Consider the following 69,497-nt stretch of genomic DNA (forward strand, 5'->3'; position numbering starts at 1 on the left):
GTGTCTGTCTTTGTTCCTTGGTGTCAGTGTGTGCCTGTGTTACTGGGTATCAGTGCATGTCTTTGTTACTGGGTGTCAGTGCATGTCTTTGTTACTTTGTGTAAGTCTGTGTCTGTGTTACTGGGTATCAGTGTCTGTCTTTGTTACTTGGTGTCCTTGTGTGTCTGCGTTACTGGGTGTCAGTGTATGTCTTTGTTACTGGGTGTCATTGTATGTCTTTGTTACTTGGTGTAAGTGTGTGTCTGTGTTACTGGGTGTCAGTGTATGTCTGTGTTACTTGGTGTAAGTGTGTGTCTGTTTTATTGGTTATCAGTGTATGCCTTTGTGACTTGGTGTCAGTGTGTGTCAAAATACTTGGTGTAAGTGTATGTCTTTGTTACTTGGTGTAATTGTCTGTCTTTGTTACTTGGTGTCAGTGTCTGTCTTTGTTCCTTGGTGTCAGTGTGTGCCTGTGTTACTGGGTATCAGTGCATGTCTTTGCGACTTGGTATCAGTGTATGTCTTTGTTACTTTGTATTAGTGTTTCTCTGTGTTACTGGGTGTCAGTGTGCGTTTGTTTGTGTTACTGGGTATCAGTGTATGTCTTTGTGACTTGGTGTCAGTGCATGTCTTTGTTACTGGGTGTCAGTGTGTCTCTGTGTTACTTGGTGTCAGTGTTTCAGTGTTTCTCTGTGTGACTGGGTGTCAGTGTGTGTTTGTTTGTGTTACTGGGTGTCAGTGACACTAGGTGTCAGTATTTAGTTTAGTTTAGAGATGCAGCACTTCAACAGGCCCTTCGGCCCACCGAGTCTGTGCCGACCATCAACCACCCATTTACACTAATCCTACACTAAACCCGTATTCCTATCACATCCCAACCTATCCCTATATATTTCACTACCACGTACCTATACTAGGGGCAATTTATGATTTCCAATTAACCTATCAACCTGCAAGTCTTTGGCATGTCGGAGGAAACCGGAGCACCCGGAGGAAACCCACGCAGACACAGGGAGTACTTACAAACTCCGCACAGGCAGTATCCAGAATCGAACCCGGGTCCCTGGAGCTGTGAGGCTGCGGTGCCAACCACTGCGCCAATGTGCCCCCTCCGCAGTGCGTGCCTTTGTTACTTGGTGTCAGTGTGTGTCTGTGTTACTGGGCATCAGTGTATGTCTTTGTGACTTGGTGTCAGTGGATGTCTGTGTTACTTGGTGTAAGTGTGTGTCTGTTTTACTGGGTGTCAGAGTGTTTCTGTGTTAATTGGTGTAAGTGTGTGTCTTTGTTACTTGGTGTCAGTGTATGTCTGTGTTACTTGGTGTCAGTGTGTTTGTTTGTGTTACTTGGTGTCAGTGTGTGTCTGTGTTACTTGGTGTAAGTGTGTGTCTTTGATACTGGGTGTCAGTGCATGTCTGTGTTCCTGGGTATCAGTGTATGTCTTTGTGACTTGGTGTCAGTGTATGTCTTTTTTACTGGGTGTAATTGTCTGTCTTTGTTACTTGCTGTCAGTGTATGTCTGTGTTAGTTGGTGTCAGTGTGTCTCTGTGTGACTGTGTGTCAGTGTGTGTCTTTTTGTGTTACTGGGTATCAGTGTATGTCTTTGTGACTTGGTATCAGTCTATGTCTTTGTTACTGGGTGTCAGTGTGTGTCTGTGCTACTTGGTGTAAGTGTGTGTCTTTGTTACTTGGTGTCCGTGTGTGTCTGTGTTACTGGGTGTCAGTGTATGTCTTTGTTACTTGGTGTCAGTGTATGTCTTTGTTACTTGGTGTAAGTGTGTGTCTGTGTTACTTGGTATCAGTGTATGTCTGTGTTACTTGGTGTAAGTGTGTGTCTGTGTTACTGGGTATCATGTATGTCTTTGTTACTTGGTGTCAGTGTATGTCAAAATACTTGGTGTAAGTGTGTGTCTTTGTTACTTGGTGTAATTGTCTGTCGTTGTTACTTGGTGCAGGTGTATGTCTTTGTTACTTGGTGTCAGTGTGTGTCTGTGTTCCTGGGTATCAGTGTATGTCTTTGTTACTTGGTGTCAGTGTATGCCAAATTACTTGGTGTATGTGTATGTCTTTGTTACTTGGTGTCAGTGTCTGTCTTTGTTACTTGGTGTCAGTGCATGTCTGTGTTACTTGGAGTCAGTGTGTGTCTGTGTTACTGGGTATCAGTGTACGTCTTTGTGACTTGGTATCAGTCTATGTCTTTGTTACTGGGTGTCAGTGTGTGTCTGTGTTACTGGGTATCAGTGTATGTCTTTGTGACTTGGTATCAGTGTATGTCTTTGTTACTGGGTATCAGTGAGTGTCTGTGTTACTGGGTATCAGTGTATGTCTTTGTGACTTGTTATCAGTGCATTTATTTGTTACTGGGTGTCAGTGTGTGTCTGTGTTCCTGGGTATCAGTGTATGTCTTTGTGACTTGGTGTCAGTGTATGTCTTTGTTACTGTGTGTCTGTGTGTGTCTTTGTTACTTGGTGTCAGTGTATATCTGTGTTACTTGGTGTAAGTGGTGTCTTTGTTACTTGGTGTAATTGTATGTCTTTGTTACTTGGTGTAAGTGTGTGCTGTGTTACTGGGGATCTGTGTATGTCTTTGTTACTTGGTGTCAGTGTATGTCTGTGTTACTTGGTGCAAGTGTGTGTCTGTGTTACTGGGTATCAGTGTATGTCTTTGTGACTTGGTGTCAGTGTATGTCTTTGTTACTTGGTGTCAGTGTATGTCAAATTACTTGTTGTAAGTGTTTGTCTTTGTTACTTGGTGTAATTGTCTGTCTTTGTTACTTGGTGTCAGTGTATTTCTTTGTTACTTGGTGTCAGTGTATGTCTTTGTTACTTGGTCTCAGTGTGTGTCTTTGTTACTTGGTGTCAGTGTGTGTCTGTGTTACTGGGTATCAGTGTACGTCTTTGTGACTTGGTATCAGTGTATTTCTTTGTTACTGGGTGTCAGTGTGTGTCTGTGTTGCTGGGTATCAGTGTCTGTCTTTGTGACTTGGTATCAGTGTATGTCTTTGTTACTTGGTGTCAGTGTATGTCTTTGTTACTTGGTCTCAGTGTGTGTCTTTGTTACTTGGTGTCAGTGTGTGTCTGTGTTACTGGGTATCAGTGTACGTCTTTGTGACTTGGTATCAGTGTATGTCTGTGTTGCTTGGTGTAAGTGTGTGTCTGTGTTACTGGGTGTAAGTGTGTGTCTGTGTTACTGGGTACCAGTGTCTGTCTTTGTTACTTGGTGTAAGTGTGTGCTGTGTTACTGGGTATCAGTGTACGTCTTTGTGACTTGGTATCAGTGTATTTCTTTGTTACTGGGTGTCAGTGTTTGTCTTTGTTACTTGGTGTAATTGTCTGTCTTTGTTACTTGGTGTCAGTGTATTTCTTTGTTACTTGGTGTCAGTGTATGTCTTTGTTACTTGGTCTCAGTGTGTGTCTTTGTTACTTGGTGTCAGTGTGTGTCTGTGTTACTGGGTATCAGTGTACGTCTTTGTGACTTGGTATCAGTGTATGTCTGTGTTGCTTGGTGTAAGTGTGTGTCTGTGTTACTGGGTGTAAGTGTGTGTCTGTGTTACTGGGTACCAGTGTCTGTCTTTGTTACTTGGTGTAAGTGTGTGCTGTGTTACTGGGTATCTGTGTATGTCTTTGTTACTTGGTGTCAGTGTATGTCTGTGTTACTTGGTGTAAGTGTGTGTCTGTGTTACTGGGTATCAGTGTATGTCTTTGTGACTTGGTGTCAGTGTATGTCTTTGTTACTTGGTGTCAGTGTATATCTGTGTTACTTGGTGTAAGTGGTGTCTTTGTTACTTGGTGTAATTGTATGTCTTTGTTACTTGGTGTCAGTGTTTGTCTGTGTTACTTGGTGTCAGTGTATGTCTTTGTTACTTGGTGTCAGTGTATGTCTGTGTTACTTGGTGTAAGTGTGTGTCTGTGTTACTGGGTATCAGTGCATGTCTTTGTTACTTGGTGTCAGTGTATGTCTGTGTTGCTTGGTGTAAGTGTGTGTCTGTGTTATTTGGTGTAATTGTCTGTCTGTGTTACTTGGTGTCAGTGTATTTCTTTGTTACTTGGTGTCAGTGTATGTCTTTGTTACTTGGTCTCAGTGTGTGTCTTTGTTACTTGGTGTCAGTGTGTGTCTGTGTTACTGGGTATCAGTGTACGTCTTTGTGACTTGGTATCAGTGTATTTCTTTGTTACTGGGTGTCAGTGTGTGTCTGTGTTGCTGGGTATCAGTGTCTGTCTTTGTGACTTGGTATCAGTGTATGTCTTTGTTACTGGGTATCAGTGAGTGTCTGTGTTACTGGGTATCAGTGTATGTCTTTGTGACTTGGTATCAGTGTATTTCTTTGTTACTGGGTGTCAGTGTACGTCTTTGTGACTTGGTATCAGTGTATGTCTTTGTGACGTGTGGTCAGTGTATGTCTTTGTTACTGTGTGTCAGTGTGTGTCTTTGTGACTTGATGTCAGTGTATGTCTGTGTTACTGTTTATTAGTGTTTCTCTGAGTTACTGGGTGTCAGTGTGTGTTTGTTTGTGTTACTGGGTGTCAGTGTATGTCTTTGTTACTTGGTGTAAGTGTGTGTCAGTGTTACTGGGTGTCAGTGTCTGTCTTTGTTACTTGGTGTCATTGTGTTTCTTTGTTACTTGGTGTAATTGTATGTCTGTGTTACTTGGTGTAAGTGTGTGTCTGTGTTCCTGGGTATCAGTGTATGTCTTTGTTACTTGGTGTCAGTGTATGACTGTGTTAGTTGGTGTAAGTGTGTTTCAGTGTTAATGGGTATCAGTGTATGTCTTTGTTACTTGGTGTCAGTGTATGTCTGTGTTACTTGGTGCAAGTGTGTGTCTGTGTTACTGGGTGCCACTGTGAGTCTGTGTTACTTGGTGTAAGTGTGTGTCCTTGTTACTTGGTGTCCGTGTGTGTCTGTGTTACTTGGTGTCAGTGCATGTCTTTGTTACTTGGTGTCAGTGTATATCTGTGTTACTTGGTGTAAGTGGTGTCTTTGTTACTTGGTGTCAGTGTGTGTCTGTGTTACTTGGTGTCAGTGTATGTCTTTGTTACTTGGTGTAAGTGTGTGTCTGTGTTACTTGCTGCAAGTGTGTGTCTGTGTTCCTGGGTATCAGTGTATGTCTTTGTTACTTGGTGTCAGTGTATGTCTGTGTTACTTGGTGTCAGTGTGTGTCTGTGTTACTGGGTATCAGTGCATGCCTTTGTTACTTGGTGTCAATGTCTGTCAAAATACTTGGTGTAAGTGTTTGTCTTTGTTACTTGGAGTAATTGTCTGTCTTTGTTACTTGGTGTCAGTGTATGTCTGTGTTACTTGGTGTAAGTGTGTGTCTGTTTTACTGGTTATCAGTGTATGCCTTTGTGACTTGGTGTCAGTGTATGTCTTTGTTACTGGGTGTCGGTGTGTGTCTTTGTGACTTGGTGTAATTGTCTGTCTTTGTTACTTGGTGTCAGTGTCTGTCTTTGTTCCTTGGTGTCAGTGTGTGCCTGTGTTACTGGGTATCAGTGCATGTCTTTGTTACTGGGTGTCAGTGCATGTCTTTGTTACTTTGTGTAAGTCTGTGTCTGTGTTACTGGGTATCAGTGTCTGTCTTTGTTACTTGGTGTCCTTGTGTGTCTGCGTTACTGGGTGTCAGTGTATGTCTTTGTTACTGGGTGTCATTGTATGTCTTTGTTACTTGGTGTAAGTGTGTGTCTGTGTTACTGGGTGTCAGTGTATGTCTGTGCTACTTGGTGTAAGTGTGTGTCTGTTTTATTGGTTATCAGTGTATGCCTTTGTGACTTGGTGTCAGTGTGTGTCAAAATACTTGGTGTAAGTGTATGTCTTTGTTACTTGGTGTAATTGTCTGTCTTTGTTACTTGGTGTCAGTGTCTGTCTTTGTTCCTTGGTGTCAGTGTGTGCCTGTGTTACTGGGTATCAGTGCATGTCTTTGCGACTTGGTATCAGTGTATGTCTTTGTTACTTTGTATTAGTGTTTCTCTGTGTTACTGGGTGTCAGTGTGCGTTTGTTTGTGTTACTGGGTATCAGTGTATGTCTTTGTGACTTGGTGTCAGTGCATGTCTTTGTTACTGGGTGTCAGTGTGTCTCTGTGTTACTTGGTGTCAGTGTTTCAGTGTTTCTCTGTGTGACTGGGTGTCAGTGTGTGTTTGTTTGTGTTACTGGGTGTCAGTGACACTAGGTGTCAGTATTTAGTTTAGTTTAGAGATGCAGCACTTCAACAGGCCCTTCGGCCCACCGAGTCTGTGCCGACCATCAACCACCCATTTACACTAATCCTACACTAAACCCGTATTCCTATCACATCCCAACCTATCCCTATATATTTCACTACCACGTACCTATACTAGGGGCAATTTATGATTTCCAATTAACCTATCAACCTGCAAGTCTTTGGCATGTCGGAGGAAACCGGAGCACCCGGAGGAAACCCACGCAGACACAGGGAGTACTTACAAACTCCGCACAGGCAGTATCCAGAATCGAACCCGGGTCCCTGGAGCTGTGAGGCTGAGGTGCCAACAACTGCGCCAATGTGCCCCCTCCGCAGTGTGTGCCTTTGTTACTTGGTGTCAGTGTGTGTCTGTGTTACTGGGCATCAGTGTATGTCTTTGTGACTTGGTGTCAGTGGATGTCTGTGTTACTTGGTGTAAGTGTGTGTCTGTTTTACTGGGTGTCAGAGTGTTTCTGTGTTAATTGGTGTAAGTGTGTGTCTTTGTTACTTGGTGTCAGTGTATGTCTGTGTTACTTGGTGTCAGTGTGTTTGTTTGTGTTACTTGGTGTCAGTGTGTGTCTGTGTTACTTGGTGTAAGTGTGTGTCTTTGATACTGGGTGTCAGTGCATGTCTGTGTTCCTGGGTATCAGTGTATGTCTTTGTGACTTGGTGTCAGTGTATGTCTTTTTAACTGGGTGTAATTGTCTGTCTTTGTTACTTGCTGTCAGTGTATGTCTGTGTTAGTTGGTGTCAGTGTGTCTCTGTGTGACTGTGTGACAGTGTGTGTCTTTTTGTGTTACTGGGTATCAGTGTATGTCTTTGTGACTTGGTATCAGTCTATGTCTTTGTTACTGGGTGTCAGTGTGTGTCTGTGCTACTTGGTGTAAGTGTGTGTCTTTGTTACTTGGTGTCCGTGTGTGTCTGTGTTACTGGGTGTCAGTGTATGTCTTTGTTACTTGGTGTCAGTGTATGTCTTTGTTACTTGGTGTAAGTGTGTGTCTGTGTTACTTGGTATCAGTGTATGTCTGTGTTACTTGGTGTAAGTGTGCGTCTGTGTTACTGGGTATCATGTATGTCTTTGTTACTTGGTGTCAGTGTATGTCAAAATACTTGGTGTAAGTGTGTGTCTTTGTTACTTGGTGTAATTGTCTGTCGTTGTTACTTGGTGCAGGTGTATGTCTTTGTTACTTGGTGTCAGTGTGTGTCTGTGTTCCTGGGTATCAGTGTATGTCTTTGTTACTTGGTGTCAGTGTATGCCAAATTACTTGGTGTATGTGTATGTCTTTGTTACTTGGTGTCAGTGTCTGTCTTTGTTACTTGGTGTCAGTGCATGTCTGTGTTACTTGGAGTCAGTGTGTGTCTGTGTTACTGGGTATCAGTGTACGTCTTTGTGACTTGGTATCAGTCTATGTCTTTGTTACTGGGTGTCAGTGTGTGTCTGTGTTACTGGGTATCAGTGTATGTCTTTGTGACTTGGTATCAGTGTATGTCTTTGTTACTGGGTATCAGTGAGTGTCTGTGTTACTGGGTATCAGTGTATGTCTTTGTGACTTGTTATCAGTGTATTTATTTGTTACTGGGTGTCAGTGTGTGTCTGTGTTCCTGGGTATCAGTGTATGTCTTTGTGACTTGGTGTCAGTGTATGTCTTTGTTACTGTGTGTCTGTGTGTGTCTTTGTGACTTGGTGTCAGTGTATGTCTGTGTTACTGTTTATTAGTGTTACTCTGCGTTACTTGGTGTCAGTGTGTGTTTGTTTGTGTTACTGGGTGTCAGTGTATGTCTTTGTAACTTGGTGTAAGTGTGTGTCAGTGTTACTGGGTGTCAGTGTCTGTCTTTGTTACTTGGTGTCATTGTGTGTCTTTGTTACTTGGTGTAATTGTATGTCTTTGTTACTTGCTGTCAGTGTATGTCTGTGTTAGTTGGTGTCAGTGTGTCTCTGTTACTGGGTGTCAGTGTGTGTCTTTTTGTGTTACTGGGTATCAGTGTATGTCTTTGTTACTTGGTGTCAGTGTATGACTGTGTTAGTTGGTGTATGTGTGTTTCAGTGTTAATGGGTATCAGTGTATGTCTTTGTTACTTGGTGTCAGTGTATGTCTGTGTTACTTGGTGCAAGTTTGTGTCTGTGTTCCTGGGTGCCACTGTGAGTCTGTGTTACTTGGTGTAAGTGTGTGTCTTTGTTAATTGGTGTCCGTGTGTGTCTGTGTTACTTGGTGTCAGTGCATGTCTTTGTTACTTGGTGTCAGTGTATATCTGTGTTACTTGGTGTAAGTGGTGTCTTTGTTACCTGGTGTAATTGTATGTCTTTGTTACTTGGTGTCAGTGTGTGTCTGTGTTACTTGGTGTCAGTGTATGTCTTTGTTACTTGGTGCAAGTGTGTGTCTGTGTTACTTGCTGTAAGTGTGTGTCTGTGTTCCTGGGTATCAGTGTATGTCTTTGTTACTTGGTGTCAGTGTATGTCTGTGTTACTTGGTGTCAGTGTGTGTCTGTGTTACTGGGATTCAGTGTATGTCTTTGTTACTTGGTGTCATTGTATGTCTGTGTTGCTTGGTGTAAGTGTGTGTCTGTGTTACTGGGTGTCAGTGTGTGTCTGTGTCACTTGGTGTAAGTGTGTGTCTTTGTTGCTTGGTGTCCGTGTGTCTGTGTTACTGGGTGTCAGTGCATGTCTTTGTTACTTGGTGTAAGTCTGTGTCTGTGTTACTGGGTATCAGTGTCTGTCTTTGTTACTTGGTGTCCTTGTGTGTCTGCGTTACTGGGTGTCAGTGTATGTCTTTGTTACTGGGTGTCATTGTATGTCTTTGTTACTTGGTGTAAGTGTGTGTCTGTGTTACTGGGTGTCAGTGTATGTCTGTGTTACTTGGTGTAAGTGTGTGTATGTTTTACTGGTTATCAGTGTATGCCTTTGTGACTTGGTGTCAGTGTATGTCTTTGTTACTGGGTGTCAGTGTGTGTCTTTGTGACTTTGTGTAATTGTCTGTTTTTGTTACTTGGTGTCAGTGTCTGTCTTTGTTCCTTGGTGTCAGTGTGTGCCTGTGTTACAGGGTATCAGTGCATGTCTTTGTTACTGGGTGTCAGTGCATGTCTTTGTTACTTTGTGTAAGTCTGTGTGTGTGTTACTGGGTATCAGTGTCTGTCTTTGTTACTTGGTGTCCTTGTGTGTCTGCGTTACTGGGTGTCAGTGTATGTCTTTGTTACTGGGTGTCATTGTATGTCTTTGTTACTTGGTGTAAGTGTGTGTCTGTGTTACTGGGTGTCAGTGTATGTCTGTGTTACTTGGTGTAAGTGTGTGTCTGTTTTATTGGTTATCAGTGTATGCCTTTGTGACTTGGTGTCAGTGTGTGTCAAAATACTTGGTGTAAGTGTATGTCTTTGTTACTTGGTGTAATTGTCTGTCTTTGTTACTTGGTGTCAGTGTCTGTCTTTGTTCCTTGGTGTCAGTGTCTGTCTTTGTTCCTTGGTGTCAGTGTGTGCCTGTGTTACTGGGTATCAGTGCATGTCTTTGCGACTTGGTCTCAGTGTATGTCTTTGTTACTTTGTATTAGTGTTTCTCTGTGTTACTGGGTGTCAGTGTGCGTTTGTTTGTGTTACTGGGTATCAGTGTATGTCTTTGTGACTTGGTGTCAGTGCATGTCTTTGTTACTGGTATCAGTGTATGTCTTTGTTACTTGGTGTAATTGTGTGTCTGTGTTACTTGGTGTAAGTGTGTGTCTGTGTTCCTGGTTATCAGTGTATGTCTTTGTTACTTGGTGTCAGTGTATGACTGTGTTACTTGGTGTAAGTGTGTGTCTGTGTTACTGGTTATCAGTGTATGTCTTTGTTACTTGGTGTCATTGTATGTCTGTGTTGCTTGGTGTAAGTGTGTGTCTGTGTTACACGGTATCAGTGTCTGTCTTTGTTACTTGGTGTCAGTGTATGATTTGTTACTTTTTGTAAGTGTGTGTCTGTGTTACTGGGTGTCAGTGTATGTCTTTGTTACTGGGTGTCCGTGTGTGTCTTTGTGACTCGGTGTCAGTGTATGTCTTTGTTACTTGTTGTAAGTGTGTGTCTGTGTTACTGGGTATCAGTGTATGTCTTTGTTACTTGGTGTCAGTGAGAGTCAAAATACTTGGTGTCATTGTATGTCTTTGTTACTTGGTGTAATTGTCTGTCTTTGTTACTTGGTGTAATTGTGTGTCTGTGTTACTGGGTGTCAGTGTGTGTCTGTGTTACTTGGTGTAACTCTGTGTCTTTGTTACTTGGTGACCGTGTGTGTCTGTGGTACTGGGTGTCAGTGTATGTCTTCGTTACTGGGTGTCAGTGTAAGTCTTTGTTACTTGGTGTAAGTGTGTCTCTGTGTTCCTGGGTATCAGTGTATGTCTGTGTTACTGGGTGTCAGTGTATGTCTGTTTTGCTTGGTGTAAGTGTGTGTCTCTGTTTATGGGTATCAGTGTATGTATTTGTGACTTGGTGTCAGTGTATGTCTGTGTTACTTGGTGTAAGTGTGTGGCTGTGTTCCTGGGTATCAGTGTATGTCTGTGTTACTGGGTGTCAGTGTATGTCTGTGTTACTTGGTGTAAGTGTGTGTCTGTGTTCCTGGGTATCAGTGTATGGCTTTGTGACGTGGTCTCAGTGTATGTCTTTGTTACTGGGTGTCAGTGTGTGTCTTTGTGACTTGGTGTCAGTGTATGTCTTTTTTACTGGGTGTCAGTGTGTCTCTGTGTCACTGGGTGTCAGTGTGTGTCTTTTTGTGTTACTGGGTATCAGTGTATGTCTTTGTGACTTGGTATCAGTCTATGTCTTTGTTACTGGGTGTCAGTGTGTGTCTGTGCTACTTGGTGTAAGTGTGTGTCTTTGTTACTTGGTGTCCGTGTGTGTCTGTGTTACTGGGTGTCAGTGTATGTCTTTGTTACTTGGTGTCAGTGTATGTCTTTGTTACTTGGTGTAAGTGTCTGTCTGTGTTACTTGGTATCAGTGTATGTCTGTGTTACTTGGTGTAAGTGTGTGTCTGTGTTACTGGGTATCATGTATGTCTTTGTTACTTGGTGTCAGTGTATGTCAAAATACTTGGTGTAAGTGTGTGTCTTTGTTACTTGGTGTAATTGTCTGTCGTTGTTACTTGGTGCAGGTGTATGTCTTTGTTACTTGGTGTCAGTGTTTTTCTGTGTTCCTGGGTATCAGTGTATGTCTTTGTGACTTGGTAGCAGTGTATGTCTTTGTGACTTGATGTCAGTGTATGTCTTTGTTACTTGGTGTAAGTGTGTGTCTGTGTTACTGGGTATCAGTGTATGTCTGTGTTACTTGGTGTAAGTGTGTGTCTGTGTTACTGGGTATCATGTATGTCTTTGTTACTTGGTGTCAGTGTATGTCAATATACTTGGTGTAAGTGTGTGTCTTTGTTACTTGGTGGAATTGTCTGTCGTTGTTACTTGGTGTAAGTGTATGTCTTTGTTACTTGGTGTCAGTGTGTGTCTGTGTTACTGGGTATCAGTGTATGTCTTTGTGACTTGGTATCAGTGTATGTCTTTGTGACTTGATGTCAGTGCATGTCTTTGTTACTGGGTGTCAGTGTGTGACAGTGTTACTTGGTGCCAGTGTCTGTCTTTGTTACTTGGTGTATGTGTGTGTCTTTGTTACTTGGTGTAATTGTATGTCTTTGTTACTTGGTGTCAGTGTATGTCTGTGTTACTTGGTGTAAGTGTGTGTCTGTGTTACTGGGTATCAGTGTATGTCTTTGTGACTTGGTATCAATGTATGTCTTTTTACTGGGTGTCAGTGTGTGTCTTTGTGACTAGGTGTCAGTGTATGTCTGTGTTACTTGGTGTAAGTGTGTTTCTGTGTTACTGGGTATCAGTGTCTGTCTTTGTTACTTGGTGTCAGTGTATGTCTGTGTTACTTGGTGTAAGTGTGTGTCTGTGTTACTTGGTGTAAGTGTGTGTCTGTGTTACTTGGTGTAAGTGTGTGTCTGTGTCACTTGGTGTAAGTGAGTGTCTTTGTTGCTTGGTGTCCGTGTGTCTGTGTTACTGGGTGTCAGTGCATGTCTTTGTTACTTAGTGTAAGTCTGTGTCTGTGTTACTGGGTATCAGTGTCTGTCTTTGTTACTTGGTGTCCTTGTGTGTCTGCGTTACTGGGTGTCAGTGTATGTCTTTGTTACTGGGTGTCATTGTATGTCTTTGTTACTTGGTGTAAGTGTGTGTCTGTGTTACTGGGTGTCAGTGTATGTCTGTGTTACTTGGTGTAAGTGTGTGTATGTTTTACTGGTTATCAGTGTATGCCTTTGTGACTTGGTGTCAGTGTATGTCTTTGTTACTGGGTGTCAGTGTGTGTCTTTGTGACTTTGTGTAATTGTCTGTCTTTGTTACTTGGTGTCAGTGTCTGTCTTTGTTCCTTGGTGTCAGTGTGTGCCTGTGTTACAGGGTATCAGTGCATGTCTTTGTTACTGGGTGTCAGTGCATGTCTTTGTTACTTTGTGTAAGTCTGTGTGTGTGTTACTGGGTATCAGTGTCTGTCTTTGTTACTTGGTGTCCTTGTGTGTCTGCGTTACTGGGTGTCAGTGTATGTCTTTGTTACTGGGTGTCATTGTATGTCTTTGTTACTTGGTGTAAGTGTGTGTCTGTGTTACTGGGTGTCAGTGTACGTCTGTGTTACTTGGTGTAAGTGTGTGTCTGTTTTATTGGTTATCAGTGTATGCCTTTGTGACTTGGTGTCAGTGTGTGTCAAAATACTTGGTGTAAGTGTATGTCTTTGTTACTTGGTGTAATTGTCTGTCTTTGTTACTTGGTGTCAGTGTCTGTCTTTGTTCCTTGGTGTCAGTGTCTGTCTTTGTTCCTTAGTGTCAGTGTGTGCCTGTGTTACTGGGTATCAGTGCATGTCTTTGCGACTTGGTATCAGTGTATGTCTTTGTTACTTTGTATTAGTGTTTCTCTGTGTTACTGGGTGTCAGTGTGCGTTTGTTTGTTTTACTGAGTATCAGTGTATGTCTTTGTGACTTGGTGTCAGTGCATGTCTTTGTTACTGGGTATCAGTGTATGTCTTTGTTACTTGGTGTAAGTGTGTGTCTGTGTTACTTGGTGTAAGTGTGTGTCTGTGTTCCTTGGTGTAAGTGTGTGTCTGTGTTACTGGTTATCAGTGTATGTCTTTGTTACTTGGTGTCATTGTATGTCTGTGTTGCTTGGTGTAAGTGTGTGTCTGTGTTACTTGGTGTAAGTGTGTGTCTGTGTTACTGGGTGTCAGTGTATGTCTTTGTTACTGGGTGTCCGTACGTGTCTTTGTGACTCGGTGTCAGTGTATGTCTTTGTTACTTGTTGTAAGTGTGTGTCTGTGTTACTGGGTATCAGTGTATGTCTTTGTTACTTGGTGTCAGTGAGAGTCAAAATACTTGGTGTCATTGTATGTCTTTGTTACTTGGTGTAATTGTCTGTCTTTGTTACTTGGTGTAATTGTGTGTCTGTGTTACTGGGTGTCAGTGTGTGTCTGTGTTACTTGGTGTAACTCTGTGTCTTTGTTACTTGGTGACCGTGTGTGTCTGTGTTACTGGGTGTCAGTGTATGTCTTCGTTACTGGGTGTCAGTGTAAGTCTTTGTTACTTGGTGTAAGTGTGTCTCTGTGTTCCTGGGTATCAGTGTATGTCTGTGTTACTGGGTGTCAGTGTATGTCTGTTTTGCTTGGTGTAAGTGTGTGTCTGTGTTCCTGGGTATCAGTGTATGTATTTGTGACTTGGTGTCAGTGTATGTCTGTGTTACTTGGTGTAAGTGTGTGTCTGTGTTCCTGGGTATCAGTGTATGTCTGTGTTACTGGGTGTCAGTGTATGTCTGCGTTACTTGGTGTAAGTGTGTGTCTGTGTTCCTGGGTATCAGTGTATGGCTTTGTGACGTGGTCTCAGTGTATGTCTTTGTTACTGGGTGTCAGTGTGTGTCTTTGTGACTTGGTGTCAGTGTATGTCTTTTTTACTGGGTATCAGTGTGTCTCTGTGTCACTGGGTGTCAGTGTGTGTCTTTTTGTGTTACTGGGTATCAGTGTATGTCTTTGTGACTTGGTATCAGTCTATGTCTTTGTTACTTGGTGTAAGTGTCTGTCTGTGTTACTTGGTATCAGTGTATGTCTTTGTTACTTGGTGTAAGTGTGTGTCTGTGTTACTGGGTATCAGTGTATGTCTGTGTTACTTGGTGTAAGTGTGTGTCTGTGTTACTGGGTATCATGTATGTCTTTGTTACTTGGTGTAAGTGTATGTCAATATACTTGGTGTAAGTGTGTGTCTTTGTTACTTGGTGGAATTGTCTGTCGTTGTTACTTGGTGTAAGTGTATGTCTTTGTTACTTGGTGTCAGTGTGTGTCTGTGTTACTGGGTATCAGTGTATGTCTTTGTGACTTGGTATCAGTGTATGTCTTTGTGACTTGATGTCAGTGCATGTCTTTGTTACTGGGTGTCAGTGTGTGACAGTGTTACTTGGTGCCAGTGTCTGTTTTTGTTACTTGGTGTATGTGTTTGTCTTTGTTACTTGGTGTAATTGTATGTCTTTGTTACTTGGTGTCAGTGTATGTCTGTGTTACTTGGTGTAAGTGTGTGTCTGTGTTACTGGGTATCAGTGTATGTCTTTGTGACTTGGTATCAATGTATGTCTTTTTACTGGGTGTCAGTGTGTGTCTTTGTGACTAGGTGTCAGTGTATGTCTGTGTTACTTGGTGTAAGTGTGTTTCTGTGTTACTGGGTATCAGTGTCTGTCTTTGTTACTTGGTGTCAGTGTATGTCTGTGTTACTTGGTGTAAGTGTGTGTCTGTGTTACTTGGTGTAAGTGTGTGTCTTTGTTACTTGGTGTCCGTGTGTGTCTGTGTTACTGGGTGTCAGTGCATGTCTTTTTTACTTGGTGTCAGTGTATATCTGTGTTACATGGTGTAAGTGTGTGTCTTTGTTACTTGGTGTAATTGTATGTCTTTGTTACTTGGTGTCAGTGTATGTCTGTGTTACTTGGTGTATGTGTATGTCTTTGTTACTTGGTGTAAGTGTGTGTCTGTGTTACTTGGTGTAAGTGTGTGTCTGTGTTCCTGGGTATCAGTGTATGTCTTTGTTACTTGGTGTCAGTGTATGTCTGTGTTGCTTGGTGTAAGTGAGTGTCTGTGTTACTGGGTGTCAGTGTGTGACTGTGTTACTTGGTGTAAATGTGTGTCTTTGTTACTTGGTGTCAGTGTATGTCAAATTACTTGGTGTCAGTGTATGTCTTTGTTACTTGGTGTCAGTGCATGTCTGTGTTACTTGGTGTCAGTGTGTGTCTGTGTTACTGGGTATCAGTGTACGTCTTTGTGACTTGGTATCAGTGTATGTCTTTGTTACTGGATGTCAGTGTGTGTCTGTGTTACTGGGTATCAGTGTATGTCTTTGTGACTTGGTATCAGTGTATGTCTTTGTTACTGGGTATCAGTGAGTGTCTGTGTTACTGGGTATCAGTGTATGTCTTTGTGACTTGGTATCAGTGTATTTATTTGTTACTGGGTGTCAGTGTGTGTCTGTGTTCCTGGGGATCAGTGTATGTCTTTGTGACTTGGTGTCAGTGTATGTCTTTGTTAATGTGTGTCTGTGTGTGTCTTTGTGACTTGGTGTCAGTGTATGTCTGTGTTACTGTTTATTAGTGTTGCTCTGTGTTACTTGGTGTCAGTGTGTGTTTGTTTGTGTTACTGGGTGTCAGTGTATGTCTTTGTTACTTGGTGTCAGTGTGTGTCTGTGTTACTTGGTGTCAGTGTATGTCTTTGTTACTTGGTGTAAGTGTGTGTCTGTGTTACTTGGTGTAAGTGTGTGTCTGTGTTCCTGGGTATCAGTGCAGGTCTTTGTTACTTGGTGTCAGTGTATGACTGTGTTACTTGGTGTAAGTGTGTGTCTGTGTTACACGGTATCAGTGTATGTCTTTGTTACTTGGTGTCAGTGTATGTCTTTGTTACTTGGTGTAAGTGTGTGTCTGTGTTACTGGGTGTCAGTGTATGTCTTTGTGACTTGGTGTCAGTGTATGTCTTTGTTACTGGGTGTCCGTGTGTGTCTTTGTGACTCGGTGTCAGTGTATGTCTTTGTTACTTGTTGTCAGTGTGTGTCTGTGTTACTGGGTATCAGTGTATGTCTTTGTTACTTGGTGTCAGTGAGAGTCAAAATACTTGGTGTCATTGTATGTCTTTGTTACTTGGTGTAATTGTCTGTCTTTGTTACTTGGTGTAAGTGTGTGTCTGTGTTACTGGGTGTCAGTGTGTGTCTGTGTTACTTGGTGTAACTCTGTGTCTTTGTTACTTGGTGACCGTGTGTGTCTGTGTTCCTGGGTATCAGTGTATGTCAGTGTTACTGGGTGTCAGTGTATGTCTGTTTTGCTTGGTGTAAGTGTGTGTCTGTGTTCCTGGGTATCAGTGTATGTCTTTGTGACTTGGTGTCAGTCTATGTCTTTGTTACTGGGTGTCAATGTGTGTCTTTATGACTTGGTGTCACTGTATGTCTTTGTTACTTGGTGTAAGTGTGTGTCTGTGTTACTGGGTATCAGTGTATGTCTTTGTTACTTGTTGTCAGTGTATGTCAAAATATTTGGTGCAAGTGGATGTCTTTGTTACTTGGTGTAATTGTCTGTCTTTTTTACTTGGTGTAAGTGTATGTCTTTGTTACTTGGTGTCAGTGTATGTCTTTGTTACTTGGTGTCAGTGTATGTCTTTGCTACTTGGTGTCAGTGTGTGTCTGTGTTACTGGGTATCAGTGTATGTCTTTGTGACTTGGTATCAGTGTATGGCTTTGTGACTTGGTGTCAGTGTATGTCTTTGTTACTGGGTGTCAGTGTGTGACTGTGTTACTTGGTGTCAGTGTATGTCTTTGTTACTGTTTATTAGTGTTTCTCTGTGTTACTGGGTGTCAGTGTGTGTTTGTTTGATTTACTGGGTGTCAGTATATGTCTTTGTCACTTGGTGTAAGTGTGTGTCTGTGTTACTGGGTGTCAGTGTCTGTCTTTGTTACTTGGTGTAATTGTGTGCCTTTGTTACTTGGTGTAACTGGATGTCTTTGTTACTTGGTGTCAGTGTATGTCTGTGTTACTTGGTGTTAGTGTATGTCTGTGTTACTTGGTGTAAGTGTGTGTCTGTGTTAATGGGTATCAGTGTACGACTTTGTTACTTAGTGTCAGTGTATGTCTGTGTTACTTGGTGTAAGTGTGTGTCTGTGTTACTGGGTATCAGTGTCTGGCTTTGTTACTTGGTGTAAGTGTGTGTCTGTGTTACACGGTATCAGTGCATGTCTTTATTACTTGGTGTCAGTGTATGTCTTTGTTCCTTGGTGTAAGTGTGTGTCTGTGTTACTGGGTGTCAGTGTATGTCTTTGTGACTTGGTGTCAGTGTATGTCTTTGTTACTGGGTGTCAGTGTGTGTCTTTGTGACTTGGTGTCTGTGTATGTCTTTGTTACTTGTTGTAAGTGTGTGTCTTTGTTACTTGGTGTCCGTGTGTGTCTGTGTTACTGGGTGTCAGTGTATGTCTTTGTTACTGGTTGTCAGTGTATGTCTGTGTTACTTGGTGTTAGTGTATGTCTTTGTTACTTGGTGTAAGTGTGTGTCTGTGTTCCTGGGTATCAGTGTATGTCTTTGTTACTTGGTGTCAGTGTATGTCTGTGTTACTTGGTGTAAGTGTGTGTCTGTGTTACTGGGTATCAGTGTATGACTTTGTTACTTAGTGTCAGTGTATGTCTGTGTTACTTGGTGTAAGTGTGTGTCTGTGTTCCTGGGTATCAGTGTATGGCTTTGTGACGTGGTGTCAGTGTATGTCTTTGTTACTGGGTGTCAGTGTGTGTCTTTGTGACTTGGTGTCAGTATATGTCTGTGTTAATGTTTATTAGTGTTTCTCTGTGTTACTGGGTGTCACTGTGTGCTTGTTTGTGTTACTGGGTGTCAGTGTATGTCTTTGTTACTTGGTGTAAGTGTGTGTCTGTTTTACTGGGTATAAATGTCTATCTTTGTTACTTAGTGTAAATGTGTGTCTTTGTTACTTGGTGTAATTGTATGTCTTTGTTCCTTGGTGTCAGTGTATGTCTGTGTTACGTGGTGTAAGTGTGTGTCTGTGTTCCTTGGTGTAAGTGTGTGTCTGTGTTCCTGGGTATCAGTGTATGTCTTTGTTACTTGGTGTCAGTGCATGTCTGTGTTGGTTGGTGTAAGTGTGTTTCAGTGTGACTGGGTATCAGTGTATGTCTTTGTTACTTGGTGTCTTTATATGTCTGTGTTACTTGGTGTAAGTGTGTGTCTGTGTTTCTGGGTGTCACTGTGTGTCTGTGTAACTTGTTGTAAGTGTGTGTCTTTGTTACTTGGTGTCCGTGTGTGTCTGTGTTACTGGGCGTCAGTGCATGTCTTTGATACTTGGTGTCAGTGTATATCTGTGTTACTTGGTGTAAGTGTGTGTCTTTGTTACTTGGTGTAATTGTATGTCTTTGTTACTTGGTGTCAGTGTGTATCTGTGTTACTTGGTGTCAGTGCATGTCTTTGTAACTTGGTGTCATTGTATGTCTGTTTTGCTTGGTGTAAGTGTGTGTCTGTGTTACTGGGTGTCCGTGTGTGTCTGTGTTGCTGGGTGTCAGTGTTTGTCTTTGTTACTGGGTGTCAGTGTATGTCTTTGTTACCTGGTGTAAGTGTGTGTCTGTGTTACTGGATATCAGTGTCTGTCTTTGTTACTTGGTGCAAGTGTGTGTCTGTGTTACACGGTATCAGTGCATGTCTTTGTTACTTGGTGTCAGTGTATGTATTTGTTACCTGGTGTAAGTGTGTGTCTGTGTTACTGGGTATCAGTGTCTGTCTTTGTTACTTGGTGCAAGTGTGTGTCTGTGTTACACGGTATCATTGCATGTCTTTGTTACTTGGTGTAAGTGTATGTCTTTGTTACTTGGTGTAAGTGTGTGTCTGTGTTACTGGGTGTCAGTGCATGTCTTTGTGACTTGGTGTCAGTGTATGTCTTTGTTACTGGGTGTCAGTGTGTGTCTTTGTGACTTGGTGTCTGTGTATGTCTTTGTTACTTGTTGTAAGTGTGTGTCTCTGTGACTTGGTGTAAGTGTGTGTCTGTGTTACTGGGTATCAGTGTCTGCCTTTGTTACTTGGTGTAAGTTTGTGTCTGTGTTACTGGGTATCAGTGAATGTCTTTGTTACTTAGTGTCAGTGTGTGTCTTTGTGGCTTGGTGTCAGTTTATTTCTTTGTTACTTGGTGTAAGTGTGTGTCTGTGTTACTGGGTATCAGTGTATGTCTTTGTTACTTGGTGTCAGTGTGTGTCAAAATACTTTGTGTAAGTGTATGTCTCTGTTACTTCGTGTAATTGTCTGTCTTTGTTACTTGGTGTCAGTGTATGTCTTTGTTACTGTGTATTAGTGTTTCTCTGTGTTACTGGGTGTCAGTGTATGTCTTTGCGACTTGGTATCAGTGTATGTCTTTGTTACTGTGTATTAGTGTTTCTCTGTGTTACTGGGTGTCAGTGTGCGTTTGTTTGTGTTACTGGGTATCAGTGTATGTCTTTGTGACTTGGTATCAGTGTATGTCTTTGTGACTGGGTGTCAGTATGTCTCTGTGTTACTTGGTGTCAGTGTTTCAGTGTTTCTCTGTGTGACTGGGTGTCAGTGTGTGTTTGTTTGTGTTACTGGGTGTCAGTGACACTCGGTGTCAGTATTTAGTTTAGTTTAGAGATGCAGCACTTCAACAGGCCCTTCGGCCCACCGAGGCAGAGCCGACCATCAACCACCCATTTATACTAATCCTACACTAATCCCGTATTCCTATCACATCCCCACCTATCCCTATATATTTCACTACCACGTACCTATACTAGGGGCAATTTATGATTTCCAATTAACCTATCAACCTGCAAGTCTTTGGCATGTAGGAGGAAACCGGAGCACCCGGAGGAAACCCACGCAGACACAGGGAGAACTGACAAACTCCGCACAGGCAGTACCCAGAATCGAACCCGGGTCCCTGGAGCTGTGAGTCTGCGGTGCCAACCACTGCGCCAATGTGCCCCCCCCCCCAGTTTGTGCCTGTGTTACTGGGTATCAGTGTATGACTTTGTTACTTGGTGTCAGTGGATGTCTGTGTTACTTGGTGTTCGTGTGTGTCTGTGTTACTGGGTGTCAGTGTGTGTCTGTGTTAATTGGTGTAAGTGTGTGTCTTTGTTACTTGGTGTCAGTGTATGTCTGTGTTACTTGGTGTCAGTGTATGTCTTTGATACTGGGTGTCAGTGTATGTCTGTGTTACTGGGTATCAGTGTATGTCTTTGTTACTTGGTGTAATTGTCTGTCTTTGTTACTTGGTGTCAGTGCATGTCTTTGTTACTTGGTGTCAGTGTATGTCTTTGTTACTTGGTGTCAGTGTGTGTCTTTGATACTGGGTGTCAGTGTATGTCTGTGTTACTGGGTATCAGTGTATGTCTTTGTTACTTGGTGTAATTGTCTGTCTTTGTTAGTTGGTGTCAGTGCATGTCTGTGTTACTTGGTATCAGTGTATGTCTTTGTGACTTGGTATCAGTGTATGTCTTTGTGACTTGGTGTTAGTGTATGTCTTTGTTACTGTGTATCAGTGTTTCTCTGTGTTTGTGGTTGTCAGTGTGTGTTTGTTTGTGTTACTGGGTGTCAGTGACTCTAGGTGTCAGTATTTAGTTTAGTTTCGAGATACAGCACTTAAACAGGCCCTTCGGCCCACCGTGTCTGTGCCGACCATCAACCACACATTTATACTCGTCCTACACTCATCCCGTATTCCTATCACTTCCGCACCTCTCCCGAGATATTTCCCTACCTCCTACCTATACTAGGGGCAATTTATGATGGCCAATTATCCTCTCAACCTTCAAGTCTTTGGCGTGTGGGAGGAAACCGGAGCACCCGGAGGAAACCCACGCAGACACAGAAAGAACTTGCAAACTCCGCACAGGCTGTACCCAGAATCGAACCCGGGTCCCTGGAGCTGTGAGGCTGCGGTGCTAACCAATGCGCCAATGTGCCCCCTCCGCAGTGTGTGCCTTTGTTACTTGGTGTCAGTGTGTGTCTGTGTTACTGGGCATCAGTGTATGTCTTTGTGAATTGGTGTCAGGGTATGTCTTTTTTACTGGGTGTCAGTGTGTCTCTGTGTTACTGGGTGTCAGTGTGTGTCTGTTTGTGTTACTGGGTATCAGTGTATGTCTTTGTGACTTGGTATCATTCTATGTCTTTGTTACTGGGTGTCAGTGTGTGTCTGTGCTACTTGGTGTAAGTGTGTGTCTTTGTTACTTGGTGTCCGTGTGTGTCTGTGTTACTGGGTGTCAGTGTATGTCTTTGTTACTTGGTGTAAGTGTGTGTCTGTGTTACTGGGTATCAGTGTATGTCTGTGTTACTTGGTGTAAGTGAGTGTCTTTGTTACTGGGTATCATGTATGTCTTTGTTACTTGGTGTCAGTGTATATCAAAATACTTGGTGTAAGTGTATGTCTTTGTTACTTGGTGTCAGTGTGTGTCTGTGTTACTGGGTATCAGTGTATGTCTTTGTGACTTGGTATCAGTGTATGTCTTTGTGACTTGATGTCAGTGTATGTCTTTGTTACTGGGTGTCAGTGTGTGACAGTGTTACTTGGTGCCAGTGTATGACTTTGTTACTGTTTATTAGTGTTTCTCTGTGTTACTGGGTGTCAGTGTGTGTTTGTTTGTGTTACTGGGTGTCAGTTTGTGTCTTTGTTACTTGGAGTAAGTGTGTGTCTGTGTTACTGGGTATCAGTGTCTGTCTTTGTTACTTGGTGTATGTGTGTGTCTTTGTTACTTGGTGTAATTGTATGTCTTTGTTACTTGGTGTCAGTGTATGTCTGTGTTACTTGGTGTAAGTGTGTGTCTGTGTTACTGGGTATCAGTGTATGTCTTTGTGACTTGGTATCAATGTATGTCTTTGTTCCTTGGTGTCAGTGTGTGTCTTTGTGACATGGTGTCATTGTATGTCTGTGTTACTTGGTGTAAGTGTGTTTCTGTGTTAATGGGTATCAGTGTCTGTCTTTGTTACTTGGTGTCAGTTTATGTCTGTGTTACTTGGTGGAAGTGTGTGTCTGTGTTACTGGCTGTCAGTGTGTGTCTGTGTTACTTGGTGTAAGTGTGTGTCTTTGTTACTTGGTGTCCGTATGTGTCTGTGTTCCTGGGTGTCAGTGTATGTCTTTGTTACTGGGTGTCAGTGTATGTCTTTGTTACTTGATGTAAGAGTGTGTCTGTGTTACTAGGTATCAGTGTATGTCTTTGTTACTTGGTGTCAGTGTATGTCTGTGTTACTTGGTGTTAGTGTGTGTCTGTGTTACTGGGTGTCAGTGTCTGTCTGTGTTACTTGGTGTAAGTGTGTGTCTTTGTTACTTGGTGTCCGTGTGTGTCTGTGTTACTGGCTGTCAGTGCATGTCTTTTTTACTTGGTGTCAGTGAATATCTGTGTTACATGGTGTAAGTGTGTGTCTTTGTTACTTGGTGTAATTGTATGTCTTTGTTACTTGGTGTCAGTGTATGTCTGTGTTACTTGGTGTAAGTGTATGTCTTTGTTACTTGGTGTAAGTGTGTGTCTGTGTTACTTGGTGTAAGTGTGTGTCTGTGTTCTGGGGTATCAGTGTATGTCTTTGTTAATTGGTGTCAGTGTATGTCTGTGTTGCATGGTGTCCGTGTGTGTCTGTGTTACTGGGTGTCAGTGTGTGTCTGTGTTACTTGGTGTAAGTGTGTTACTTTGTTACTTGGTGTCCGTGTGTGTCTGTGTTACTGGGTGTCAGTGTATGTCTTTGTTACTGGTTGCCAGTGTATGTCTTTGTTACTTGGTGTAAGTGTGTGTCTGTGTTACTGGGTATCAGTGTATGTCTGTGTTACTTGGTGTAAGTGTGTGTCTGTGTTACTGGGTATCAGTGTATGTCTTTGTTACTTGGTGTCAGTGTATGTCTTTGATACTTGGTGTCAGTGCATGTCTGTGTTACTTGGTGTAAGTGTGTGTCTTTGTTACTAGGTGTAAGTGTAAGTCTTTGTTACTTGGTGTCAGTGTGTGTCTTTGTTACTTGGTGTCAGTGTGTGTCTGTGTTACTGGGTATCAGTGTATGTCTTTGTGACTTGGTATCAGTGTCTGTCTTTGTTACTGGGTATCAGTGAGTGTCTGTGTTACTGGGTATCAGTGTATGTCTTTGTGACTTGGTATCAGTGTATGTCTTTGTTACTGTGTGTCAGTGTGTGTCTTTGTGACTTGGTGTCAGTGTATGTCTGTGTTACTGTTTATTAGTGTTTCTCTGTGTTACTGGGTATCAGTGTGTGTCTTTGTTACTTGGTGTCCGTGTGTGTCTGTGTTACTGGGTGTCAGTGTGTGTCTGTGTTACTTGGTGTAAGTGTGTGTCTTTGTTACTTTGTGTCCATGTGTGTCTGTGTCACTGGGTGTCAATGTATGTCTTTGTTACTTGGTGTCAGTGTATGTTTTTTTTAATTGGTGTAAGTGCATTTCTTTGTTACTTGGTGACAGTGTATGTCATTGTTACTTGGTGTAAGTGTGTGTCTGTGTTACTGGGCATCAGTGTATGTCTTTGTGACTTGGTGTCAGTGTATGTCTTTTTTACTGGGTGTCAGTGTGTCTCTGTGTTACTGGGTGTCAGTGTGTGTCTGTTTGTGTTACTGGGTATCAGTGTATGTCTTTGTGACTTGGTATCAGTCTATGTCTTTGTTACTGGGTGTCAGTGTGTGTCTGTGCTACTTGGTGTAAGTGTGTGTCTTTGTTACTTGGTGTCCGTGTGTGTCTGTGTTACTGGGTGTCAGTGTATGTCTTTGTTACTTGGTGTCAGTGTATGTCTTTGTTACTTGGTGTAAGTGTGTGTCTGTGTTACTGGGTATCAGTGTATGTCTGTGTTACTTGGTGTAAGTGAGTGTCTTTGTTACTGGGTATCATGTATGTCTTTGTTACTTGGTGTCAGTGTATATCAAAATACTTGGTGTAAGTGTATGTCTTTGTTACTTGGTGTCAGTGTGTGTCTGTGTTACTGGGTATCAGTGTATGTCTTTGTGACTTGGTATCAGTGTATGTCTTTGTGACTTGATGTCAGTGTATGTCTTTGTTACTGGGTGTCAGTGTGTGACAGTGTTACTTGGTGCCAGTGTATGACTTTGTTACTGTTTATTAGTGTTTCTCTGTGTTACTGGGTGTCAGTGTGTGTTTGTTTGTGTTACTGGGTGTCAGTTTGTGTCTTTGTTACTTGGAGTAAGTGTGTGTCTGTGTTACTGGGTATCAGTGTCTGTCTTTGTTACTTGGTGTATGTGTGTGTCTTTGTTACTTGGTGTAATTGTATGTCTTTGTTACTTGGTGTCAGTGTATGTCTGTGTTACTTGGTGTAAGTGTGTGTCTGTGTTACTGGGTATCAGTGTATGTCTTTGTGACTTGGTATCAATGTATGTCTTTGTTCCTTGGTGTCAGTGTGTGTCTTTGTGACATGGTGTCATTGTATGTCTGTGTTACTTGGTGTAAGTGTGTTTCTGTGTTAATGGGTATCAGTGTCTGTCTTTGTTACTTGGTGTCAGTTTATGTCTGTGTTACTTGGTGGAAGTGTGTGTCTGTGTTACTGGCTGTCAGTGTGTGTCTGTGTTACTTGGTGTAAGTGTGTGTCTTTGTTACTTGGTGTCCGTATGTGTCTGTGTTCCTGGGTGTCAGTGTATGTCTTTGTTACTGGGTGTCTGTGTATGTCTTTGTTACTTGATGTAAGAGTGTGTCTGTGTTACTAGGTATCAGTGTATGTCTTTGTTACTTGGTGTCAGTGTATGTCTGTGTTACTTGGTGTTAGTGTGTGTCTGTGTTACTGGGTGTCAGTGTCTGTCTGTGTTACTTGGTGTACGTGTGTGTCTTTGTTACTTGGTGTCCGTGTGTGTCTGTGTTACTGGCTGTCAGTGCATGTCTTTTTTATTTGGTGTCAGTGAATATCTGTGTTACATGGTGTAAGTGTGTGTCTTTGTTACTTGGTGTAATTGTATGTCTTTGTTACTTGGTGTCAGTGTATGTCTGTGTTACTTGGTGTAAGTGTATGTCTTTGTTACTTGGTGTAATTGTATGTGTGTGTTGCATGGTGTCCGTGTGTGTCTGTGTTACTGGGTGTCAGTGTGTGTCTGTGTTACTTGGTGTAAGTGTGTTACTTTGTTACTTGGTGTCCGTGTGTGTCTGTGTTACTGGGTGTCAGTGTATGTCTTTGTTACTGGTTGCCAGTGTATGTCTTTGTTACTTGGTGTAAGTGTGTGTCTGTGTTACTGGGTATCAGTGTATGTCTGTGTTACTTGGTGTAAGTGTGTGTCTGTGTTACTGGGTATCAGTGTATGTCTTTGTTACTTGGTGTCAGTGTATGTCTTTGATACTTGGTGTCAGTGCATGTCTGTGTTACTTGGTGTAAGTGTGTGTCTTTGTTACTAGGTGTAAGTGTAAGTCTTTGTTACTTGGTGTCAGTGTGTGTCTTTGTTACTTGGTGTCAGTGTGTGTCTTTGTTACTTGGTGTCAGTGTGTGTCTTTGTTACTGGGTATCAGTGTGTGTCTTTGTTACTTGGTGTCCGTGTGTGTCTGTGTTACTGGGTGTCAGTGTGTGTCTGTGTTACTTGGTGTAAGTGTGTGTCTTTGTTACTTTGTGTCCATGTGTGTCTGTGTCACTGGTTGCCAGTGTATGTCTTTGTTACTTGGTGTAAGTGTGTGTCTGTGTTACTGGGTATCAGTGTCTGTCTTTGTTACTTGGTGTAAGTGTGTGTCTGTGTTACTGGGTATCAGTGTATGTCTTTGTTTCTTGGTGTCAGTGTATGTCTGTGTTACTTGGTGTAAGTGTGTGTCTGTGTTACTGGGTGTCAGTGTGTGTCTGTGTTACTTGGTGTCAGTGTGTGTCTTTGTGACTTGGTGTCAGTGTATGTCTGTGTTACTGTTTATTAGTGTTTCTCTGTGTTACTGGGTATCAGTGTGTGTCTTTGTTACTTGGTGTCCGTGTGTGTCTGTGTTACTGGGTGTCAGTGTGTGTCTGTGTTACTTGGTGTAAGTGTGTGTCTTTGTTACTTTGTGTCCATGTGTGTCTGTGTCACTGGTTGCCAGTGTATGTCTTTGTTACTTGGTGTAAGTGTGTGTCTGTGTTACTGGGTATCAGTGTCTGTCTTTGTTACTTGGTGTAAGTGTGTGTCTGTGTTACTGGGTATCAGTGTATGTCTTTGTTTCTTGGTGTCAGTGTATGTCTGTGTTACTTGGTGTAAGTGTGTGTCTGTGTTACTGGGTATCAGTGTATGGCTTTGTGACTTGGTATCAATGTCTGTCTTTGTTACTGGGTGTCAGTGTGTGTCTTTGTGACTTGGTGTCAGTGTATGTCTTTGTTACTTGGTGTAAGTGTGTGTCTGTGTTACTGGGTATCAGTGTATGTCTTTGTTACTGGGTGTCAGTGTATGTCTTTGTTACTTGGTGTAAGTGTGTGTCTGTGTTCCTGGTTATCAGTGTCTGTCTTTGTTACTTGGTGTAAGTGTGTGTCTTTGTTACTTGGTGTAATTGTATGTCTTTGTTACTTGGTGTCAGTGTATGTCTGTGTTACGTGGTGTAAGTGTATGTCTGTGTTACGTGGTGTAAGTGTATGTCTTTGTTACTTGGTGTAAGTGTGTGTCTGTTTTACTTGGTGTCAGTGTGTTTTAGTGTTACTGGGTGTCTGTGTATGTCTTTGTTACTTGGTGTCAGTGCATGCCTGTGTTACTTCGTGTAAGTGTGTGTCTGTGTTACTGGATGCCACTGTGTGTCTGTGTTACTTGGTGTAAGTGTGTGTCTTTGTTACATGGTGTCCGTGTGTGTCTGTGTTACTTGGTGTCAGTGCATGTCTTTGTTACATGGTGTCAGTGTATGTCTGTGTTACTTGGTGTAAGTGGTGTCTTTGTTACTTGGTGTAATTGTATGTCTTTGTTACTTGGTGTCAGTGTGTATCTGTGTTACTTGGTGTCAGTGTATGTCTTTGTTACTTGGTGTAAGTGTGTGTCTGTGTTCCTGGGTATCAGTGTATGACTTTGTTACTTGGTGTCAGTGTATGACTGTGTTACTTGGTGTAAGTGTTTGTCTGTGTTACTGGTTATCACTGTATGTCTTTGTTACTTGGTGTCATTGTATGTCTGTGTTGCTTGGTGTAAGTGTGTGTCTTTGTTACTTGGTGTCCGTGTGTCTGTGTTACTGGGTGTCAGTGTATGTCTTTGTTACTGGGTGTCAGTGTATGTCTTTGTTACATGGTGTAAGTGTGTGTCTGTGTTACTGGGTATCAGTGTCTGTCTCTGTTACTTGGTGTAAGTGTGTGTCTGTGTTACACGGTATCAGTGTATGTCTTTGTTACTTGGTGTCAGTGTATGTCTTTGTTACTTGGTGTAAATGTGTGTCTGTGTTACTGGGTGTCAGTGTATGTCTTTGTGACTTGGTGTCAGTGTATGTCTTTGTTACTGGGTGTCCGTGTGTGTCTTTGTGACTTGGTGTAAGTGTAAGTCTGTGTTCCTTGGTGTAAGTGTGTATATTTGTTACTTGGTGTAAGTGTAAGTCTTTGTTACTTGGTGTCAGTGTTTGTCTGTGTTACTGGGTATCAGTGTATGTCTTTGTGACTTGGTATCAGTGTATGTCTTTGTTACTGGGTGTCCGTGTGTGTCTGTGTTACTGGGTATCAGTGTATGTCTTTGTGACTTGGTATCAGTGTATGTCTTTGTTACTGGGTTTCAGTGTGTGTCTGTGTTCCTGGGTATCAGTGTATGTCTTTGTGACTTGCTGTCAGTGTACGTCTTTGTTACTGGGTGTCAGTGTGTGTCTTTGTGACTTGGTGTCAGTGTATGCCTTTGTTACTTGGTGTAAGTGTGTGTCTGTGATACTGGGTATCAGTGTTTGTCTTTGTTACTTGGTGTCAGTGTCTGTCTGTGTTACTAGGTGTAAGTGTGTGTCTGTGTATCAGTGTATGTCTTTGTGACTTGGTGTCAGTGTATGTCTTTGTTACTGGGTGTCAGTGTGTGTCTGTGTTACTGGGGGTCAGTGTGTGTTTCTAACTGGGTGTCAGTGTGTGTCTGTGTTACTGGGTATCAGTGTATGTCTTTGTTACTTGGTGTCAGTGTGTGTCTGTGTTACTTGGTGTATGTGTGTGTCTGTGTTCCTGGGTATCATTGTATGGCTTAGTTACATGGTGTCAGTGTATGTCTGTGTTACTTGGTGTAAGTGTGTGTCTGTGTTACTGGGTATCAGTGCATGTCTTTGTTACTTTGTGTCAGTGTATGTCTGTGTTACTTGTTGTAAGTGTGTGTCTGTGTTACTTGGTGTAAGTGTGTGTCTTTGTTACTTGGTGTCCGTGTGTGTCTGTGTTGCTGGGTGTCAGTGCATGTCTTTGATACTTGGTGTCAGTGTGTGTCTGTGTTACTTGGTGTCAGTGTATGTCTTTGTTACTTGGTGCAAGTGTGTGTCTGTGTTACTTGGTGGAAGTGTGTGTCTGTGTTACTTGGGTATCAGTGTATGTCTTTGTTACTTGGTGTCATTGTACGTCTGTGTTGCTTGGTGTAAGTGTCTGTCTGTGCTACTGGGTGTCAGTGTGTGTCTGTGTTCTTGGGTATCAGCGTATGTCTTTGTTACTTGGTGTCAGTGTATGTCTTTGTTACCTGGTGTAAGTGTGTGTCAGTGTTACTGGGTATCAGTGTATGTCCTTGTTACTTGGTGTAAGTGTGTGTCTGTGTTGCACGGTATCAGTGTATGTCTTTGTTACTTGGTGTCACTGTATGTCTTTGTTACTTGGTGTAAGTGTGTGACTGTGTTACTGGATGTCAGTGTATGTCTTTGTGACTTGGTGTCAATGTATGTCTTTGTTACTGGGTGTCAGTGTATGTCTTTGTTACTTGTTGTAAGTGTGTGTCTGTGTTACTTGGTGTAAGTGTATGTCTTTGTTACTTGGTGTAAGTGTGTGACTGTGTTACTGGATGTCAGTGTATGTCTTTGTGACTTGGTGTCAATGTATGTCGTTGTTACTGGATGTCAGTGTTTATCTTTGTTACTTGGTGCAAGTGTGTGTCTGTGTTACTGGGTATCAGTGTCTGTCTTTGTTACTTGGTGTAAGTGTGTGTCTGTGTTACTGGGTATCAGTGAATGTCTTTGTTACTTGGTGTAAGTGTATGTCTGTGTTACTTGGTGTAAGTGTGTGTCTGTGTTACTGGGTATCAGTGAATGTCTTTGTTACTTGGTGTAAGTGTATGTCTGTGTTACTTGGTGTAAGTGTATGTCTTTGTTACTTGGTGTAATGTATGTCTTTGTTACTTGGTGTAAGTGTATGTCTTTGTTTTTTGGTGTCAGTGTATGTCTTTGTTACTTGGTGTCAGTGTATGTCTGTGTTCCTTGGTGTGAGTGTGTATATTTGTTACTTGGTGTAAGTGCAAGTCTTTGTTACTTGGTGTCAGTGCATGTCTTTGTTACTGGGTGTCAGTGTGTTTCTGTGTTACTGGGTATCAGTGTATGTCTTTGTGACTTGGTATCAGTGTATGTCTATGTTACTGGGTGTCAGTGTGTGTCTGTGTTCCTGGGTATCAGTATATGTCTTTGTGACTTGGTGTCAGTGTACGTCTTTTTTACTGGGTGTCAGTGTGTGTCTTTGTGACTTCGTGTCAGTGTATGTCTTTGTTACTTGGTGTAAGTGTGTGTCTGTGATACTGGGTATCAGTGTATGTCTTTGTTACTTGGTGTCAGTGTATGTCTGTGTTACTTGGTGTAAGTGTGTGTCTGTGTATCAGTGTATGTCTTTGTGAAATGGTGTCAGTGTGTGTTTCTAACTGGGTGTCAGTGTGTGTCTGTGTTACTGCGGGTCAGTGTATGTCTTTGTTACTTGGTGTCAGTGTGTGTCTGTGTTACTTGGTGTATGTGTGTGTCTGTGTTCCTGGGTATCATTGTATGGCTTAGTTACATGGTGTCAGTGTATGTCTGTGTTACTTGGTGTAAGTGTGTGTCTGTGTTACTGGGTATCAGTGCATGTCTTTGTAACTTTGTGTCAGTGTATGTCTGTGTTACTTGTTGTAAGTGTGTGTCTGTGTTACTTGGTGTAAGTGTGTGTCTGTGTTACTTGGTGTAAGTGTGTGTCTGTGTTACTTGGTGTCCGTGTGTGTCTATGTTGCTGGGTTTCAGTGCATGTCTTTGTTACTTGGTGCCTGTGTATATCTGTGTTACTTGGTGTAAGTGTGTGTCTTTGTTACTTGGTGTAATTGTATGTCTTTGTTACTTGTTGTCAGTGTGTGTCTGTGTTACTGGGTATCAGTGTCTGTCTTTGTTACTTGGTGTAAGTGTGTGTCTGTGTTACTGGGTATCAGTGAATGTCTTTGTTACTTGGTGTAAGTGTATGTCTGTGTTACTTGGTGTAAGTGTGTGTCTGTGTTACTGGGTATCAGTGTATGTCTTTGTGAGTTGGTGTCAATGTATGTCTTTGTTACTGGGTGTCAGTGTGTGTCTTTGTGACTTGTTGTCAGTGTATGTCTTTGTTACTTGGTGTCAGTGTATGTCAAAATACTTGGTGTAAGTGTATGTCTTTGTTACTTGGTGTAATGTATGTCTTTGTTACTTGGTGTAAGTGTATGTCTTTGTTTTTTGGTGTCAGTGTATGTCTTTGTTACTTGGTGTCAGTGTATGTCTGTGTTCCTTGGTGTGAGTGTGTATATTTGTTACTTGGTGTAAGTGCAAGTCTTTGTTACTTGGTGTCAGTGCATGTCTTTGTTACTGGGTGTCAGTGTGTTTCTGTGTTACTGGGTATCAGTGTATGTCTTTGTGACTTGGTATCAGTGTATGTCTATGTTACTGGGTGTCAGTGTGTGTCTGTGTTCCTGGGTATCAGTGTATGTCTTTGTGACTTCGTGTCAGTGTATGTCTTTGTTACTTGGTGTAAGTGTGTGTCTGTGATACTGGGTATCAGTGTATGTCTTTGTTACTTGGTGTCAGTGTATGTCTGTGTTACTTGGTGTAAGTGTGTGTCTGTGTATCAGTGTATGTCTTTGTGAAATGGTGTCAGTGTGTGTTTCTAACTGGGTGTAAGTGTGTGTCTGTGTTACTGGGTATCAGTGCATGTCTTTGTAACTTTGTGTCAGTGTATGTCTGTGTTACTTGTTGTAAGTGTGTGTCTGTGTTACTTGGTGTAAGTGTGTGTCTGTGTTACTTGGTGTCCGTGTGTGTCTATGTTGCTGGGTTTCAGTGCATGTCTTTGTTACTTGGTGCCTGTGTATATCTGTGTTACTTGGTGTAAGTGTGTGTCTTTGTTACTTGGTGTAATTGTATGTCTTTGTTACTTGTTGTCAGTGTGTGTCTGTGTTACTTGGTGTAAGTGTATGTCTTTGTTACTTGATGTAAGTGTGTGTCTGCGTTACTTGGTGTAAGCGTGTGTCTGTGTTCCTGGGTATCAGTGTATGTCTTTGTTACTTGGTGTCAGTGTATGTCTTTGTTACTTGGTGTAAGTGTTTGCCTGTGTTACTGGGTGTCTTTGTATGTCTTTGTTACTGGGTGTCAGTGTATGTCTTTGTTACTTGGTGTAAGTGTGTGTCTGTGTTACTGGGTATCAGTGTCTGTCTTTGTTACTTGGTGTAAGTGTGTGTCTGTGTTACTTGGTGAAAGTGTGTGTCTTTGTTACTTGGTGCCAGTGTCTTTCTGTGTTACTTGGTGTAAGAGTGTGTCTGTGTTACTGCGGGTCAGTGTGTGTCTGTGTTACTGGGGGTCAGTGTGTGTTTCTAACTGGGTGTCAGTGTGTGTCTGTGTTACTGGGTATCAGTGTATGTCTTTGTTACTTGGTGTCAGTGTGTGTCTGTGTTACTTGGTGTATGTGTGTGTCTGTGTTCCTGGGTATCATTGTATGGCTTAGTTACATGGTGTCAGTGTATGTCTGTGTTACTTGGTGTAAGTGTGTGTCTGTGTTACTGGGTATCAGTGCATGTCTTTGTAACTTTGTGTCAGTGTATGTCTGTTTTACTTGGTGTAAATGTGTGTCTGTGTTACTGGCTGTCAGTGTGTGTCTGTGTTACTTGTTGTAAGTGTGTGTCTGTGTTACTTTAGTAAGTGTGTGTCTGTGTTACTTGGTGTAAGTGTGTGTCTTTGTTATTTGTTGTCCGTGTGTGTCTATGTTGCTGGGTGTCAGTGCAGGTCTTTGTTACTTGGTGCCTGTCTATATCTGTGTTACTTGGTGTAAGTGTGTGTCTTTGTTACTTGGTGTAATTGTATGTCTTTGTTACTTGTTGTCAGTGTGTGTCTGTGTTACTTGGTGTAAGTGTATGTCTTTGTTACTTGATGTAAGTGTGTGTCTGCGTTACTTGGTGTAAGCGTGTGTCTGTGTTCCTGGGTATCAGTGTATGTCTTTGTTACTGGGTGTCAGTGTATGTCTTTGTTACTTGGTGTAAGTGTGTGTCTGTGTTACTGGGTATCAGTGTCTGTCTTTGTTACTTGGTGTAAGTGTGTGTCTGTGTTCCTTGGTGTAAGTGTATGTCTTTGTTACTTGGTGTAAGTGTATGTCTGTGTTACTTGGTGTAAGTGTGTGTCTGTGTTACTTGCTGTAAGTGTGTGTCTGTGTTCCTGGGTAACAGTGTATGTCTTTGTTACTTGGTGTCAGTGTATGTCTGTTTTACTTGGTGTAAATGTGTGTCTGTGTTACTGGGTGTCAGTGTGTGTCTGTGTTACTTGGGGTAAGTGTGTGTCTTTGTTACTTGGTGTCCGTGTGTGTCTGTGTTACTGGGTATCAGTGCATGTCTTTGTGACTTGGTGTCAGTGTATGTCTTTGTTACTGCGTGTCAGTGTGTGTCTTTGTGACTTGGTGTCAGTGTATGTCTTTGCTACTTGGTGTAAGTGTGTGTCTGTGTTCATGGGTATCAGTGTATGTCTTTGTTACTTGGTGTAATTGTCTGTCTTTGTTACTTGGTGGAAGTGTATGTCTTTGTGACTTGGTGTCAGTGTATGTCTTTGTTACTTGTTGTCAGTGTATGTCTGTGTTACTTGGTGTCAGTGTATGTCTGTGTTACTTGGTGTAAGTGTATGTCTGTGTTAATTGGTGTAAGTGTGTGTCTGTGTTACTGGGTATCAGTGTATGCCTTTGTTAATTGGTGTCAGTGTATGTCTGTGTTACTTGGTGAAAGTGTGTGTCTCTGTTACTGGGTGTCAGTGTGCGTCTGTGTTACTTGGTGTAAGTGTGTGTCTTTGTTACTTGGTGTCACTGTGTTTCTGTGTTACTGGGTGTCAGTGCATGTCTTTGTTACTGGATGTCAGTGTATGTCTTTGTTAGTTGGTGTAAGTGTGTGTCTGTGTTACTCGGTATCAGTGTCTGTCTTTGTTACTTGGAGTAAGTGTGTGCCTGTGTTACTGGGTATCAGTGTATGTCTTTGTTACTTGGTGTCAGTGTATGTCTGTGTTACTTGGTGTAAGTGTGTGTCTGTGTTACTGGGTATCAGTGTATGTCTTTGTTACTTGGTGTCAATGTATGTCAAAATACTTGGTGTAAGTGTATGTCTTTGTTACTTGGTGTAATAGTCTGTCTTTGTTACTTGGTGTAAGTGTATGTCTTTGTTACTTGGTGTAAGTGTGTGTCTTTGTTACTTGGTGTAAGTGTATGTCTTTGTTACTTGTTGTCAGTGCATGTCTTTGTTACTTGGTGTCAGTGTGTGTCTGTGTTACTGGGTATCTGTGTATGTCTTGGTGATTGGTATCAGTGTATGTCTTTGTCACTCGGTGTCAGTGTGTTTCTGTGTTACTGGGTATCAGTGTATGTCTGTGTTACTTGGTGTAATTGTATGTCTTTGTTACTTGGTGTCAGTGTATGTCTGTGTTACTTGGTGTAAGTGTATGTCTGTGTTACTTGGTGTAAGTGTGTGTCTGTGTTCCTGGGTATCATTGCATGTCTTTGTTACAAGGTGTCAGTGTATGTCTGTGTTACTTGGTGTAAGTGTGTGTCTGTGTTACTGGGTATCAGTGTATGTCTTTGTGAGTTGGTGTCAATGTATGTCTTTGTTACTGGGTGTCAGTGTGTGTCTTTGTGACTTGTTGTCAGTGTATGTCTTTGTTACTTGGTGTCAGTGTATGTCAAAATACTTGGTGTAAGTGTATGTCTTTGTTACTTGGTGTAATGTATGTCTTTGTTACTTGGTGTAAGTGTATGTCTTTGTTTTTTGGTGTCAGTGTATGTCTTTGTTACTTGGTGTCAGTGTATGTCTGTGTTCCTTGGTGTGAGTGTGTATATTTGTTACTTGGTGTAAGTGCAAGTCTTTGTTACTTGGTGTCAGTGCATGTCTTTGTTACTGGGTGTCAGTGTGTTTCTGTGTTACTGGGTATCAGTGTATGTCTTTGTGACTTGGTATCAGTGTATGTCTATGTTACTGGGTGTCAGTGTGTGTCTGTGTTCCTGGGTATCAGTGTATGTCTTTGTGACTTGGTGTCAGTGTACGTCTTTTTTACTGGGTGTCAGTGTGTGTCTTTGTGACTTCGTGTCAGTGTATGTCTTTGTTACTTGGTGTAAGTGTGTGTCTGTGATACTGGGTATCAGTGTATGTCTTTGTTACTTGGTGTCAGTGTATGTCTGTGTTACTTGGTGTAAGTGTGTGTCTGTGTATCAGTGTATGTCTTTGTGAAATGGTGTCAGTGTGTGTTTCTAACTGGGTGTAAGTGTGTGTCTGTGTTACTGGGTATCAGTGCATGTCTTTGTAACTTTGTGTCAGTGTATGTCTGTGTTACTTGTTGTAAGTGTGTGTCTGTGTTACTTGGTGTAAGTGTGTGTCTGTGTTACTTGGTGTCCGTGTGTGTCTATGTTGCTGGGTTTCAGTGCATGTCTTTGTTACTTGGTGCCTGTGTATATCTGTGTTACTTGGTGTAAGTGTGTGTCTTTGTTACTTGGTGTAATTGTATGTCTTTGTTACTTGTTGTCAGTGTGTGTCTGTGTTACTTGGTGTAAGTGTATGTCTTTGTTACTTGATGTAAGTGTGTGTCTGCGTTACTTGGTGTAAGCGTGTGTCTGTGTTCCTGGGTATCAGTGTATGTCTTTGTTACTTGGTGTCAGTGTATGTCTTTGTTACTTGGTGTAAGTGTTTGCCTGTGTTACTGGGTGTCTTTGTATGTCTTTGTTACTGGGTGTCAGTGTATGTCTTTGTTACTTGGTGTAAGTGTGTGTCTGTGTTACTGGGTATCAGTGTCTGTCTTTGTTACTTGGTGTAAGTGTGTGTCTGTGTTACTTGGTGAAAGTGTGTGTCTTTGTTACTTGGTGCCAGTGTCTTTCTGTGTTACTTGGTGTAAGAGTGTGTCTGTGTTACTGCGGGTCAGTGTGTGTCTGTGTTACTGGGGGTCAGTGTGTGTTTCTAACTGGGTGTCAGTGTGTGTCTGTGTTACTGGGTATCAGTGTATGTCTTTGTTACTTGGTGTCAGTGTGTGTCTGTGTTACTTGGTGTATGTGTGTGTCTGTGTTCCTGGGTATCATTGTATGGCTTAGTTACATGGTGTCAGTGTATGTCTGTGTTACTTGGTGTAAGTGTGTGTCTGTGTTACTGGGTATCAGTGCATGTCTTTGTAACTTTGTGTCAGTGTATGTCTGTTTTACTTGGTGTAAATGTGTGTCTGTGTTACTGGCTGTCAGTGTGTGTCTGTGTTACTTGTTGTAAGTGTGTGTCTGTGTTACTTTAGTAAGTGTGTGTCTGTGTTACTTGGTGTAAGTGTGTGTCTTTGTTATTTGTTGTCCGTGTGTGTCTATGTTGCTGGGTGTCAGTGCAGGTCTTTGTTACTTGGTGCCTGTCTATATCTGTGTTACTTGGTGTAAGTGTGTGTCTTTGTTACTTGGTGTAATTGTATGTCTTTGTTACTTGTTGTCAGTGTGTGTCTGTGTTACTTGGTGTAAGTGTATGTCTTTGTTACTTGATGTAAGTGTGTGTCTGCGTTACTTGGTGTAAGCGTGTGTCTGTGTTCCTGGGTATCAGTGTATGTCTTTGTTACTGGGTGTCAGTGTATGTCTTTGTTACTTGGTGTAAGTGTGTGTCTGTGTTACTGGGTATCAGTGTCTGTCTTTGTTACTTGGTGTAAGTGTGTGTCTGTGTTCCTTGGTGTAAGTGTATGTCTTTGTTACTTGGTGTAAGTGTATGTCTGTGTTACTTGGTGTAAGTGTGTGTCTGTGTTACTTGCTGTAAGTGTGTGTCTGTGTTCCTGGGTAACAGTGTATGTCTTTGTTACTTGGTGTCAGTGTATGTCTGTTTTACTTGGTGTAAATGTGTGTCTGTGTTACTGGGTGTCAGTGTGTGTCTGTGTTACTTGGGGTAAGTGTGTGTCTTTGTTACTTGGTGTCCGTGTGTGTCTGTGTTACTGGGTATCAGTGCATGTCTTTGTGACTTGGTGTCAGTGTATGTCTTTGTTACTGCGTGTCAGTGTGTGTCTTTGTGACTTGGTGTCAGTGTATGTCTTTGCTACTTGGTGTAAGTGTGTGTCTGTGTTCATGGGTATCAGTGTATGTCTTTGTTACTTGGTGTAATTGTCTGTCTTTGTTACTTGGTGGAAGTGTATGTCTTTGTGACTTGGTGTCAGTGTATGTCTTTGTTACTTGTTGTCAGTGTATGTCTGTGTTACTTGGTGTCAGTGTATGTCTGTGTTACTTGGTGTAAGTGTATGTCTGTGTTACTTGGTGTAAGTGTGTGTCTGTGTTACTGGGTATCAGTGTATGCCTTTGTTAATTGGTGTCAGTGTATGTCTGTGTTACTTGGTGAAAGTGTGTGTCTCTGTTACTGGGTGTCAGTGTGCGTCTGTGTTACTTGGTGTAAGTGTGTGTCTTTGTTACTTGGTGTCACTGTGTTTCTGTGTTACTGGGTGTCAGTGCATGTCTTTGTTACTGGATGTCAGTGTATGTCTTTGTTAGTTGGTGTAAGTGTGTGTCTGTGTTACTCGGTATCAGTGTCTGTCTTTGTTACTTGGAGTAAGTGTGTGCCTGTGTTACTGGGTATCAGTGTATGTCTTTGTTACTTGGTGTCAGTGTATGTCTGTGTTACTTGGTGTAAGTGTGTGTCTGTGTTACTGGGTATCAGTGTATGTCTTTGTTACTTGGTGTCAATGTATGTCAAAATACTTGGTGTAAGTGTATGTCTTTGTTACTTGGTGTAATAGTCTGTCTTTGTTACTTGGTGTAAGTGTATGTCTTTGTTACTTGGTGTAAGTGTGTGTCTTTGTTACTTGGTGTAAGTGTATGTCTTTGTTACTTGTTGTCAGTGCATGTCTTTGTTACTTGGTGTCAGTGTGTGTCTGTGTTACTGGGTATCTGTGTATGTCTTGGTGATTGGTATCAGTGTATGTCTTTGTCACTCGGTGTCAGTGTGTTTCTGTGTTACTGGGTATCAGTGTATGTCTGTGTTACTTGGTGTAATTGTATGTCTTTGTTACTTGGTGTCAGTGTATGTCTGTGTTACTTGGTGTAAGTGTATGTCTGTGTTACTTGGTGTAAGTGTGTGTCTGTGTTCCTGGGTATCATTGCATGTCTTTGTTACAAGGTGTCAGTGTATGTCTGTGTTACTTGGTGTAAGTGTGTGTCTGTATATCAGTGTATGTCTTTGTGACTTGGTGTCAGTGTATGTCTTTGTTACTGGGTGTCAGTGTGTGTCTTTGTGACTTGGTGTCTGTTTATGTCTGTGTTACTGGGGGTCATTGTGTGTCTGTGTTAATGGGGGTGAGCGTGTGTCTGTGTTACTGGGTATAAGTGTATGTCTTTGTTACTTGGTGTCAGTTTATGTCCGTGTTACTTGGTGTAAGTGTATGTCTGTGTTACTTGGTGTAAGTGTGTGTCTGTGTTCCTGGGAATCATTGTATGTCTTTGTTACAAGGTGTCAGTGTATGTCTGTGTTACTTGGTGTAAGTGTGTGTCTGTATATCAGTGTATGTCTTTGTGACTTGGTGTCAGTGTATGTCTTTGTTACTGGGTGTCAGTGTATGTCTTTGTGACTTGGTGTCTGGTTATGTCTGTGTTACTGGGGATCGTTGTGTGTCTGTGTTAATGGGGGTCAGTGTGTGTCTGTGTTTCTGGGTATCAGTGTATGTCTTTGTTACTTGGTGTCAGTGTATGTCTGTGTTACTTGGTGTAATTGTATGTCTTTGTTACTAGGTGTCAGTGTATGTCTGTGTTACTCGGTGTAAGTGTACGTCTGTGTTACTGGCTGTCAGTGTGTTTCTGTGTTCCTGGGTATCATTGTGTGTCTTTGTTACAAGGTGTCAGTGTATGTCTTTGTTACTTGGTGTCCGTGTGTGTCTGTGTTGCTGGGTGTCATTGCATGTCTTTGTTACTTGGTGCCAGTGTATATCTGTGTTACTTGGTGTAAGTGTGTGTCTTTGTTACGTGGTGTAATTGTATGTCTTTGTTACTTGATGTCAGTGTATGTCTGTGTTACTTGGTGTAAGTGTATGTCTTTGTTACTTGGTGTCAGTGTGTGTCTGTGTTACTTGGTGTAAGTGTGTGTCTTTGTTACTTGGTGTCCGTGTCTGTCTGTGTTCCTGGATGTCAGTGTATGTCTTTGTTACTGGGTGTCAGGGTATGTCTTTGTTACTTGGTGTAAGTGTGTGTCTGTTTTACTGTGTATCAGTGTCTGTCTTTGTTACTTGGTGCAAGTGTATATCTGTGTTACTTGGTGTAAGTGTGTGTCTTCGTTACTTGGTGTAATTGTATGTCTTTGTTATTTGGTGTCAGTGTATGTCTGTGTTACTTGGTGTAAGTGTATGTCTGTGTTACTTGGTGTAAGTGTGTGTCTGTGTTACTGGGTATCAGTGTATGCCTTTGTCAATTGGTGTCAGTGTATGTCTGTGTTACTTGGTGAAAGTGTGTGTGGTTCTGTTACTGGGTGTCAGTGTGCGTCTGTGTTACTTGGTGTAAGTGTGTGTCTTTGTTACTTGGTGTCACTGTGTTTCTGTGTTACTGGGTGTCAGTGCATGTCTTTGTTACTGGATGTCAGTGTATGTCTTCGTTAGTTGGTGTAAGTGTGTGTCTGTGTTACTCGGTATCAGTGTCTGTCTTTGTTACTTGGAGTAAGTGTGTGCCTGTGTTACTGGGTATCAGTGTATGTCTTTGTTACTTGGTGTCAGTGTATGTCTGTGTTACTTGGTGTAAGTGTGTGTCTGTGTTGCTGGGTATCAGTGTATGTCTTTGTTACTTGGTGTCAATGTATGTCAAAATACTTGGTGTAAGTGTATGTCTTTGTTACTTGGTGTAATAGTCTGTCTTTGTTACTTGGTGTAAGTGTATGTCTTTGTTACTTGGTGACAGTATATGTCTTTTTTACTTGGTGACAGTGTATGTCTTTGTTACTTGGTGTGAGTGCATGTCTGTGTTACTTGGTGTAAGTGTGTGTCTTTGTTACTTGGTGTAAATGTATGTCTTTGTTATTTGGTGTCAGTGCATGTCTTTGTTACTTGGTGTCAGTGCATGTCTGTGTTACTGGGTATCAGTGTATGTCTTTGTTACTGGGTGTCAGAGTGTGTGTCTTTGTTACTGGGTATCAGTGTACGTCTTTGTTACTTGGTGTCAGTGCATGTCTGTGTTACTTGGTGTAAGTGTGTGTCTGTGTTACTGGGTGTCAGTGTGTGTCTGCGTTACTTGGTGTAAGTGTGTGTCTGTTACTTGGTGTCCGTGTGTGTCTGTGTTCCTGGGTGTCAGTGCATGTCTTTGTTACTGGGTGTCAGTGTATGTCTTTGTTACTCGGTGTAAGTGTGTGTCTTTGTTACTGGGTATCAGTGTCTGTCTTTGTTACTTGGTGTAAGTGTGTGTCTGTGTTACTTGTTGTAAGTGTGTGTCTTTGTTACTTGGTGTCCGTGTGTGTCTGTGTTACTGGCTGTCAGTGCATTTCTTTGTTACTTGGTGCCAGTGTATATCTGTGTTACTTGGTGTAAGTGTGTGTCTTTTTTACTTGGTGTAAGTGTGTGTCTGTGTTTCTTGGTGCAAGTGTGTGTCTGTGTTCCTGGGTATCAGTCTATGTCTTTGTTACTTGATGTCAGTGTATGTCTGTGTTACATGGTGTAAGTGTGTGTCCTTGTTACTTCGTGTCCGTGTGTGTCTGTGTTACTGGGTGTCAGTGTATGTATTTGTTACAGGGTGTCAGTGTATGTCTTTGTTACTGGGTGTCAGTGTGTGTCTTTGTGAATTGGTGTCAGTGTATGTCTTTGTTACTTGGTGTAAGTGTGTGACTGTGTTCCTGGGTATCAGTGTATGTCTTTCTTACTTGGTGTCAGTGTATGTCTGTGTTACTTGGTGTAAAAGTGTGTCTGTGTTACTGGGTATCAGTGTATGTCTTTGTTACTTGGTGTCAGTGTATGTCTGTGTTACTTCGTGTAAGTGTGTGTCTGTGTTACTGGGTGTCAGTGTGTGTCTGTGTTACGTGGTGTAAGTGTGTGTCTTTGTTACTTGGTGTCCGTGTGTGTCTGTGTTACTGGGTGTCAGTGTATGTCTTTGTTACCTGGTGTCAGTGTATGTCAAAATACTTGGTGTAAGTGAATGTCTTTGTTACTTGGTGTAATTGTCTGTCTTTGTTACTTGGTGTAAGTGTATGTCTTTGTTTTTTGGTGTCAGTGTATGTCTTTGTTACTTGGTGTCAGTGTATGTCTGTGTTCCTTGGTGTAAGTGTATATCTTTGTTACTTGGTGTAAGTGTAAGTCTTTGTTACTTGGTGTCATTGCATGTCTTTGTTACTTGGTGTCAGTGTGTGTCTGTCTTACTGGGTATCAGTGTATGTCTTTGTGACTTGGTATCATTGTATGTCTTTGTTACTGGGTGTCAGTGTGTGTCTGTGTTACTGGGTATCAGTGTATGTCTTGGTGACTTGGAGTCAGTGTATGTCTTTGTTACTGGGTGTCAGTGTGTTTCTGTGTTACTGGGTATCAGTGTATGTCTTTGTGACTTGGTGTCAGTGTATGTCTTTGTTACTTGGTGTAAGTGTGTGTCTGTGTTACTGGGTATCAGTGCATGTCTTTGTGACTTGGTGTCAGTGTATGTCCTTGTTACTGGGTGTCAGTGTGTTTCTGTGTTACTGGGTATCAGTGTATGTCTTTGTTACTGGGTGTCAGTGTGTTTCTGTGTTACTTGGTGTCAGTGTATGTCTTTGTTGCTGGGTGTCAGTGTGTGTCTGTGTTACTGGGGGTCAGTGTGTGTCTGTGATACTGGGGGTCAGTGTGTGTTTCTAACTGGGTGTCAGTTTGTGTCTGTGTTACTGGGTATCAGTGTATGTCTTTGTTACTTGGTGTCAGTGTGTGTCTGTGATACTTGGTGTATGTGTGTGTCTGTGTTCCTGGGTATCATTGTATGGCTTAGTTACATGGTGTCAGTGTATGTCTGTGTTACTTGGTGTAAGTGTGTGTCTGTGTTACTTGGTGTAACTGTGTGTCTTTGTTAGTTGGTGTCCGTGTGTGTCTGTGTTGCTGGGTGACAGTGCATGTCTTTGTTACTTGGTGTAAGTGTGTGTCTGTGTTACTGGGTATCAGTGTATGTCTTTGTGACTTGGTGTCAGTGTATGTCTTTGTTACTGGGATCAGTGTGTGTCTTTGTGACTTGGTGTAAGTGTATGTCTTTGCTACTTGGTCTAAGTGTGTTTCTGTGTTACTGGGTATCAGAGTATGTCTTTGTTACTTGGTGTCAGTGTATGTCAAAATAATTGGTGTAAGTGTATATCTTTGTTACTTGGTGTAATTGTCTGTCTTTGTTACTTGGTGTAAGTGTGTGTCTGTTACTTGGTGTCCGTGTGTGTCTGTGTTCCTGGGTGTCAGTGCATGTCTTTGTTACTTGGTGTAAGTGTGTGTCTGTGTTACTTGGTGTAAGTGTGTGTCTTTGTTACTTGGTGTCCCTGTGTGTCTGTGTTACTGGCTGTCAGTGCATGTCTTTGTTACTTGCTGCCAGTGTATATCTGTGTTACTTGGTGTAAGTGTGTGTCTTTGTTACTTGGTGTAATTGTCTGTCTTTGTTACTTGATGTCAGTGTATGTCTGTGTTACTTGGAGTAAGTGCTTGTCTTTTTTACTGGGTGTAAGTGTTTGTCTGTGTTTCTTGGTGCAAGTGTGTGTCTGTGTTCCTGGGTATCAGTCTATGTCTTTGTTACTTGATGTCAGTGTATGTCTGTGTTACTTGGTGTAAGTGTGTGTCTGTGTTACTGGGTATCAGTGTATGTCTGTGTTACATGGTGTAAGTGTGTGTCCTTGTTACTTGGTGTCCGTGTGTGTCTGTGTTACTGGGTGTCAGTGTATGTCTTTGTTACTGGGTGTCAGTGTATGTCTTTGTTACTTGGTGTAAGTGTGTCTCTGTTACTGGGTATCAGTGTAAATCTTTGTGTCTTGGTGTCAGTAAATGTCTTTGTTGCTGGGTGTCAGTGTGTGTCTTTGTGACTTGGTGTCAGTGTATGTCTTTGTTACTGGGTGTCAGTGTATGTCTTTGTTACTTGGTGTAAGTGTGTGTCTGTGTTACTGGGTATCAGTGTATGTCTTTGTTACTTGGTGTAAGTGTGTGTCTTTGTTACTTGTTGTAAGTGTATGTCTTTGTTACTTGGTGTCAGTGCATGTCTTTGTTACTTGGTGTCACTGTGTGTCTGTGTTACTGGGTATCAGCGTATGTCTTTGTTACTGGGTGTCAGAGTGTGTGTCTGTGTTACTGGGTATCAGTGTATGTCTTTGTTACTTGGTGTCAGTGCATGTCTGTGTTACTTGGTGTAAGTGTGTGTCTGTGTTACTGGGTGTCAGTGTGTGTCTGTGTTACTTGGTGAAGTGTGTGTCTGTTACTTGGTGTCCGTGTGTGTCTGTGTTCCTGGGTGTCAGTGCATGTCTTTGTTACAGGGTGTCATTGTATGTCTTTGTTACTTGATGTAAGTGTGTGTCTTTGTTACTGGGTATCAGTGTCTGTCTTTGTTATTTGGTGTAAGTGTGTGTCTTTGTTACATGTTGTCCTTGTGTGTCTGTGTTACTGGCTGTCAGTGCATGTCTTTGTTACTTGGTGCCAGTGTATATCTGTGTTACTTGGTGTAAGTGTGTGTCTTTGTTACTTGGTGTAATTGTATGTCTTTGTTCCTTGATGTCAGTGTATGTCTGTGTTACTTGGTGTAAGTGCATGTCTTATTTACTTGCTGTAAGTGTGTGTCTGTGTTTCTTGGTGCAAATGTGTGTCTGTTTTCCTGGGTATCAGTCGATGTCTTTGTTACTTGATGTCAGAGTATGTCTGTGTTACTTGGTGTAAGTGTGTGTCTGTGTTACTGGGTATCAGTGTATGTCTGTGTTACATGGTGTAAGTGTGTGTCCTTGTTACTTGGTGTCCGTGTGTGTCTGTGTTACTGGGTGTCAGTGTATGTCTTTGTTACTGGGTGTCAGTGTATGTCTTGTTACTTGGTGTAAGTGTGTCTCCGTTACTGGGTATCAGTGTATGTCTTTGTTACTTGGTGTCAGTGTATGTCTGTGTTACTTGGTGTAAAAGTGTGTCTGTGTTACTGGGTATCAGTGTATGTCTTTGTTACTTGGTGCAAGTGTATGTCTGTGTTACTGGGTATCAGTGTATGTCTTTGTGACTTGGTGTCAGTGTCTGTCTTTGTTACTGGGTGTCAGTGTATGTCTGTGTTACTTGGTGAAAGTGTGTGTCTCTGTTACTGGGTGTCAGTGTGCGTCTGTGTTACTTGGTGTCAGTGTGTGCCTGTGTTACTGGGTATCAGTGTATGTCTTTGTTACTGGGTGTCAGAGTGTGTGTCTGTGTTACTGGGTATCAGTGTTTGTCTTTGTTACTTGGTGTCAGTGCATGTCTGTGTTACTTGGTGTAAGTGTGTGTCTGTGTTACTGGGTGTCAGTGTGTGTCTGTGTTACTTGGTGTAAGTGTGTGTCTGTGTTACTTGGTGTCCGTGTGTGTCTGTGTTCCTGGGTGTCAGTGTATGTCTTTGTTACTTGGTGTAAGTGTGTGTCTTTGTTACTGGGTATCAGTGTCTGTCTTTGTTACTTGGTGTAAGTGTGTGTCTGTGTTACCTGGTGTAAGTGCATGTCTTTGTTGCTTGGTGCCAGTGTATATCTGTGTTACTTGGTGTAAGTGTGTCTCTGTTACTGGGTATCAGTGTATGTCTTTGTGTCTTGGTGTCAGTAAATGTCTTTGTTACTGGGTGTCAGTGTGTGTCTTTGTGACTTGGTGTCAGTGTATGTCTTTGTTACTTGGTGTAAGTGTGTGACTGTGTTCCTGGGTATCAGTGTATGACTTTCTTACTTGGTGTCAGTGTATGTCTGTGTTACCTGGTGTAAAAGTGTGTCTGTGTTACTGGGTATCAGTATATGTCTTTGTTACTTGGTGTCAGTGTGTGTCTGTGTTACTGGGTGTAAGTGTGTGTCTTTGTGACTTGGTGTAAGTGTGTGTCTTTGTTACTTGGTGTCCGTGTGTGTCTGTGTTACTGGGATCAGTGTGTGTCTTTGTGACTTGGTGTCAGTGTATGTCTTTGCTACTTGGTCTAAGTGTGTTTCTGTGTTACTGGGTATCAGAGTATGTCTTTGTTACTTGGTGTCAGTGTATGTCAAAATAATTGGTGTAAGTGTATATCTTTGTTACTTGGTGTAATTGTCTGTCTTTGTTACTTGGTGTAAGTGTGTGTCTGTTAATTGGTGTCCGTGTGTGTCTGTGTTCCTGGGTGTCAGTGCATGTCTTTGTTACTGGGTGTCAGTGTATGTCTTTGTTACTGGGTATCAGTGTCTGTCTTTGTTACTTGGTGTAAGTGTGTGTCTGTGTTACTTGGTGTAAGTGTGTGTCTTTGTTACTTGGTGTCCGTGTGTGTCTGTGTTACTGGCTGTCAGTGCATGTCTTTGTTACTTGGTGCCAGTGTAAATCTGTGTTACTTGGTGTAAGTGTGTGTCTTTGTTACTTGGTGTAATTGTATGTCTTTGTTACTTGATGTCAGTGTATGTCTGTGTTACATGGAGTAAGTGCATGTCTTTTTTACTGGGTGTAAGTGTTTGTCTGTGTTTCTTGGTGCAAGTGTGTGTCTGTGTTCCTGGGTATCAGTCTATGTCTTTGTTACTTGATGTCAGTGTATGTCTGTGTTACTTGGTGTAAGTCTGTGTCTGTGTTACTGGGTATCAGTGTATGTCTGTGTTACATGGTGTAAGTGTGTGTCCTTGTTACTTGGTGTCCGTGTGTGTCTGTGTTACTGGGTGTCAGTGTATGTCTTGTTACTTGGTGTAAGTGTGTCTCTGTAACTGGGTATCAGTGTATGTCTTTGTGTCTTGCTGTCAGTCAATGTCTTTGTTACTGGGTGTCAGTGTGTGTCTTTGTGACTTGGTGTCAGTGTATGTCTGTGTTACTTGGTGTAAGTGTGTGAATGTGTTCCTGGGTATCAATGTATGTCTTTCTTACTTGGTGTCAGTGTATGTCTGTGTTACTTTGTGTAAAAGTGTGTCTGTGTTACTGGGTGTCAGTGTATGCCTTTGTTACTTGGTGTAAGTGTGTGTCTGTGTTACTGGGTGTCAGTTTATGTCTGTGTTACTTGGTGTAAGTGTATGTCTTTGTTACTTGGTGTCCGTGTGTGTCTTTGTTACTTGGTGTCCGTGTGTGTCTGTGTTACTGGGTGTCAGTGTATGTCTTTGTTACTGGGTGTCAGTGTATATCTTTGTTACTTGGTGTAAGTGTGGGTCTGTGTTACTGGGTATCAGTGTATGTCTTTGTGACTTGGTGTCAGTGTATGTCTTTGTTACTGGTTGTCAGTGTGTGTCTTTGTGACTTGGTGTCAGTGTATGTCTTTGCTACTTGGTTTAAGTGTGTTTCTGTGTTACTGGGTATCAGTGTCTGTCTTTGTTACTTATTGTCAGTGTATGTCAAAATAATTGGTGTAAGTGTCTGTCTTTGTTACTTGGTGTAATTGTCTGTCTGTGTTACTTGGTGTAAGTGTATGTCTTTGTTACTTGGTGTCAGTGTATGTCTTTGTTAATTGGTGTCAGTGTGTCTCTGTGTTACTGGGTATCAGTGTATGTCTTTGTTACTGGGTGTCAGAGTGTGTGTCTGTGTTACTGGGTATCAGTGTATGTCTTTGTTACTTGGTGTCAGTGCATGTCTGTGTTACTTGGTGTAAGTGTGTGTCTGTGTTACTGGGTGTCAGTGTGTGTCTGTGTTACTTGGTGTAAGTGTGTGTCTGTGTTACTTGGTGTCCGTGTGTGTCTGTGTTCCTGGCTGTCAGTGTATGTCTTTGTTACTTGGTGTAAGTGTGTGTCTTTGTTACTGGGTATCAGTGTCTGTCTTTGTTACTTGGTGTAAGTGTGTGTCTGTGTTACCTGGTGTAAGTGCATGTCTTTGTTGCTTGGTGCCAGTGTATATCTGTGTTACTTGGTGTAAGTGTGTCTCTGTTACTGGGTATCAGTGTATGTCTTTGTGTCTTGGTGTCAGTAAATGTCTGTGTTACTGGGTATCAGAGTATGTCTTTGTTACTTGGTGTCAGTGTATGTCAAAATAATTGGTGTAAGTGTATATCTTTGTTACTTGGTGTAATTGTCTGTCTTTGTTACTTGGTGGAAGTGTGTCTCTGTTACTGGGTATCAGTGTATGTCTTTGTGTCTTGGTGTCAGTAAATGTCTTTGTTACTGGGTGTCAGTGTGTGTCTTTGTGACTTGGTGTCAGTGTATGTCTTTGTTACTTGGTGTAAGTGTGTCACTGTGTTCCTGGGTATCAGTGTATGACTTTCTTACTTGGTGTCAGTGTATGTCTGTGTGACTTGGTGTAAAAGTGTGTCTGTGTTACTGGGTATCAGTATATGTCTTTGTTACTTGGTGTCAGTGTGTGTCTGTGTTACTGGGTGTAAGTGTGTGTCTTTGTGACTTGGTGTTAGTGTGTGTCTTTGTTACTTGGTGTCCGTGTGTGTCTGTGTTACTGGGATCAGTGTGTGTCTTTGTGACTTGGTGTCATTGTATGTCTTTGCTACTTGGTCTAAGTGTGTTTCTGCGTTACTGGGTATCAAAGTATGGCTTTGTTACTTGGTGTCAGTGTATGTCAAAATAATTGGTGTAAGTGTATATCTTTGTTACTTGGTGTAATTGTCTGTCTTTGTTACTTGGTGGAAGTGTGTGTCTGTTAATTGGTGTCCGTGTGTGTCTGTGTTCCTGGGTGTCAGTGCATGTCTTTGTTACTGGGTGTCAGTGCATGTCTTTGTTACTGGGTGTCAGTGTATGTCTTTGTTACTGGGATCAGTGTGTGTCTTTGTGACTTGGTGTCATTGTATGTCTTTGCTACTTGGTCTAAGTGTGTTTCTGTGTTACTGGGTATCAAAGTATGGCTTTGTTACTTGGTGTCAGTGTATGTCAAAATAATTGGTGTAAGTGTATATCTTTGTTACTTGGTGTAATTGTCTGTCTTTGTTACTTGGTGGAAGTGTGTGTCTGTTAATTGGTGTCCGTGTGTGTCTGTGTTCCTGGGTGTCAGTGCATGTCTTTGTTACTGGGTGTCAGTGCATGTCTTTGTTACTTGGTGCCAGTGTATATCTGTGTTACTTGGTGTAAGTGTGTGTCTTTGTTACTTGGTGTAATTGTATGTCTTTGTTACTTGATGTCAGTGTATGTCTGTGTTACTTGGAGTAAGTGCATGTCTTTTTTACTGGGTGTAAGTGTTTGTCTGTGTTTCTTGGTGCAAGTGTGTGTCTGTGTTCCTGGGTATCAGTCTATGTCTTTGTTACTTGATGTCAGTGTATGTCTGTGTTACTTGGTGTAAGTGTGTGTCTGTGTTACTGGGTATCAGTGTATGTCTGTGTTACATGGTGTAAGTGTGTGTCCTTGTTACTTGGTGTCCGTGTGTGTCTGTGTTACTGGGTGGCAGTGTATGTCTTGTTACTTGGTGTAAGTGTGTCTCTGTAACTGGGTATCAGTGTATGTCTTTGTGTCTTGCTGTCAGTAAATGTCTTTGTTACTGGGTGTCAGTGTGTGTCTTTGTGACTTGGTGTCAGTGTATGTCTTTGTTACTTGGTGTAAGTGTGTGACTGTGTTCCTGGGTATCAGTGTATGACTTTCTTACTTGGTGTCAGTGTATGTCTGTGTTACCTGGTGTAAAAGTGTGTCTGTGTTACTGGGTATCAGTATATGTCTTTGTTACTTGGTGTCAGTGTGTGTCTGTGTTACTGGGTGTAAGTGTGTGTCTTTGTGACTTGGTGTAAGTGTGTGTCTTTGTTACTTGGTGTCCGTGTGTGTCTGTGTTACTGGGATCAGTGTGTGTCTTTGTGACTTGGTGTCAGTGTATGTCTTTGCTACTTGGTCTAAGTGTGTTTCTGTGTTACTGGGTATCAGAGTATGTCTTTGTTACTTGGTGTCAGTGTATGTCAAAATAATTGGTGTAAGTGTATATCTTTGTTACTTGGTGTAATTGTCTGTCTTTGTTACTTGGTGTAAGTGTGTGTCTGTTAATTGGTGTCCGTGTGTGTCTGTGTTCCTGGGTGTCAGTGCATGTCTTTGTTACTGGGTGTCAGTGCATGTCTTTGTTACTGGGTGTCAGTGTATGTCTTTGTTACTGGGTATCAGTGTCTGTCTTTGTTACTTGGTGTAAGTGTGTGTCTGTGTTACTTGGTGTAAGTGTGTGTCTTTGTTACTTGGTGTCCGTGTGTGTCTGTGTTACTGGCTGTCAGTGCATGTCTTTGTTACTTGGTGCCAGTGTAAATCTGTGTTACTTGGTGTAAGTGTGTGTCTTTGTTACTTGGTGTAATTGTATGTCTTTGTTACTTGATGTCAGTGTATGTCTGTGTTACATGGAGTAAGTGCATGTCTTTTTTACTGGGTGTAAGTGTTTGTCTGTGTTTCTTGGTGCAAGTGTGTGTCTGTGTTCCTGGGTATCAGTCTATGTCTTTGTTACTTGATGTCAGTGTATGTCTGTGTTACTTGGTGTAAGTCTGTGTCTGTGTTACTGGGTATCAGTGTATGTCTGTGTTACATGGTGTAAGTGTGTGTCCTTGTTACTTGGTGTCCGTGTGTGTCTGTGTTACTGGGTGTCAGTGTATGTCTTGTTACTTGGTGTAAGTGTGTCTCTGTAACTGGGTATCAGTGTATGTCTTTGTGTCTTGCTGTCAGTCAATGTCTTTGTTACTGGGTGTCAGTGTGTGTCTTTGTGACTTGGTGTCAGTGTATGTCTGTGTTACTTGGTGTAAGTGTGTGAATGTGTTCCTGGGTATCAATGTATGTCTTTCTTACTTGGTGTCAGTGTATGTCTGTGTTACTTTGTGTAAAAGTGTGTCTGTGTTACTGGGTGTCAGTGTATGCCTTTGTTACTTGGTGTAAGTGTGTGTCTGTGTTACTGGGTGTCAGTTTATGTCTGTGTTACTTGGTGTAAGTGTATGTCTTTGTTACTTGGTGTCCGTGTGTGTCTTTGTTACTTGGTGTCCGTGTGTGTCTGTGTTACTGGGTGTCAGTGTATGTCTTTGTTACTGGGTGTCAGTGTATATCTTTGTTACTTGGTGTAAGTGTGGGTCTGTGTTACTGGGTATCAGTGTATGTCTTTGTGACTTGGTGTCAGTGTATGTCTTTGTTACTGGTTGTCAGTGTGTGTCTTTGTGACTTGGTGTCAGTGTATGTCTTTGCTACTTGGTTTAAGTGTGTTTCTGTGTTACTGGGTATCAGTGTCTGTCTTTGTTACTTATTGTCAGTGTATGTCAAAATAATTGGTGTAAGTGTCTGTCTTTGTTACTTGGTGTAATTGTCTGTCTGTGTTACTTGGTGTAAGTGTATGTCTTTGTTACTTGGTGTCAGTGTATGTCTTTGTTAATTGGTGTCAGTGTGTCTCTGTGTTACTGGGTATCAGTGTATGTCTTTGTTACTGGGTGTCAGAGTGTGTGTCTGTGTTACTGGGTATCAGTGTATGTCTTTGTTACTTGGTGTCAGTGCATGTCTGTGTTACTTGGTGTAAGTGTGTGTCTGTGTTACTGGGTGTCAGTGTGTGTCTGTGTTACTTGGTGTAAGTGTGTGTCTGTGTTACTTGGTGTCCGTGTGTGTCTGTGTTCCTGGCTGTCAGTGTATGTCTTTGTTACTTGGTGTAAGTGTGTGTCTTTGTTACTGGGTATCAGTGTCTGTCTTTGTTACTTGGTGTAAGTGTGTGTCTGTGTTACCTGGTGTAAGTGCATGTCTTTGTTGCTTGGTGCCAGTGTATATCTGTGTTACTTGGTGTAAGTGTGTCTGTGTTACTGGGTATCAGAGTATGTCTTTGTTACTTGGTGTCAGTGTATGTCAAAATAATTGGTGTAAGTGTATATCTTTGTTACTTGGTGTAATTGTCTGTCTTTGTTACTTGGTGGAAGTGTGTCTCTGTTACTGGGTATCAGTGTATGTCTTTGTGTCTTGGTGTCAGTAAATGTCTTTGTTACTGGGTGTCAGTGTGTGTCTTTGTGACTTGGTGTCAGTGTATGTCTTTGTTACTTGGTGTAAGTGTGTCACTGTGTTCCTGGGTATCAGTGTATGACTTTCTTACTTGGTGTCAGTGTATGTCTGTGTGACTTGGTGTAAAAGTGTGTCTGTGTTACTGGGTATCAGTATATGTCTTTGTTACTTGGTGTCAGTGTGTGTCTGTGTTACTGGGTGTAAGTGTGTGTCTTTGTGACTTGGTGTTAGTGTGTGTCTTTGTTACTTGGTGTCCGTGTGTGTCTGTGTTACTGGGATCAGTGTGTGTCTTTGTGACTTGGTGTCATTGTATGTCTTTGCTACTTGGTCTAAGTGTGTTTCTGCGTTACTGGGTATCAAAGTATGGCTTTGTTACTTGGTGTCAGTGTATGTCAAAATAATTGGTGTAAGTGTATATCTTTGTTACTTGGTGTAATTGTCTGTCTTTGTTACTTGGTGGAAGTGTGTGTCTGTTAATTGGTGTCCGTGTGTGTCTGTGTTCCTGGGTGTCAGTGCATGTCTTTGTTACTGGGTGTCAGTGCATGTCTTTGTTACTGGGTGTCAGTGTATGTCTTTGTTACTGGGATCAGTGTGTGTCTTTGTGACTTGGTGTCATTGTATGTCTTTGCTACTTGGTCTAAGTGTGTTTCTGTGTTACTGGGTATCAAAGTATGGCTTTGTTACTTGGTGTCAGTGTATGTCAAAATAATTGGTGTAAGTGTATATCTTTGTTACTTGGTGTAATTGTCTGTCTTTGTTACTTGGTGGAAGTGTGTGTCTGTTAATTGGTGTCCGTGTGTGTCTGTGTTCCTGGGTGTCAGTGCATGTCTTTGTTACTGGGTGTCAGTGCATGTCTTTGTTACTTGGTGCCAGTGTATATCTGTGTTACTTGGTGTAAGTGTGTGTCTTTGTTACTTGGTGTAATTGTATGTCTTTGTTACTTGATGTCAGTGTATGTCTGTGTTACTTGGAGTAAGTGCATGTCTTTTTTACTGGGTGTAAGTGTTTGTCTGTGTTTCTTGGTGCAAGTGTGTGTCTGTGTTCCTGGGTATCAGTCTATGTCTTTGTTACTTGATGTCAGTGTATGTCTGTGTTACTTGGTGTAAGTGTGTGTCTGTGTTACTGGGTATCAGTGTATGTCTGTGTTACATGGTGTAAGTGTGTGTCCTTGTTACTTGGTGTCCGTGTGTGTCTGTGTTACTGGGTGGCAGTGTATGTCTTGTTACTTGGTGTAAGTGTGTCTCTGTAACTGGGTATCAGTGTATGTCTTTGTGTCTTGCTGTCAGTAAATGTCTTTGTTACTGGGTGTCAGTGTGTGTCTTTGTGACTTGGTGTCAGTGTATGTCTGTGTTACTTGGTGTAAGTGTGTGAATGTGTTCCTGGGTTTCAATGTATGTCTTTCTTACTTGGTGTCAGTGTATGTCTGTGTTACTTTGTGTAAAAGTGTGTCTGTGTTACTGGGTGTCAGTGTATGCCTTTGTTACTTGGTGTAAGTGTGTGTCTGTGTTACTGGGTGTCAGTTTATGTCTGTGTTACTTGGTGTAAGTGTATGTCTTTGTTACTTGGTGTCCGTGTGTGTCTTTGTTACTTGGTGTCCGTGTGTGTCTGTGTTACTGGGTGTCAGTGTATGTCTTTGTTACTGGGTGTCAGTGTATATCTTTGTAACTTGGTGTAAGTGTGGGTCTGTGTTACTGGGTATCAGTGTATGTCTTTGTGACTTGGTGTCAGTGTATGTCTTTGTTACTGGTTGTCAGTGTGTGTCTTTGTGACTTGGTGTCAGTGTATGTCTTTGCTACTTGGTTTAAGTGTGTTTCTGTGTTACTGGGTATCAGTGTCTGTCTTTGTTACTTGGTGTCAGTGTATGTCAAAATACTTGGTGTAAGTGTATGTCTTTGTTACTTGGTGTAATTGTCTGTCTGTGTTACTTGGTGTAAGTGTATGTCTTTGTTACTTGGTGTCAGTGTATGTCTTTGTTAATTGGTGTCAGTGTGTCTCTGTGTTACTGGGAATCAGTGTATATCTTTGTGACTTGGTATCAGTGTATTTCTTTGTTACTGCGTGTCAGTGTGTGTCTTTGTGACTTGGTGTCACTGTATGTCTTAGTTACTTGGTGTACGTGTGTGTCAGTGATACTGGGTATCAGTGTATGTCTTTGATACTTGGTGTCAGTGTATGTCTGTGTTACTTGGTGTAAGTGTGTGTCTGTGTATCAGTGTATGTCTTTGTGACTTGGTGTCAGTGTATGTCTTTGTTACTGGATGTCAGTGTGTGTCTTTGTGACTTGGTGTCAGTGTATGTCTGTGTTACTGGGGGTCAGTGTGTGTCTGTGTTAATGGGTGTCAGTGTATGTCTTTGTTACTTGGTGTCCGTGTGTGTCTGTGTTACTGGGTGTCAGTGTATGTCTTTGTTACATGGTGTCAGTGTATGTCTGTTTTACTTGGTGTAAGTGTGTGTCTGTGTTACTGGGTATCAGTGTATGTCTTTGTTACTTTGTGTCAGTGTATGTCTGTGTTACTTGTTGTAAGTGTGTGTCTGTGTTACTGGGTGTCAGTGTGTGTCTTTGTTACTTGGTGTCAGTGTATGTCTGTGTTACTTGGTGTAAGAGTATGTCTTTGTTACTTGGTGTCAGTGTGTGTCTCTGTTACTGGGTGTCAGAGTGTCTTTGTTACTGGGTGTCAGTGTATGTCTTTGTTACTTGGTGTCCGTGTGTGTCTGTGTTACTGGGTGTCAGTGTATGTCTTTGTTACATGGTGTCAGTGTATGTCTGTTTTACTTGGTGTAAGTGTGTGTCTGTGTTACTGGGTATCAGTGTATGTCTTTGTTACTTTGTGTCAGTGTATGTCTGTGTTACTTGTTGTAAGTGTGTGTCTGTGTTACTGGGTGTCAGTGTGTGTCTTTGTTACTGGGTGTCAGTGTATGTCTGTGTTACTTGGTGTAAGAGTATGTCTTTGTTACTTGGTGTCAGTGTGTGTCTCTGTTACTGGGTGTCAGAGTGTCTTTGTTACTGGGTGTCAGTGTATGTCTTTGTTACTTGGTGTAAGTGTGTGTCTGTGTTATAGGGTATCAGTGACTGTCTTTGTTACTTGGTGTAAGTGTGTGCCTGTGTTACTTGGTGCAAGTGTGTGTCTTTCTTACGTGGTGTCCGTGTGTGTCTGTGTTACTGGCTGTCAGTGCATGTCTTTGTAAATTGGTGCCAGTGTATATCTGTGTTACTTGGTGTCAGTGTATGTCTTTGTTACTTGGTGTAAGTGTGTGACTGTGTTCCTGGGTATCAGTGTATGTCTGTGTTACTGGGTGTCAGTGTGTTTCTGTGTTACTTGGTGTAAGTGTGTGTCTTTGTTACTTGGTGTCCGTGTGTGTCTGTGTTACTGGGTGTCACTGTATGTCTTTGTTACTGGGTGTCAGTGTATGTCTTTGTTACTTGGTGTAAGTGTGTGTCTTTGTTACTGGGCATCAGTGTATGTCTTTGTGACTTGGTGTCAGTGTATGTCTTTGTTACTGGGTGTCAGTGTGTGTCTTTGTGACTTGGTGTCAGTGTATGTCTTTGCTACTTGTTGTAAGTGTGTGTCTGTGTTACTGGGTATCAGTGTATGTCTTTGTTACTTGGTGTCAGTGCATGTCAAAATACTTGGTGTAAGTGTATGTCTTTGTTACTTCGTGTAATTGTCTGTCCTTGTTACTTGGTGTAAGTGTATGTCTTTGTTACGTAGTGTCAGTGTATGTCTTTGTTCCTGGGTGTCAGTGTGTGTGTTTGTCACTTGGTGTCTGTGTATGTCTTTGTTACTTGGTGTAAGTGTGTGTCTGTGATACTGGGTATCAGTGGATGTCTTTGTTACTTGGTGTCAGTGTATGTCTGTGTTACTTGGTGTAAGTGTATGTCTGTGTTACTTGGTGTAAGTGTGTGTCTGTGTTCCTGGGTATCATTGTATGTCTTTGTTACATGGTGTCAGTATATGTCTGTTTTACTTGGTGTAAGTGTGTGTCTGTGTTACTGCGTATCAGTGTATGTCTTTGTTACTTGGTGTCAGTGTATGTCTGTGTTACTTGGTGTCAGTGTGTGTCTGTGTTACTGGGTGTCAGTGTGTGTCTGTGTTACTTGGTGTAAGTGTGTGTCTTTGTTACTTGGTGTCCGTGTGTGTCTGTGTTGCTGGGTGTCAGTGCATGTCTTTGTTACTTGGTGCCAGTGTATATCTGTGTTACTTGGTGTAAGTGTGTGTCTTTGTTACTTGGTGTAATTGTATGTCTTTGTTACTTGGTGTCAGTGTATGTCTGTGTTACTTGCTGCAAGTGTATGTCTTTGTTACTTGGTGTCAGTGTATGTCTGTGTTACTTGGTGTAAGTGTATGCCTTTGTTACTTGGTGTCCGTGTGTGTCTGTGTTCCTGGGTGTCGGTGTATGTCTTTTTTACTGGGTGTCATTGTATGTCTTTGTTACTTGGTGTAAGTGTGTGTCTGTGTTATTGGGTATCAGTGTCTGTCTTTGTTACTTGGTGTAAGTGTGTGTCTGTGTTACCTGGTGTAAGTGTGTGTCTTTCTTACTTGGTGTCCGTGTGTGTCTGTGTTACTGGCTGTCAGTGCATGTCTTTCTTACTTGGTGTCAGTGTATGTCTGTGTTACTTGCTGCAAGTGTATGTCTTTGTTACTTGGTGTCAGTGTATGTCTGTGTTACTTGGTGTAAGTGTATGCCTTTGTTACTTGATGTCCGTGTGTGTCTGTGTTCCTGGGTGTCGGTGTATGTCTTTTTTACTGGGTGTCATTGTATGTCTTTGTTATTTGGTGTAAGTGTGTGTCTGTGTTATTGGGTATCAGTGTCTGTCTTTGTTACTTGGTGTAAGTGTGTGTCTGTGTTACCTGGTGTAAGTGTGTGTCTTTCTTACTTGGTGTCCGTGTGTGTCTGTGTTACTGGCTGTCAGTGCATGTCTTTGTAACTTGGTGTCAGTGTATGTCTGTGTAACTTGCTGTAAGTGTATGCCTTTGTTACTGGGTGTCAGTGTGTGTCTTTGTGACTTGGTGTCAGTGTATGTCTTTGTTACTTGGTGCAAGTGTGTGACTGTGTTCCTGGGTATCAGTGTATGTCTTTGTTACTTGGTGTCAGTGTATGTATGTGTTACTTGGTGTAAGTGTGTGTCTGTGTTACTGTGTATCAGTGTATGTCTTTGTTACTTGGTGTCAGTGTATGTCTGTGTTACTTGGTGTAAGTGTGTGTCTGTGTTGCTGGGTGTCAGTGTGTTTCTGTGTTACTGGGTTTCAGTGTATGTCTGTGTTACTTGGTGTAAGTGTGTGTCTGTGTTACTGGGTGTCAGTGTATGTCTTTGTGTCTTGGTGTCAGTAAATGTCTTTGTTACTGGGTGTCAGTGTGTGTCTTTGTCACTTGGTGTCAGTGTATGTTTTTGTTACTTGGTGTAAGTGTGTGACTGTGTTCCTGGGTATCAGTGTATGTCTTTCTTACTTGGTGTCAGTGTATGTCTGTGTTACTTGGTGTAAAAGTGTGTCTGTGTTACTGGGTATCAGTGTATGTCTTTGTTACTTGGTGCAAGTGTATGTCTGTGTTACTGGGTATCAGTGTATGTCTTTGTTACTGGGTGTCAGAGTGTGTGTCTGTGTTACTGGGTATCAGTGTATGTCTTTGTTACTTGGTGTCAGTGTATGTCTTTGTTACTGGGTGTCAGTGTGTGTCTTTGTGACTTGGTGTCAGTGTATGTCTTTGCTACTTGGTGTAAGTGTGTGTCTGTGTTACTGGGTATCAGTGTATGTCTTTGTTACTTGGTGTCAGTGCATGTCAAAATACTTGGTGTAAGTGTATGTCTTTGTTACTTCGTGTAATTGTCTGTCCTTGTTACTTGGTGTAAGTGTATGTCTTTGTTACGTGGTGTCAGTGTATGTCTTTGATACTTGGTGTAAGTGTGTGACTGTGTTCCTGGGTATCAGTGTATGACTTTCTTACTTGGTGTCAGTGTATGTCTGTGTTACTTGGTGTAAAAGTGTGTCTGTGTTACTGGGTATCAGTATATGTCTTTGTTACTTGGTGTCAGTGTGTGTCTGTGTTACGTGGTGTAAGTGTGTGTCTTTGTTACTTGGTGTCCGTGTGTGTCTGTGTTACTGGGTGTAAGTGTGTGTCTGTGTTACTGGGATCAGTGTGTGTCTTTGTGACTTGGTGTCAGTGTATGTCTTTGCTACTTGGTCTAAGTGTGTTTCTGTGTTACTGGGTATCAGAGTATGTCTTTGTTACTTGGTGTCAGTGTATGTCAAAATAATTGGTGTAAGTGTATATCTTTGTTACTTGGTGTAATTGTCTGTCTTTGTTACTTGGTGTAAGTGTGTGTCTGTTACTGGTGTCCGTGTGTGTCTGTGTTCCTGGGTGTCAGTGCATGTCTTTGTTACTGGGTGTCAGTTTATGTCTTTGTTACTGGGTATCAGTGTCTGTCTTTGTTACTTGGTGTAAGTGTGTGTCTGTGTTCCTTGGTGTAAGTGTGTGTCTTTGTTACTTGGTGTCCGTGTGTGTCTGTGTTACTGGCTGTCAGTGCATGTCTTTGTTACTTGGTGCCAGTGTATATCTGTGTTACTTGGTGTAAGTGTGTGTCTTTGTTACTTGGTGTAATTGTATGTCTTTGTTACTTGATGTCAGTGTATGTCTGTGTTACTTGGTGTAAGTGTGTGTCTGTGTTACTGGGTATCAGTGTATGTCTGTGTTACATGGTGTAAGTGTGTGTCCTTGTTACTTGGTGTCCGTGTGTGTCTGTGTTACTGGGTGTCAGTGTATGTCTTTGTTACTGGGTGTCAGTGTATGTCTTGTTACTTGGTGTAAGTGTGTCTCTGTAACTGGGTATCAGTGTATGTCTTTGTGGCTTGCTGTCAGTAAATGTCTTTGTTACTGGGTGTCAGTGTGTGTCTTTGTGACTTGGTGTCAGTGTATGTCTTTGTTACTTGGTGTAAGTGTGTGAATTTGTTCCTGGGTATCAGTGTATGTCTTTCTTACTTGGTGTCAGTGTATGTCTGTGTTACTTTGTGTAAAAGTGTGTCTGTGTTACTGGGTGTCAGTGTATGCCTTTGTTACTTGGTGTAAGTGTGTGTCTGTGTTACTGGGTGTCAGTGTATGTCTGTGTTACTTGGTGTAAGTGTGTGTCTTTGTTACTTGGTGTCCGTGTGTGTCTTTGTTACTTGGTGTCCGTGTGTGTCTGTGTTACTGGGTGTCAGTGTATGTCTTTGTGACTTGGTGTCAGTGTATGTCTTTGTTACTGGTTGTCAGTGTGTGTCTTTGTGACTTGGTGTCAGTGCATGTCTGTGTTACTTGGTGTAAGCGTGTGTCTTTGCTACTTGGTTTAAGTGTGTTTCTGTGTTACTGGGTATCAGTGTCTGTCTTTGTTACTTGGTGTCAGTGTATGTCAAAATAATTGGTGTAAGTGTATGTCTTTGTTACTTGGTGTAATTGTCTGTCTGTGTCACTTGGTGTAAGTGTATGTCTTTGTTACTTGGTGTCAGTGTATGTCTTTGTTAATTGGTGTCAGTGCATGTCTGTGTTACTTGGTGTAAGCGTGTGTCTTTGTTACTTGGTGTAAGTGTATGTCTTTGTTACTTGGTGTCAGTGCATGACTTTGTTACTTGGTGTCAGTGTGTCTCTGTGTTACTGGGAATCAGTGCATGTCTTTGCGACTTGGTATCAGTGTATGTCTTTGTTACTGGGTGATAGTGTGTGTCTGTGTTACTGGGTATCAGTGTATGTCTTTGTGACATGGTATCAGTGTATGTCTTTGTTACTGGGTGTCAGTGTGTTTCTGTGTTACTGGGTATCAGTGTATGTCTTTGTGACTTGGTATCAGTGTATTTCTTTGTTACTGCGTGTCAGTGTGTGTCTGTGTTCCTGGGGATCAGTGTATGTCTTTGTGACTTGGTGTCAGTGTATGTCTTTGTTACTGGTTGTCAGTGTGTGTCTTTGTGACTTGGTGTCACTGTGTGTCTTAGTTACTTGGTGTACGTGTGTGTCAGTGATACTGGGTATCAGTGTATGTCTTTGATACTTGGTGTCAGTGTATGTCTGTGTTACTTGGTGCAAGTGTGTGTCTGTGTATCAGTGTATGTCTTTGTGACTTGGTGTCAGTGTATGTCTTTGTTACTGGATGTCAGTGTGTGTCTTTGTGACTTGGTGTCAGTGTATGTCTGTGATACTGGGGGTCAGTGTGTGTCTGTGTTAATGGGTGTCAGTGTGTGTTTCTAACTGGGTGTCAGTGTGTGTCTGTGTTACTGGGTATCAGTGTATCTCTTTGTTACTTGGTGTCAGTGTCTGTCTGTGTTACTTGGTGTAAGTGTCTGTCTGTGTTACTTGGTGTAAGTGTGTGTCTGTGTTCCTGGGTATCATTGTATGTCTTTGTTACATGGTGTCAGTGTATGTCTGTGTTACTTGGTGTAAGTGTATGTCTGTGTTAGTGGGTATCAGTGTATGTCTTTGTTACTTGGTGTCAGTGTATGTCTGTGTTACTGGGTGTCAGTGTGTGTCTGTGTTACTTGGTGTAAGTGTGTGTCTTTGTTACTTGGTGCTCGTGTGTGTCTGTGTTGCTGGGTGTCAGTGCATGTCTTTGTTACTTGGTGCCAGTGTATATCTGTGTTACTTGGTGTAAGTGTGTGTCTTTGTTACTTGGTGCAATTGTATCCCTTTGTTACTTGGTGTCAGTGTGTGTCTGTGTTACTGGGTATCAGTGTATGTCTTTGTGACTTGGTATCAGTGTATGTCTTTGTTACCGGGTTTCAGTGTGTTTCTGTGTTACAGGGTATCAGTGTATGTCTTTGTGACATGGGATCAGTGTATGTCTTTGTTACAGAGTGTCAGTGTGTGTCTGTGTTCCTGGGTGTCAGTGTGTGTCTTTGTGACTTGATGTCAGTGTATGTCTTTGTTACTTGGTATAAGTGTGTGTCAGTGATACTGGGTATCATTGTATGTCTTTGTTACTTGGTGTCAGTGTATGTCTGTGTTACTGGGTATCAGTGTATGTCTTTGTTACTTGGTGTCAGTGTATGTCTGTGTTACTGGGTGTCAGTGTGTGTCTTTGTTACTTGGTGCTCGTGTGTGTCTGTGTTGCTGGGTGTCAGTGCATGTCTTTGTTACTTGGTGCCAGTTTATATCTGTGTTACTTGGTGTAAGTGTGTGTCTTTGTTACTTGGTGTAATTGTATGTCTTTGTGACTTGGTGTCAGTGTATGTCTGTGTTACTTGGTGTAAGTGTATGTCTTTGTTACTTGGTGTCAGTGTGTGTCTGTGTTACTTTGTGTAAGTGTGTGTCTTTGTTACTTGGTGTCCGTGTGTGTCTGTGTTACTTGGTGTAAGTGTGTGTCTTTCTTACTTTGTGTCCGAGTGTGTCTGTGTTACTGGCTGTCAGTGCATGTCTTTGTTACTTGGTGCCAGTGTATATCTGTGTTACTTGGTGTAGGTGTGTGTCTTTGTTACTGGGTGTCAGTGTGCGTCTTTGTGTCTTGCTGTCAGTGTATGTCTTTGTTACTTGGTGTCAGTGTATGTCTGTGTTACTGGGTATCAGTGCATGTGTTTGTTACTTGGTGGAAGTGTATGCCTGTGTTACTTGGTGTAAGTGTGTGTCTGAGTTCCTGGGTATCATTGTATGTCTTTGTTACATGGTGTCAGTGTATGTCTGTGTTCCTTGGTGAAAGTGTATGTCTGTGTTACTGGGTATCAGTGTATGTCTTTGTTACTTGGTGTATGTGTATGTCTGTGTTACTGGGTGTCAGTGTGTGTCTGTGTTACTTGGTGTAAGTGTGTGTCTTTGTTACTTGGTGCTCGTGTGTGTCTGTGTTGCTGGGTGTCAGTGCGTGTCTTTGTTCCTTGGTGCCAGTTTATATCTGTGTTACTTGGTGTAAGTGTGTGTCTTTGTTACTTGGAGTAATTGTATGTCTTTGTGACTTGCTGTCAGTGTATGTCTGTGTTACTGGGTGTCAGTGTGTGTCTGTGTTACTTGGTGTAAGTGTGTGTCTTTGTTACTTGGTGCTCGTGTGTGTCTGTGTTGCTGGGTGTCAGTGCGTGTCTTTGTTCCTTGGTGCCAGTTTATATCTGTGTTACTTGGTGTAAGTGTGTGTCTTTGTTACTTGGAGTAATTGTATGTCTTTGTGACTTGGTGTCAGTGTATGTCTGTGTTACTTGGTGTAAGTGTATGTCTTTGTTACTTGGTGACAGTGTATGTCTGTGTAACTTGGTGTAAGTGTATGTCTTTGTTACTTGGTGTCAGTGTGTGTCTGTGTTACTTGGTGCAAGTGTGTGTCTTTCTTACTTTGTGTCCGAGTGTGTCTGTGTTACTGGCTGTCAGTGCATGTCTTTGTTACTTGGTGCCAGTGTATATCTGTGCTACTTGGTGTAAGTGTGTGTCTTTGTTACTGTGTGTCAGTGTATGTCTTTGTTACTTGGTGTCAGTGTGTGTCTTTGTTACTTGGTGTCCGTGTGTCTGTGTTACTGGGTGTCAGTGTATGTCTTTGTTACTTGGTGTAAGTGTTTGTCTGTGTTACTGGGTATCAGTGTATGTCTTTGTTATTTGGTGTCAGTGTATGTCTGTGTTACATGGTGTAAGTGTGTGTCTGTGTTACTGGGTGTCAGTGTGTGTCTGTGTTACTTGGTGTAAGTGTGTGTCTTTGTTACTTGGTGTCCGTGTGTCTGTGTTACTGGGTGTCAGTGTATGCCTTTGTTACTGGGTGTCAGTGTATGTCTTTGTTACTTGGTGTAAGTGTTTGTCTGTGTTACTGGGTATCAGTCTGTGTCTTTGTGACTTGGTGTCAGCGTATGCCTTTGTTACTGGGTGTCAGTGTGTGTCTTTGTGACTTGGTTTCTGTGTATGTCTTTGCTACTTGGTGTAAGTGTGTGTCTGTGTTACTGGGTATCAGTGTATGTCTTTGTTTCTTGGTGTCAGTGTATGTCAAAATACTTGGTGTAAGTGTCTGTCTTTGTTACTTGGTGTAATTGTCTGTCTTTGTTACTTGGTGTAAGTGAATGTCTTTGTTTCTTGGTGTCAGTGTATGTCTTTGTTACTTGGTGTCAGTGTATGTCTTTGTTACTTGGTGTCCGTGTGTCTGTGTTACTGGGTGTCAGTGTATGCCTTTGTTACTGGGTGTCAGTGTATGTCTTTGTTACTTGGTGTAAGTGTTTGTCTGTGTTACTGTGTATCAGTGTATGTCTTTGTTATTTGGTGTCAGTGTGTGTCTGTGTTACTGGGTATCAGTGTATGTCTTTGTGACTTGGTATCAGTGTATGTCTTTGTTAATGGGTGTCAGTGTGTGTCTGTGTTACTGGGTATCAGTGTATGTCTTTGTGATTTGGTATCAGTGTATATCTTTGTTACTGGGTGTCAGTGTGTTTCTGTGTTACTGGGTATCATTGTATGTCTTTGTGACTTGGTATCAGTGTATGTCTTTGTTACTGCATGTCAGTGTGTGTCTGTGTTCCTGGGTATCAGTGTATGTCTTTGTGACTTGGTGTCAGTGTATGTCTTTGTTACTGGTTGTCAGTGTGTGTCTTTGTGACTTGGTGTCAGTGTATGTCGTTGTTACTTGGTGTAAGTGTGTGTCTGTGATACTGGGTATCAGTGTATGTCGTTGATACTTGGTGTCAGTGTATGTCTGTGTATCAGTGTATGTCTTTGTGACTTGGTGTCAGTGTGTGTCTGTGTTACTGGGTATCAGTGTATGTCTTTGTTATATGGTGTCAGTGTATGTCTGTTTTACTTGGTGTAGGTGTGTGTCTGTGTTACTGGGTATCAGTGTATGTCTGTGTTACTTGTTGTAAGTGTGTGTCTGTGTTACTGGGTGTCAGTGTGTGTCTTTGTTACTTGGTGTCAGTGTATGTCTGTGTTACTTGGTGTAAGAGTATGTCTTTGTTACTTGGTGTAAGTGTGTGTCTGTGTTATTGGGTATCAGTGTCTGTCTTTGTTACTTGGTGTAAGTGTGTGCCAGTGTTACTTGGTGCAAGTGTGTGTCTTTCTTACTTGGTGTCCGTGTGTGTCTGTTTTACTGGCTGTCAGTGCATGTCTTTGTAAATTGGTGCCAGTGTATATCTGTGTTACTTGGTGTAAGTGTGTGTCTTTGTTACTGGGTGTCAGTGTGTGTCTTTGTGACTTGGTGTCAGTGTATGTCTTTGTTACTTGGTGTAAGTGTGTGACTGTGTTCCTGGGTATCAGTGTATGTCTTTGTTACTTGGTGTCCATGTATGTCTGTGTTACTTGGTGTAAGTGTGTATCTGTGTTACTGGGTATCAGTGTATGTCTTTGTTACTTGGTGTCAGTGTATGTCTGTGTTACTTGGTGTAAGTGTGTGTCTGTGTTCCTGGGTGTCAGTGTGTTTCTGTGTTACTTGGTGTAAGTGTATGTCTTTGTGACTTGGTGTCAGTGTATGTCTTTGTTACTGGGTGTCAGTGTGTGTCTTTGTGACTTGGTGTCAGTGTATGTCTTTGCTACTTGGTGTAAGTGTGTGTCTGTGTTACTGGGTATCAGTGTATGTCTTTGTTACTTGGTGTCAGTGCATGTCAAAATACTTGGTGTAAGTGTATGTCTTTGTTACTTCGTGCAATGGTCTGTCCTTGTTACTTGGTGTAAGTGTATGTCTTTGTTACGTGGTGTCAGAGTATGTCTTTGTTCCTGGGTGTCAGTGTGTGTCTTTGTCACTTGGTGTCTGTGTATGTCTTTGTTACTTGGTGTAAGTGTGTGTCTGTGATACTGGGTATCAGTCTATGTCGTTGATACTTGGTGTCAGTGTATGTCTGTGTTAATTGGTGTAAGTGTGTGTCTGTGTATCAGTGTATGTCTTTGTGACTTGGTGTCAGTGTATGTCTTTGTTACTGGGTGTCAGTGTGTGTCTTTGTGACTTGGTGTCAGTGTATGTCTGTGTTACTGGGGGTCAGTGTGTTTCTGTGTTAATGGGGGTCAGTGTGTGTTTCTAACTGGGTGTCAGTGTGTGTCTGTGTTACTGGGTATCAGTGGATGTCTTTGTTACTTGGTGTCAGTGTATGTCTGTGTTACTTGGTGTAAGTGTATGTCTGTGTTACTTGGTGTAAGTGTGTGTCTGTGTTCCTGGGTATCATTGTATGTCTTTGTTACATGGTGTCAGTGTATGTCTGTTTTACTTGGTGTAAGTGTGTGTCTGTGTTACTGCGTATCAGTGTATGTCTTTGTTACTTGGTGTCAGTGTATGTCTGTGTTACTTGGTGTAAGTGTGTGTCTGTGTTACTGGGTGTCAGTGTGTGTCTGTGTTACTTGGTGTAAGTGTGTGTCTTTGTTACTTGGTGTCCGTGTGTGTCTGTGTTGCTGGGTGTCAGTGCATGTCTTTGTTACTTGGTGCCAGTGTATATCTGTGTTACTTGGTGTAAGTGTGTGTCTTTGTTACTTGGTGTAATTGTATGTCTTTGTTACTTGGTGCAAGTGTATGTCTTTGTTATTTGGTGTCAGTATATGTCTGTGTTACTTGGTGTAAGTGTATGCCTTTGTTACTGGGTGTCATTGTATGTCTTTGTTATTTGGTGTAAGTGTGTGTCTGTGTTATTGGGTATCAGTGTCTGCCTTTGTTACTTGGTGTAAGTGTGTGTCTGTGTTACTTGGTGTAAGTGTGTGTCTTTCTTACTTGGTGTCCGTGTGTGTCTTTCTTACTTGGTGTCCGTGTGTGTCTGTGTTACTGGCTGTCAGTGCATGTCTTTGTAACTTGGTGTCAGTGTATGTCTGTGTTACTTGGTGTAAGTGTATGCCTTTGTTACTGGGTGTCAGTGTGTGTCTTTGTGACTTGTTGTCAGTGTATGTCTTTGTTACTTGGTGCAAGTGTGTGACTGTGTTCCTGGGTATCAGTGTATGTCTTTGTTACTTGGTGTCAGTGTATGTATGTGTTACTTGGTGTAAGTGTGTGTCTGTGTTACTGTGTATCAGTGTATGTCTTTGTTACTTGGTGTCAGTGTATGTCTGTGTTACTTGGTGTAAGTGTGTGTCTGTGTTGCTGGGTGTCAGTGTGTTTCTGTGTTACTTGGTGTAAGTGTGTGTCTTTGTTACTTGGTGTCCGTGTGTGTCTGTGTTACTGGGTGTCAGTGTATGTCTTTGTTACTGGGTGTCAGTGTATGGCTTTGTTACTTGGTGTAGGTGTGTGTCTGTGTTACTGGGCATCAGTGTATGTCTTTGTGACTTGGTGTCAGTGTATGTCTTTGTTACTGGGTGTCAGTGTGTGTCTTTGTGACTTGGTGTCAGTGTATGTCTTTGCGACTTGGTGTAAGTGAAGTGTCTGTGTTACTGGGTATCAGTGTATGTCTTTGCTACTTGGTGTCAGTGTATGTCAAAATACTTGGTGTAAGTGTATGTCTTTGTTACTTGGTGTAATTGTCTGTCTTTGTTACTTGGTGTAAGTGTATGTCTTTGTTACGTGGTGTCAGTGTATGTCTTTGTTACTTGGTGTCAGTGTATGTCTGTGTTACTTGGTGTAAGTGTATGTCTTTGTTACTTGGTGTCAGTGCATGCCTTTGTTACTTGGTGTCAGTGTGTGTCTTTGTTACTGCATGTCAGTGTGTGTCTGTGTTCCTGGGTATCAGTGTATGTCTTTGTGACTTGGTGTCAGTGTATGTCTTTGTTACTGGTTGTCAGTGTGTGTCTTTGTGACTTGGTGTCAGTGTATGTCTTTGTTACTTGGTGTAAGTGTGTGTCTGTGATACTGGGTATCAGTGTATGTCGTTGATACTTGGTGTCAGTGTATGTCTGTGTTAATTGGTGTAAGTGTGTGTCTGTGTATCAGTGTATGTCTTTGTGACTTGGTGTCAGTGTATGTCTTTGTTCCTGGGTGTCAGTGTGTGTCTTTATGACTTGGTGTCAGTGTATGTCTGTGTTACTGGGGGTCAGTGTGTGTCTGTGTTAATGGGGGTCAGTGTGTGTTTCTAACCGGGTGTCAGTGTGTGTCTGTGTTACTGGGTAGCAGTGTATGTCTTTGTTACTTGGTGTCAGTGTATGTCTGTGTTACTTGGTGTAAGTGTATGTCTATGTTAGTTGGTGTAAGTGTGTGTCTGTGTTCCTGGGTATCATTGTCTGTCTTTGTTACATGGTGTCAGTGTATGTCTGTTTTACTTGGTGTCAGTGTGTGTCTGTGTTACTGGGTATCAGTGTATGTCTTTGTTACTTGGTGTCAGTGTATGTCTGTGTTATTGGGTATCAGTGTCTGTCTTTGTTACTTGGTGTAAGTGTGTGTCTGTGTTACTTGGTGCAAGTGTGTGTCTTTCTTACTTGGTGTCCATGTATGTCTGTGTTACTTGGTGTAAGTGTGTATCTGTGTTACTGGGTATCAGTGTGTTTCTGTGTTACTTGGTGTAAGTGTGTGTCTTTGTTACTTGGTGTCCGTGTGTGTCTGTGTTACTGGGTGTCACTGTATGTCTTTGTTACTGGGTGTCAGTGTATGTCTTTGTTACTTGGTGTAAGTGTGTGTCTGTGTTACTGGGCATCAGTGTATGTCTTTGTGACTTGGTGACAGTGTATGTCTTTGTTACTGGGTGTCAGTCTGTGTCTTTGTGACTTGGTGTCAGTGTATGACTTTGCTACTTGGATTAAGTGTGTGTCTGTGTTACTGGGTATCAGTGTATGTCTTTGTTACTTGGTGTCAGTGCATGTCAAAATACTTGGTGTAAGTGGATGTCTTTGTTACTTCGTGCAATTGTCTGTCTTTGTTACTTGGTGTCAGTGCATGCCTTTGTTACTTGGTGTCAGTGTATGTCTGTGTAATTGGGTATCTGTGTATGTCTTTGTGACTTGGTATCAGTCTATGTCTTTGTTACTGGGTGTCAGTGTCTGTCTGTGTTACTGGGTATCAGTGTATGCCTTTGTGACTTGATGTCAATGCATGTCTTTGTTACTTGGTGTAAGTGTGTGCCTTTGATACTGGGTATCAGTGTATGTCTTTGATACTTGCTGTCAGTGTATGTCTGTGTTACTTGGTGTAAGTGTGTGTCTGTGTATCAGTGTATGTCTTTGTGACTTGGTGTCAGTGTATCTCTTTGTTACTGGGTGTCAGTGTGTGTCTTTGTGACTTGGTGTCAGTGTATGTCTGTGTTACTGGGGGGTCAGTGTGTTTCTGTGTTAATGGGGGTCAGTGTGTGTTTCTAACTGGGTGTCAGTGTGTGTCTGTGTTACTGGGTATCAGTGTATGTCTTTGTTACTTGGTGTCAGTGTATGTCTGTGTTACTTGGTGTAAGTGTATGTCTGTGTTACTTGGTGTAAGTGTGTGTCTGTGTTCCTGGGTATTATTGTATGTCTTTGTTACATGGTGTCAGTGTATATCTGTGTTACTTGGTGTAAGTGTGTCTCGGTGTTACTTGGTATCAGTGTATGTCTTTGTTTCTTGGTGTCAGTGTTTGTCTGTGTTACTTGGTGGAATTGTGTGTCTGTGATCCTGGGTGTCAGTGTGTGTATGTGTTACTTGGTGTAAGTTTGTGTCTTTGTTACTTGGTGTCCGTGTGTGTCTGTGTTGCTGGGTGTCACTGCATGTCTTTGTTACTTGGTGCCAGTGTATATCTGTGTTACTTGGTGTAAGTGTATGTCTTTGTTACTTGGTGTCAGTGTATGTCTGTGTTACTTGGTGTAAGTTTATGTCTTTGTTACTTGGTGTCAGTGTATGTCTGTGTTACTTGGTGTAAGTGTATGTCTTTGATACTTGGTGTCAGTGTATGTCTGTGTTACTTGGTGTAAGTGTATGCCTTTGTTACTTGGTGTCAGTGTGTGTCTGTGTTACTCGGTGTAAGTGTGAGTCTTTGTTACTTGGTGTAAGTGTGTGTCTGTGTTATTGGGTATCAGTGTCTGTCATTGATACTTGGTGTAAGTGTGTGTCTGTGTTACTTGGTGTAAGTGTGTGTCTTTCTTACTTGGTGTCCGTGTGTGTCTTTGTGACTTGGTGTCAGTGTATGTCTTTGTTACTTGGTGTAAGTGTGTGACTGTGTTCCTGGGTATCAGTGTATGTCTTTGTTACTTGGTGTCAGTATATGTCTGTGTTACTTGGTGGAAGTGTGTGTCTGTGTTACTGGGTATCAGTGTATGTCTTTGTTACTTGGTGTCAGTGTATGTCTGTGTTACTTGGTGTAAGTGTGTGTCTGTGTCACTGTGTGTCAGTGTGTTTCTGTGTTACTTGGTGTAAGTGTGTGTCTTTGTTACTTGGTGTCCGTGTGTGTCTGTGTTACTGGGTGTCACTGTATGTCTTTGTTACTGGGTGTCAGTGTATGTCTTTGTTACTTGGTGTAAGTGTGTGTCTGTGTTACTGGGCATCAGTGTATGTCTTTGTTACTGGGTGTCAGTGTGTGTCTTTGTGACTTGGTGTCAGTGTATGTCTTTGCTACTTGGTGTAAGTGTGTGTCTGTGTTACTGGGTATCAGTGTATGTCTTTGTTACTTGGTGTCAGTGCATGTCAAAATACTTGGTGTAAGTGTATGTCTTTGCTACGTGGTGTCAGTGTCTGTCTTTGTTACTGGGTGTCAGTGTGTGTCTTTGTGACTTGGTGTCAGTGTATGTGTTTGTTACTTGGTGTTGGTGTGTGTCTGTGTATCAGTGTATGTCTTTGTGACTTGGTGTCAGTGTGTGTCTTTGTTACTGGGTGTCAGTGTGTGTCTTTGTGACTTGGTGTCAGTGCATGTCTGTGTTACTGGGTGTCAGTGTGTGTCTGTGTTAATGGGGGTCAGTGTGTGTTTCTAACTGGGTGTCAGTGTGTGTCTGTGTTAATGGGGGTCAGTGTGTGTTTCTAACTGGGTGTCAGTGTATGTCTTTGTTACTTGGTGTCAGTGTATGTCTGTTTTACTTGGTGTAAGTGTGTGTCTGTGTTACTGGGTATCAGTGTATGTCTTTGTTACTTGGTGTCAGTGTATGTCTGTGTTTCTTGGTGTAAGTGTGTGTCTTTGTTACTGGGTGTCAGTGTGTGTCTTTGTTACTGGGTGTCAGTGTGTGTCTTTGTGACTTGGTGTCAGTGTATGTCTTTGTTACTAGGTGTTAGTGTGTGAGTGTGTTCCTGGATATCAGTGTATGTCTTTGTTACTTGGTGTCAGTGTATGTCTGTGTTACTTGGTGTAGGTGTGTGTCTGTGTTACTGGGCATCAGTGTATGTCTTTGTGACTTGGTGTCAGTGTTTGTCTTTGTTACTGGGTGTCAGTGTGTGTCTTTGCGACTTGGTGTCAGTGTATGTCTTTGCTACTTGGTGTAAGTGTGTGTCTGTGTTACTGGGTATCAGTGTATGTCTTTGCTACTTGGTGTCAGTGTATGTCAAAATACTTGGTGTAAGTGTAGGTCTTTGTTACTTGGTGTAATTGTCTGTCTTTGTTACTTGGTGTCAGTGTATGTCTGTGTTACTTGGTGTAAGTGTATGTCTTTGTTACTTGGTGTCAGTGTGTGTCTGTGTTATTGGGTATCAGTGTATGTCTTTGTGACTTGGTGTCAGTGTATATCTTTGTTACTTGGTATCAGTCTATGTCTTTGTTACTGGGTGTCAGTGTATGTCTGTGTTACTGGGTATCAGTGTATGTCTTTGTGACTTGGTATCAGTGTATGTCTTTGTTACTGGGTGTCAGTGTGTTTCTGTGTTACTGGGTGTCAGTGTGTTTCTGTGTTACTGGGTATCAGTATATGTCTTTGTGACTTGGTATCAGTGTATGTCTTTGTTACTGCGTGTCAGTGTGTGTCTTTGTTACTGGGTGTCAGTGTGTGTCTTCGTGACTTGATGTCAGTGCATGTCTTTGTTACTTGGTGTAAGTGTGTGTCTTTGATACTGGGTATCAGTGTATGTCATTGATACTTGGTGTCAGTGTGTGTCTGTGTTACTTGGTGTAAGTGTGTGTCTGTGTATCAGTGTATGTCTTCTTGACTTGGTGTCAGTGTATGTCTGTGTTACTGGGGGTCATTGTGTGTCTGTGTTAATGGGGGTCAGTGTGTGTTTCTCACTGTGTGTCAGTGTGTGTCTGTGTTACTGGGTATCAGTGTATGTCTTTGTTACTTGGTGTCAGTGTATGTCTGTGTTACTTCGTGTAAGTGTATGTCTGTGTTACTTGGTGTAAGTGTGTGTCTGTGTTCCTGGGTATCATTGTATGTCTTTGTTACCTGGTGTCAGTGTATATCTGTGTTACTTG

This window comes from Heterodontus francisci, unplaced genomic scaffold (genome assembly GCF_036365525.1).
Source record: "Heterodontus francisci isolate sHetFra1 unplaced genomic scaffold, sHetFra1.hap1 HAP1_SCAFFOLD_52, whole genome shotgun sequence".
In the NCBI taxonomy this organism is placed as follows: Eukaryota; Metazoa; Chordata; class Chondrichthyes; order Heterodontiformes; family Heterodontidae; genus Heterodontus; species Heterodontus francisci.